The sequence below is a fragment of the Saccostrea cucullata genome, unplaced genomic scaffold (genome assembly GCF_032062105.1).
Source record: "Saccostrea cucullata isolate Sc308-1 unplaced genomic scaffold, CSIRO_AGI_Scuc_v1 ctg9623, whole genome shotgun sequence".
In the NCBI taxonomy this organism is placed as follows: Eukaryota; Metazoa; Mollusca; class Bivalvia; order Ostreida; family Ostreidae; genus Saccostrea; species Saccostrea cuccullata.
The window spans coordinates 44782-104296 of record NW_026925751.1 but is presented as its reverse complement, the minus strand read 5'-3'; the positions used below and the strand labels follow the sequence as shown (position 1 = coordinate 104296).

The following is a 59515-nucleotide window of genomic DNA, read 5'->3' as shown; positions in this document are numbered from 1 at the left end:
TTAATTATCTAAAATAACCTATTAAAAACAGTACTGCGTCTGAGTACTCTCAGTTCTTTGATGAATTTCCTTATTGGCTGCTAGCTTCTACGCGCTTAATGGCTGCTGTTATTGGCTGCTAGCTTCTACGCGCTTAATGGCTGCTGTTATTGGCTGCTAGCTTCAGCCTGGTCCAGTCCATAGGAGGTCCATGTGTCATATGCTCACCTTGAGCGTTTTATGCTCAGTCAGTGAGTGTAAAACATATGTATTTGTATTAATTATAGAAAAAGTAGTGTGGCCTTTCGTGAAAGTATCTTTTTATTATGTTCCCCAAACGAAGTTGGGGAACATATTGTTTTTACTCTGTTTCTTATTATTATTATTCTTATTGTTTTTCTTCCTGGGAAAATTTTGTACGCGAGTCTTCTTGTAAACTACACATCCGACTTAGGTGAAACCTTTTTAGGGTAAATAGGCATGTTATGTAGATTTGCGGAATCAAGGTCATTTTGCGCGCACGTGCTTGCAAGAGCGCGCACGTGCAAAACTTAAAATGACCAATATATAATGGATATAACCATAATTTTTCTATTTTGTGATGAAATGTTTTGAAACTTATAATGTTAGGATATATTAGTAGTATGCACAAGATGACATGGTCAAAATAGCAAGATCGCACGCGCATGCACGTGCGCTTCGCTCTGATTGGCTGAAACTAAAGTTTCAATATCTTTTTTGTTTTTTGATAAAATCCTTTGAAGTTTGAACATAGTCATACATTAGGGAGGTCTTCAGCCTGTAATATAAGATTTATCATGAAAGCATGTGCATGCACATGTGCTTGCAAGAGCTCGCACGTGCAACACGAGAAATGTCCAATATAATTGATACAGACGTAACTATTTAAGTTATTGATGAAATGCTATGAAACTCATATTTTTAGTATATATTAGAAGCATGGACAAAATGACATGGTCAAAAAAGTAAGATCTCACGCGCATGCACGTGCGCTTCGCTATGATTGGCTGAAACTAAAGTCTCAATATCTCTCTTGTTTCTTGTCATAATCCTTTGAGATTTTGAACATAGAACTACATTATGAAGATCTACAGCATGATATACATGTATAAGAATTTTCATGAAAGCATGCGCATGCCCGCGTGCTGCAGTCTGATTGGCTGAAACTTTAAATGGCTATATCTCCTTAGTTTTTTTGACGAAATGCTTTGAAATTTAAAACATAGTCATGCATTAGGATATCCTACAATATGATTTAGAGAAAAAATCATGAAATCACGCTGATGCACGTGTGCTGCAATCTGATAGGCTTAAACTTGAAATGGCTATAACTCCCTTGTTTTTCAACCAAACAGGATGGGATTTAGAAGATAGATATAAGGGACTCCTACAAGAAGGTATGGTCATCATGCACGTGCACGCACGTGCGTGCATTTGGAACGAGTGAAATGAAAAATACACTTGAAAGAGTGATTTTTCATAATTTGGACTGAATGCTTTAATAAATTGTATATTAAAATATATAGATAGTGTAGACAAGATGATATGATCATAACCGGCGCACATGCATTCACATGCGCGCGGGTGCAATGCTAAAATTTGAATATAATTGGTATCCTTCTGAGAAAACGTTAAAGTCAAAAATGCACAGAGTTTGTTTTATTTAATGAAGCTTACAGGGAATATGTCACCAGAAAGGAGTTGGGGAGCGTTTGGGGAACATCTGTAACGGTTCCCGTTACAATTAGCACTAGTTTTCTAATGGAAACAACTCTAATGTCGTCAAAGTTTTGATAAGAAAACACAATGATTAAAATGCATTCAGCTTCAAATCTTAATGCCGCTTCGTTCACTTACAAATTCCAATTCATCCAAATAAGCGTTAAGAAGAGATTGCATGGGACATTAAAAAATGTTTTCATGAAATAAAAAGAAAACAAACGGGTACCATATCTCTCGAAGAAATGCATGGAACTTTTTTCATAAAAATCAAAGCATATCCCTGATAGTCAATTAATTTCCGTAACTATATATTTTTTGAATTTCGTTAATTTTCAAAGACTCTGTTTCAGATTCTTAGCTTTAAGTTCTGATATCTGATGATAGTGTGAAAATAGGTGAAATATTACTTAAGTTGCATTATAATCTCGTTATCATAGATTTATAAAAGAGAGAGAGAGAAAGTGAATAAGGCGAGGACAATCACCCGCTCTATGACGAAAAAGTTTGATTTTTCTAAAATTATGTTGTCGGTAATGTCATCTTCAACATATTTGATTCATATAATAGTATTGTACTGTAAGAAATGTTGATTGAAAATTGTTTTTTAAACTTATTTAGTGGTAAATGGGTACGTTAATATGAAACGATTCCAGCCATAAGAATTTATTTCTAAATATGAATGGGTCAGGTTTCTATACTAAGTTTTGTGCTTTTTTACGGAAAAGTAAACCCACTGTGTTTTTTTTTTCTAAATGGAGTCTGGACCCATTCTATTTAAAAGTCGAATATTTCTGGAATGTTAAAAAAGTGGGGATAATAAGCATTGATTTATGTCGAAAAATTTACAAATACAAATATGTGAGCAGGGCATAAATACGGACCCCCCCCCCCTCCGAAATACCAGAAATGGGAACAGGTGCTTAGGAGGAGTAAGCATTCCTTGTTGATCGGTGAGCTCTATGAATTGATCAAGTAAACGGAGCATTTCGTGAACAAATTTAGTATAAAACAAAGGTCTAAAAGTTGGGTGAAAGAAGCAAGCCAAAAAAAAAAAAAACGAACCAGGATAAATTAAATAATAGGTGGAAAAATATTTTTTGTCTCAACAATTCATTTTTTTAAAGCAAACTGACACACAACCAACAAGAAGACACCGTAGCGTATAGTGGTTAACGCATTCACTCTCACGCCTATCATGAGCTTTGGAGAGAGTTCGAATACTAGTAGTTTGTGAAGCCTTTATTTTTCTTTTTACATACCTTTAAAACATTAGTGAAAATATATAACGTGTATTTATCAATACATTGTAAGTTATTTAAAGACATAAATTTGAGAAAGTGTCTCTGGATTATATCCCTCCTCCCCTATATAAGCCACCATTCTTCAAGAAGTATTCTATGCAAATCAAACATAGCATTTCTGTATCAATCGCGACAAAATGCAAATCAAGTATAGCACAAACACCAGCAATGATTGCACATTTCATCAAATTCTATAACTGTTTATTTCTGTTTAACTTCTTTTGACTGATAAATGTTTCTCTTGTGATTATGAGTGCCAATATGTTTTCAAAACTGTTAAAATCACAATAATTTTATCAAAAATCAATAAATCTTGATTTAATGCAAATCACAAAAAGGATCCGAAAAAAAGTATAGCAATCGCAAAAATATGTTGCAAACATATAATAGCATTCACTCAAAACAAGAATAGCTCAATTTCTCAAAAAAGCGTAATGTATAGAAATCAGACGATGTTTCGTGGATGAATTGAGGAGAAAACTTATACACAATAACTTTTACAACAGAATATACTTTGAAAAAATTAAGAACAATTGAAATAATTCAAAATGAGTGAAAATAGCATTTTAACTTAGTAAATGAGAACGGTATCGAATTTCTAACATGTTTCAACTTAAAAATTTCCTCAAATATATTTACATTGATTCTACAAAGATTTAATAAGTTTCCTAATTTCTTAGGTTACTTTTACCCATTTTTGCTTGCAGAACTTTCTTTTTTACCCATAATGCATCAGAGTACCCAAAGCAATATAGCTAGTGATCCAAATCAAGTAGATTTTCGATTAGCACTTTGTATACAGTGATACCGAGGTATGTAGGGTATATAGATTTCTGCTCCCTAATTCCTATGTCAGGAATTTTAGTGAATATGACACAGGTGCTTGTGGACAGGACCCCCCCCCCCCGAATATACACCAATGAAAAAAAAAAAAAGGTATGATTTTTGAATAAAACGTTAATTCTACGTTATTTTTTTTCATATGGAATACAATGTGAATGTGTTCTAGAAGACAAATTTATGAACAAAAGATGAAAAAAAAATCTTTGGATCCAGGGTGTATATTCGGGGGGTGTTCCTGTCCACAAGCACCTGTGAAATATGAAACTAAGCAATACTTTTCGTTTCCGCGTTTTAGCAACACCCAATACAGCTGCAATAAGACAGCCCACAGCCCACCATACTTTCATGTTATCACGAAGTCGAACTACAAGCTGTTTCAGATTTTATAGGCGGGATCTTCATAGGCGTAGTCACAGGGGGGGCAGCGGGGGCACTAGCCCCCCCACTTTCAGATCTGGGGGGGCAAGAGTATGTCTGTGCCCCCCCACTTTTTAAAGAAGAACAAAATCACAGCTATTTTTCCCCAACATTACCTTTATTATAGGAAATATTGAATGGATCCCCACCCACTTTTTGACCCTTGTACAATTGGTTTTGAAATTAACTTGCCTTTGAAAAATTTGGCCTCTACCCCCCCCCCCCCCCCCCACGAAATAGGATTTTCGTGTTTGGGGAAATTTATTTTTTTTTTTTTTTTTTTTTTGCTTGTCAAAGAATTTCTGGGGTTGAGCCCCCCCACTTTTAAGTTTGTGACTACGCCTCTGATCTTAGTCTCCTTTCACTGAATGAAGAGTCGACAGGTAATCATCTTGTTTTAAACTTTCTTCGTTAAAGGTGATACTTTAATCCTTCAGTTATTTTCACCATGTTCACGCCACGGAGACGCTAATATGTGCTCCCATTTTACGCGGGAAAATTCAGGCAGACTTGATTCTCATGTGGTCCATAAAAGGGGAGTTTAAATTGATAATTTAAAGGACCAAGTCTCTTCACAAGGGGAGGTAATGAAGAAAAGACAAAAAGTAGATAGAATGTTCTATCGTTAAAATGATATTGTCCTACGGACCCGGTTTAACGATAGAATTCGTTCCGTGTATTCGTAATGTAGCAGAAAGAAACACGGGCGATAACTCGCATAGTGCATTTACTAGGAACAATCTAGAGAGTTCCGAATGTAAACATGGAGGTAATTTGAATCGAGAGAAAAACGTTGAGAAAATGAATTGGATTTTCGTATTTAAATGGATTATTTTTTTGGGATAAAAGGCATAAGCAATCTCAAAAAGGTTTGTTATGATTAATTTGCAAGTTATTTTCAGTGCAAATCCGTTTGTATCCTTCAAAATCGTTTCGGTGCGATTCTGCAATTTTTTGCTACATTACGAGTATATGGGTGGTATTCTAACTGTGGTGAGGGCTTGTACCGAGACACAGTTAGATTATTCTAACTAGACAAAAAGATGCTGGGGTCATTAAAAAATCTCAAGAACAAGGCTGGTGGATATATAAAATTGTGGCTATAATTCATTAACCCCGGATTCAAGATATTTTGGTAGCAAAATGTTAACCTTCCGCAATTTTTAACTGCAAAGTATTGCAGGGTCTAATATATTATATGACAATAATGACATCTGGTTGATAATTTGTTAAACTTAAGATACAGAGATTTATGGATTCATAACCCCTACTGTATGTCATCAATCACAATGGCATCTAGAGAGGTAAGAGGTTTCTTCTGGCCCATAAGCGCTTGGTTTCAAGATGGTGTATTTTGTGTATGATACTGTGTTTTTCTAGGTGTGTCTGAATACCCTCATCAAAATAAGAATAAAAATTTGCTGAAATTAGCACGTTTTAAAAATGTCATATTTACTGTATATAAAAAGAGTAAAGGAGAGTCACTCTCCATCTTAAAAATCAGGGGGTACCTCGGTTAACACATAATTTTCATCTGTATCTACATTTTTCCTACCGGTGTTGGGTGAAATCTAGCTTCAAAAATGATTGAATGACTATACCCTATCATCTTTTGACCTACAAATGCAGTTTTAAACGTAGAGAACCGAAACGTCCTCGATTCTTGCACCTGTTTACCGAAAGCAACGGAAGTGCCGATTTCTAACGATGAAAGATGTAGAGGCGTCCCGGAATTACATGGAATATTTAGAGAGAACAAATTTGGCGCAGTTTCTGACCTCTCTAGATTTTCCATGTAATTCCGGATGCCTCTGCAGTTTTCCTCGTTAGAAATCGGCACTTCCGTTGCTTTCAATTTCTGTGCTAGGTATCGAGGACATTTTGGGTTTACTGCATGTTTTTTACGGCAAGTTCAAATCGGCAGATGTTGGAAAGGCGTTATTCAATCATTTTTGAAACTAGATCTCACCCGACACTGGTAGGAAAAATGTAGATGTAGATGAAAATTATGTGTGAACTGGGGTACCCCGATTTTCAAGATGGAGAGTGACACACCTTTACTCTTTTTATATACAGTTAATACAACATTTAAAAAAAAACGTGCTAATTTCAGCAAATTTTTAGCTCTACTGGTCAGAGACCAGAAGAGCTTATGCGATAGTAAGTTGTTCGTCGTCCGTCCGTCTAGCTGTCTGTCTGTCTGTAAACAATTTTTCAAAACGCTACTCCTCCTACAGTTTTGGTCTGATTTTAATATAACTTGGCACACAAGTAGACTATACTAAGATACATAAAATAGTGCATCGGTTTTTGATTTCGATGAACGGTGTTGCCATGGTTACTTAAAATAGAATTTCTGTGAAATTCCTTTAAAACGCTACTCCTCCTACAAATTTGGTCTGGTTTCAATATAACTTGGCACACAAGTAGACTACACCAAGATACATAAAATAGTGCATTGGTATATGATTTGGATGAATGATGTTGCCATGGTTACTAAAAATAGAATTTTCTGTGAAATTCCTTTAAAAAGCTACTCCTTCTACAGTTTTGATCTGATTTTAATATAACCTGGCACACAAGTAGACTACACTAAGATACATAAAATAGTGCATCGGTTTTTGATTTTGATGAAAGGTGTTGCCATGGTTACTAAAAATAGAATTTCTGTGAAATTCCTTTAAAATGCTACTCCTCCTACAGTTTTGATCTGATTTCAATATAACTTAGCACACAAGTAGACTCTACTAAGATACATAAAATAGTGCATCGGTTTTCGATTTCAGTGAATGGTGTTGCCATGGTTACTAAATAGAATTTTCTGTGAAATTCCTTTAAAACACTACTCCTTCTACAGTTTTGATCTGATTTTAATATAACTTGGCACACAAGAAGACTACACTAAGATACATAGAATAGAGCATCAGTTTTTGATTTTGATGAACAGTGTTGCCATGGTTACTTAAAATAGAATTTCTTTGAAATTCCTTTAAAACGCTACTCCTCCTACAAATTTGGTCTGGTTTTAATATAACTTGGCACACAAGTAGACTACACCAAGATACATAAAATAGTGCATCGGTTTTCAATTTCGATGAACAGTGTTGCCATTGTTACTAAAGATAGAAATATCTGTGAAATTCCTTTAAAACGATACTCCTTCTACAGTTTTGGTCTAATGGCAATGGCTTCTTTAATCATCCTTTGTTATAAGTCCAAACCAGTAGAGCTACAGTCTCGACAGAGACTTCTGGTTATTTTTATTTTGATGAGGGTATTCAGTCACACCTAGAAAAACACATGATACATAAAATACACCATCCTGAAACCAAGCGCCTATGTTCTCGCCCAGTTCTGACCTGGTAGAAGTTTTGGTACAGTATTCTTTTTTAAGAACTTCTATGCCCTACATGAATCAGAGATAAATAGAGGATGCTTCTAGTGTGTTTCATTGTACCAGCAGCAGTCAAGGTTTCAGATGCTGCAATTTTGGCAAAGAAATGACTAAACCATGTAAACTGATGTTTTTGGAGCAGGTAAACATTTTTGATACAGGTTAAAGTTTTGGATGCAAGTCTCATTTCCAAGTAACTACATGTGTAAGCCCTATGTTGACCAAACTTGCATGGATGATAATCTAGGGATGCATTCTGCCAGGCTTGCTTTGGATGCGGGATATGACCTACATTTTCTGGTTGAGTGACCAGGTTAAAGTTTTTGGTTGAGGTCCAATTTCCAAATAACTATGAACCCTATGTTGACCTAAATTGCATGGATGATGCAACGATAGATCTTGCTTTAGATGCTGGATTTGAATTACATTTTCTGGATGAGTGACTAGAGTGACTAGTTTTAAGTTTTGGATAATTCTATTCCCAAGTAACTGCAAGCCCTATCAGATCAAAATAGCAGAATTGTTGCATCTTTGGATGTACACCACTAGATTATTAGCTTAACGCTAGACTTTGCCTAACTCAACGAAACATTCATGGGGGTGAGCTCTGTAATCTCTGATTACCTATGCTTTAGGGGTGTGGCTAATGCAAGCGCCGTTTACAAGTGATATAACTGTTTAAATTATTTACCTGAAGTTTTTGGACTTAGTCGTAAGTTCTATTGTAAAGTGTCTGGACTTTAACTTTGTCTATCCAGGTGATTACCGTATTGTAACATATTTACATCCGCTGAATATTTTCTCCTTTATTTCTTAAGAAAACCCATTGCGTTTATCACTGCATGAACTACAGTCGGCATGTCGCTTGTACAGATTTCTTGATCAGTTGCTGTTCCATCAATGAAACGTATAAAGACGCTCGTATCATTAATACAATAATTAATCTTTTTAATCCTACTTTAAATAATTATTTAAACAGATATAAATATAAACAATAAAATGCCTTTCTTTGTTTGTTATTACTGGAATGAACGGTCGCAGCTATTGCAGAAAAAATTTACATAACCCGCGTAAGTGGGTTATGTATTTTTTCTGCAACAGCTGCTTCCGTTCATTCCAGTAATAACAAACAAAGAAAGCATTTTATTGTTTAAATATCTCCTCTCTCTATTTGTAATCAGAGAGGTTACACCGATTCTTTTATCATACAAACAATACATAACAATTGATTCAATGATTACAAATTCCTGATTATGACCTGTGTCTGTTTTTATTCAAAGGTCTGATTGGTGTATGGGATCAACAATGGCTTCCGTCCAGGGTCAGGAGGTCATAACCTGTGACCTTTGTGTCAAGCCTGTCCAGCAATTTTGTAACAGCTGCCAAGTCGGTCTGTGTGAAGACTGCATCAACAAACATGTCAAGAGCCTCAAGTCCATGAAGCATGACATTGTTCCTTTCACAAAGCGTACAGTACAGCTTGTATTCCCTCAGTGTACATCTCATTCCCACCAGAGATGTGAGGCCCACTGTCAACAGTGTGATGTCCCAGTCTGCATCAAATGTCTTACTGGTCCGAACCACAGAGGTCATGAGTTTGATGACATGGTGGACATTATTGTCAGGAAGAAAGAAGAAATTAATGGAGAAAATGAAGAGATTGAGCTCATAATTTCCAAAAATTCAGCATTAGATACAGATGTAGAAAACAATCTGTCAGTTTCTGTGGTTCACTTTGCAGATATTGAAAAACAGGCAACTGATCAAAGAAAACAATGGCACCTAGAGGTGGACAACATCTTTAACAAAATGGAATCCCTGATCCAGTCACTCAAAGATCATCATTTCACAACTCTACAATTATGCCAGGCCAAACTCAGAAGTCAGAATTCCAGTATGATCCAAACTGTTCAAGAAAACAAAGAAATCCTGAAGTCCAACAAAGTCTCTGAGGTCAACAATTACCAATCTAAACTGAAGGAATACAGAAACATTCCACAAATACTTGATTTACCATTGCCCTCTCTCCAAACAAACACAGTCCAAGGGAGAGAACTCAGCATAGAATTAGGAGAATACAAGGCTACACTGACACAGACATCACTATCCAGTCTGACAGATGAAGCCTCCTTTTTATCTGTTAAGGAATTCTTAAGAGAAGCCAAGTTGATTGCAACCATTCCAACAAATATTACAAACTTATATAAAGTGGTTTGTGTAGGAACAGATAAAGCTTGGGTTAATTGTGAAGACAGTGTATTGACCTGTGTTGACATGAGTGGGTCAGTTGTAGGCACGGTCACCACTACATGTAAAAGTTATCCATTTGAGATCACAGTAACCAATCGGGGAGAATTGGTATATAGTGATGTCAAAAGCAAAACTGTGAACGTTGTCAGAGATGGGAAGACAGAGACATTGATCACTATACCTGTGGACTGGTATCCAGGGGGGCTGTGTTGTACAAGGTCAGGGGACATCCTAGTAACTCTTCATACCGCTAATTACAAGCAGTGTAAAATAGTCCGTTATCAGGGGCAGGGGGTGACACAGGAAATAGAGAAAGATGAGCACGGCGACCCAATCTATCAAGGAGGGGAGTACACAGTGTATGTGGTGGAGAACAACAATGGAGAGATAGTGGCCGCTGATCAGAATGCTGAAGTCGTAGTAGCTGTAAATAGGAAAGGGAGAGTTGTATTTAGATACAACAAGGAACCACCAGGAGCGATGTTCAAGTTCAGTCCCAGACAGATAATGACGGACTCCACGGGTCGCATCATTGTGGTGGACGGGAGCAATGAATGTCTACACCTGTTGAGTCAGAACGGACAGCTACTGAGATGTGTGGATAATTGTGGGCTGGATGTCCCTGATGGCCTGAGTGTGGACAGTGAGGGGAGGTTGTGGGTAGGGTGTTATAATTCAGGACAAATAAAAGTCATCCAGTACAAGAATTAGATGCCATGACATTCCGCAGTATGCATGTACCAGTAAAAGATGTTGCGATAAGAAAATAATCTTAAACATCATTGGGATACGTGATATAAGCATAACTATAAATGAGTTTTCCTTTTTTTTTTTTTTTAAATTTCAGTTGTAGAAGGAAATTAGAAATATTATTACAATGTATAACTGTGCCATATTAGTAGCTTGTTCTGAGAAATTCTGCTAAAGATTGTGATAATAGTATTAAGGTCAATATAACATTTTACAGAAATGAAATATTGATATGTACTCTGTACCAAGGTCTTTTGACGATCATATAATATAGATTTCAAAAATGATCAATTATTATATTAAAACAATTGACAGATTGTTTTTTTTTTTTATCCTAAGCAGAATCAGAAGAGTGCTGACTTAATCATGGTTTATTTACACAGAAAATGAAACAATGCAGCTTTTAGTATCAAAATGTCTACGATAAAATTTACTGATGAGCAGAAAATGGTCCACCTTTACCATGTCTGCCCCTGTCAGAGGGTTATAATTCTATGTGATGTGTATCTTCTCTGTGTTGAAGCTTTCAAAAATAAGATTCCATTTAATTTAATGAATTCTTTAAAAATATCTCTCCATAAAGAAGCCATGTCCCTTTATTTGAAATTATTTGCATTTCCTTCACCAAAGGGTGCTCTATGATCAGCTTGGTTGAAATTGGATAACTCATAATTTTTTTAAAGCTCAGGAGGCTTTAGCTCTGACAGGTGAGATTTTTAGGGGTACTGTGAGCAACTGAGCTTATAAGGGCAAATTCCTTGGTATCACCTGTAAATTACTTCCCAGTTCCAATGAATCCCATTCGAGGTAAAGTAGTATAGCAAAATTGGTCTGATCAAATAAAAGAGCACAGTGTAGTGAAGACTTTGTGAAAGTCCCATTCATTATTATTGAGGAATTACATAGAACAGGCAAACACAAAGCTCTTCTTAATCATTTAGCGGGGAATTTTTTCTTCAAGAACTAAGAATTTTGGTTGGATTTTTTTTCAAGAACTGGGAATGTAGTACAACCCATATATACGAAACAAGATAGTATGCATATGAAGTTTTATTCAAGAACTAGTTATTCAGCAACAGTGTTACAGCATTTTCTGAATGAAAATGGATTTATCTTAAATTAATTAAATTGAACAGTGCAAAAAATTGGTTTCTTATAACACAGTATTATTTAGGAATACTGCAATCAAAATACTAGTTTGTTTTATCTCACATACATTTATTTACTCTGTTTGATAACAAATATCAAATAAAAAATGCAGTTCAAAACATAGAAAACTTATCTAATTTTAAGATTTATACAAAGTTTTAATAACACTGAAATATTCAGCAATTGTCGCATATCTGCGGTGATTTTCTTTGATCTTTCTGTGGTGATATATCCCATATCACATATATATGCGATAATACTTTCCACGTCCCCTCATATATTACTGCAGGAGGCAGAAATCAGGTCATGAGAAAAAAAACTGAATTTATTTCACAAGTTTGTAACTACAGTAAAATGAACATGTTAAGCTATTTCTTAGCCTTTAACTAAATTAAAATATGTGTATTTAACTCGGTTGAAAGTTCCCAGTCGTTCAAAAGATTAATCCATTTTGAAATTTTGGAAGTTACGGTAATTATTATCTCCAAACTTCAGAAAGTTCAACTCCTTGATATTTGCTTCTGTGATTTCATATTTGTTGAGTGCCTGGCTCGAAGATAAATTGTCAAAACCTTAAAACTCAGTTAAAAAGTCAAATCAAATTCACTAAGAATGTCCGACATGTTGGAGAGCTTGCTTGAAATGAATCTTAAGTTCATGACACGCTGAATATTTTTTTATTGAATTTTGACACTCTCAATGAAATTTACGTCATCAGACATGCGACAATTTGCTTACATCATAGACGCCTCGTACTATTGGTTATATCGTTTTCATGGGGCGTAAATCTTGATTTCCATGCCCCATGAAAACGATATAATCAATACTACTCGGCTTCTATGATGTAACCTATACAGAATGCTTGATTTTTACATGATCCACAAAATATCGTTCATGATTTATCATCCATTTATTATAAGTTCATTGTCAAAAATGTAAAATTAATTAGAAACTTGATTATTTTCATTATGATGAATTTCTTCATGTAAAATCAAGTCCACTTCATAGCAATGCTCTACATAATCTATATTACGTGTATCTGTTTTCTTTATACTATATGTATCTGGTTATTTTTTTCTGCATTGGACAAATTGGAGTTTATAAGCACATTTTGAGGTAACATTAATTCTTAAGAACATGCATGTACTACATGCATCATTTAGCATGTAGCAAGTCTCTGGCGATTTCTTTTAACAATGTTATAAACAGTCATGAGAAAATATTATAAAATTTTACGAAAAATAATGATATCAGAAGCATTGGTCCAAATACATTAAAATATTAATGCATTAATAGCCACAGAAACAAATGGTTTAACTTAAAACATGGATGATAGAACTAACATTCATTCTTCCTCAGTACGTACCATGTACTCTAATTATCACATATATCACTATACATTGCACTACATGACTTTTATAAGTGAACAGCTAAACATTAGAACACTTAAATCAGCAATATAAAACACTTTAAATACATAATAGGCTGTGGAACATATTACACCTAAGTAAGAAAAAAGAGCACAAAAGTTAATAGACTACTCATTATTATTTTAAAGATTCTAAATGATCTTATTATGCACTGATGTAGGAACCTCATTTTACATGTATTTCTGTTGAGTAGATTTACTCATATCATATTTAATAGTATATAAATAAAGCTTGCTTTGATGGCAGTTTACAAATTCTGGGAAAAATTACAATCGTACCTCGTTATCTTGTACTTGATGGAACCGAAAAAAAAAAAAATCCAGGTATTGGAGGATTCAAGATATACCCGGTACAAGTTAATTACCTAACCATTAGTTATTGGAAATTCCAAATCACCTAACATATCTTTAATATTTGAGAATTCTGTGTTGAAATTCAATGTATCAAAATGCTAAATTAACAAATCAAAAGAAAGTGCAATAGCTTTATGTGTTATTTTCTAAAAACATGGCTTCTTTTTTGTGTGAAAATATTCAATGTACATATTCAAATTCAGTATCATACATACATGTACGAGGTCACAACTGAAAGCTAACTTTTCCACAAGGAATTTAACCTGTATATATGCTGGATGTCAGACTCATGATGGGTAAAGCTTGTAGCAAACCTGAAAATTTTCAACAATTAGTCAGAATGAATACAAACTATGAACTGTTTTCCTTCGTTGTAGTTTTGGAAGGGGAGCTATTTTAAGGAGAATGCATGGCGACTGTACCGCTAATTTTTGGCTTGTAAACTGACACATTCTACACATACATGTATATATTCTCTAACCTATTGTTAACATTGTAATACTGATATGATATAACAAATACATACATGTACGAGGGTCATTCAAAAAGTTCGTAGACTTTTGTCCTAACTTTTTTATTTAACGTCATATTATATCCAAATTTGGTACAAATATTTTAACAACAGATTCAAATAATTTGAGTAAAAAAATTGGAATGTATTCTCATATTTATTAAAATTACCAAGGATTTAGAACAGCAAAAATGGGGTCACGGAGCACCGTCAAAATTTAGAAATTTTCTAATTTTCACTTTATAGTATTTACAGCTATACCTCTAATAAATGGAGCTGAATCGAAATAAAATTTACATGTTTAAATAAAGTATTGCTGCATTAATTAAAATGAAATCAGGTTATGTAATATCTCGTTCCATTTAAAAGATATCAGCTTCTAAATACATATGGACTTGATTAAAAAAGGCAAAAAACCATGACGCTGTAGGACGTCACGGAGCAGCAAGTAGCAATAAAATTAGACTTTACATTCGGGAAACTTTTTCTACAAGCTTAAAAAATCCTTATAATTCAGAATTTGTATAGAAAAAAATCTGTGTATTTGTATTTAGTTGAAAATACAATTTTTTGAGTGGTTGCGAGTTTGAATCGGACGATGGATTGTCTGCAAAGAAACAGGTTAAAGTTAAAAATATTGTCAAAATAGTTAGGAACGTCATTGAACGTGATATGTGCTTCAATGTTGCAGAAATAATAAAGTTGCATGGTAAATCAAAGAATTTGAAAACAATAACATTCTAATTCAAGCTATATTTGTACAATTGTTAGCAAACCAGGTGTTAAGTATTGTGGATTATTGTTTTGAATGGAGAAGACGCAACAAACCGTGTTTGAAAGAACAAAAATGTGTATACTTTTGGCAAACTTTCTCAGCGTTGTTTTTGACGTTACAATACTGGTTAACCGTGCTCCGTGGTAACAAAACATGTTGCTTTTAATTTTGGCTAACGTGAGTTCTGTTTAATCAAATGGAATGAAACTTCACACTTCGACAAAATAAATGTTTATGTTTACAAAAATGTGTTGATCGATAATCTTGTAATAATCATATGACGATGAGAAGCATTGTCTACGTATTTTTTGAATGACCCTCGTACATGCTTTATCATTAAATGTAGTAGGATTGTTTAACCATATAAAACAAACGTTTTGTGACCCATTCTTAAACTGTTAAACAACATATTGATTTACATGTATCTCTGAATGAATTCTGAAAACACTTTCTAAATTAGAATTTTTTTTAACTTTTTTGATACTCGTCTACATCTTATGATTCTGTAAAGCATAATAAAGATTTGATCCATAATTTCCAAATGGAGACCTTGCCCAAAAACATTTTAACACTTTCTGGACAAGCTTATTGACAGAAAACAATTTGACAAGCCTACTGAAACAACGCCCTCTGTTTCTGGTTTTTGGTTCAGATTAGTAATGCAGCACCACCAGGGAAGACAACTCCCAGACTCCATATTGTTACATCAGCACTATTAATAGACAGTAATTAGTTAACATTAGCAAGGCTCCTGTTATGTCCCATCCTCAGAATTGTCATCTAAAAATTTCACATGGGTAAATGGGAACATTCCTTTTTTTCCATTCACTTCGCCTTCCCAGAGTCCATTTGAATTCATTTTTGTCACAATAATAGTTTCACCTTTCTGCAATGATCAAGATCAAATACATGTATATACATATTGTTAGAATTATACCTGTAAAATAGAAACATAATCCAAACATTTTTAGAAAAAAATTGCTAACTTCATGTTCCATGAAAGATCTATTTAATTATTTCAGAAGGCAGTATTTGCTTTCACTCAAATTGAACGATTGAGTACAAGTATAACACACAAACCTACCTCTAGTTTAAGCTGAGTGCGGTCATATGCACTCGGTATCCTTTGATGGATGACTACAGCTTTTGCTGGAAGCTGAATCTAAAACATGGGAAAAAATCAGTTAGAAATTAATCATCATATAAAAATTTCTCAGCAATGTTTCTTAACATAGTCATGTGCATGTACATATGCCAGATAAACAAGTCATCTTTTAATGCAAGAAATATGATTGTTGGGGAGGGGGGGGACCTTCAAACTTTCACTTCAAGATTTCCCTTATTTGGCTATATTGCAAACAAGGGGGAGTTGGGCACACTTTCAATGTTCATTTTCAATAGTAAAAAGTTGTGGAATATGGAAATAAAATAGTGGGAGGGGGGCCCTGATACTACATGCCTGATTTTAGCAATTTTTGTGTGTTTTTAGCCAGGCTTATTGCTCAAAGAGCAATTGCCGGCTTATGTGATCCTGTTCAAGGCAGGATGTTGACCCCATAGTCGCCATTTTAAAGTTACGTGCAAAAATATAGTTCTTACTCTCAACCGCTTTTGAGATAATACAAACGCTAAATAAAGCAACAAAAATAAAACGAAGTTTTATCTATATAAAATAAACATTAGTAGTAATGACTTTGAAAACTTCATAAGTCAAAGAACATAGTTCATTTTTGATAATCAGTGTTACCGTAGTTCTCTACACATACAAGGTAAAGCAGGAGAGGGAACCAGACTGGCCTGTTTGTTTACATTCGGCTGCGATACCAGATTAATTCCGATTCTGACAAAATCGGACCGTAGAATTAGGATTGAAAAACTCACTGTCAGTGTCTTATCATTTATATTGATAGTTTTAAAATAATTTTTTCATCAGAATTTAAACGTGATTCATGTAAGAAATCCATTCTACTCTGTAAATGAGCCTGGCTCTCTGTACTTCTGAGTACTTTGATTAAATTCTCTTTGTCAAATAAAGTTTAGTATTATTTTGAATCTTGACAATTACAAAAAAAGTTGCAGCAGATTGAAAAATTCTAGAAAAATATTATGATGCATGGCACAAAAAAAGAATGTTTAACACTTCATTGAACACAATTTTTTTGTACTTTTGTCCTATCCAAATTTTAGTATTTCTGTATTCTCTCCCCTTATAAGAATCAAATTTTGAGAATTGATTATGCTATGGTATATGTACCTCTTTGATTGGCTGGGTTGGGGGGGGTTTAACGTTTTATATGTGTACTCACCTCTTTGATTGGCTGGGTTGGCGTTGGTGATGGGGTTGACTGGGGTGGAGCAGCAGGGGTCGCAACCACTGGGGGACTGTTTGGGTCATACTGAAAAGAAACAAATAAACTGAATTAAATAGAGTTATTTTGTTACCTATAAAATATTTTAAGCCTCAAAGGGTAAAAATTAAACCAGCTAGAACTTGGTAGCTCTACAAAATCTGTATATTCAAAGATGCACTTGCATTTTCAGTTTTGTATGCTTAAGTCTTCAGTATCGCGTAAATGCTTTGGAACTTAGTCAAGTAAAATGCAAATGGAATACTGGTCAAACTTATGTGAAGAGCATTGTTTTTGACCACTGATTCGCTTTACCCTTGTCTAATTAACTTTTTTAGTACAAATAATGCTGCTAGACTGCTTTAGTCCAGACACAAACCTATGAGACCTACAGGATTGACATGACCCACATTTCCTCTGACCGCCCCGATACTAACCTTTGAGAGTCTGACCCACATTTCCTCTGACCGCCCCGATACTAACCTTTGAGACGTAAGGGATGGGAACCTGACCATTTCCTTTGACCTCTGCTGATACTAACCTTTGAGACCTATAGGACGGGAACCTGACCCACATTTCCTCTGACCGCCCCGATACTAACCTTTGAGACGTAAGGGATGGGAACCTGACCATTTCCTCTGACCTCCGCTGATACTAACCTTTGAGACCTATAGGACGGGAACCTGACCCACATTTCCTCTGACCGCCCCGATACTAACCTTTGAGACGTAAGGGACGGGAACCTGACCCACATTTCCTCTGACCTCCGCTGATACTAACCTTTGAGACCTATAGGACGGGAACCTGACCCACATTTCCTCTGACCTCCCCTGATACTAACCTTTGAGACGTACGGGACGGGAACCTGACCCACATTTCCTCTGACCTACGCTGATACTAACCTTTGAGACGTAAGGGACGGGAACCTGACCATTTCCTCTGACCTCCGCTGATACTAACCTTTGAGACCTATAGGACGGGAACCTGACCCACATTCCTCTGACTGCCCCAATACTAACCTTTGAGACGTAAGGGACGGGAACCTGACCATTTCCTCTGACCTCCGCTGATACTAACCTTTGAGACATAAGGGACGGGAACCTGACCCACATTTCCTCTGACCGCCCCGATACTAACCTTTGAGACGTAAGGGACGGGAACCTGACCCACATTTCCTCTGACCTCCGCTGATACTAACCTTTGAGACCTATAGGACGGGAACCTGACCCACATTTCCTCTGACTGCCCCGATACTAACCTTTGAGACGTAAGGGATGGGAACCTGACCATTTCCTCTGACCTCCGCTGATACTAACCTTTGAGACGTAAGGGACGGGAACCTGACCCACATTTCCTCTGACTGCCCCTGATTCTAACCTTTGAGAGTCTGACCCATACTAAACTTTGAGACGCACGGGACGGGAACCTGACCCACATTTCCTCTGACCTCCCCCGATACTAACCTTTGAGACGTAAGGGACGGGAACCTGACCCAAATTTCCTCTGACCGCCCCGATACTAACCTTTGAGACGTAAGGGACGGGAACCTGACCCACATTTCCTCTGCTGTTTCTACAGGTCCACCAGTCCTTTTCATCCTTAGAGATGACTTCTAATACCTCACTCTTCCTGAACGGTAGATCCTCCGGGTCCTGAAAAAGATTCAGTTATCATTCAAGACAAACAAACATCTCCTAAACTGTATCTGATATAAAGAGTAAATCAAGAAGATCAAGGACCAAAACTCTGGCCTATTACATTTCTTTGAATCATTCGTAGGGTTCCCATTGCTTTCTTGATCATTTTATTTTTACTAAGGTTTCTCTGCCAAATCCTATGATTCATGTAATTCAGTGCATTGTAACAGTTGTTTATAAAAATCAATCTGCCAAAATTATTAGCAAGGTCTCAACTTTTTCTTTTGTGAGAGGAAGAACAGTACCTGTATCTTGTCATAGAATTGTAGATCTACTTGATACAGTATTATTTTCCAGTTAAATGTAATTTAATTTATTGATCCCATTGTAATGATTTCTGCTCTATTTTCTTGTGCTGCTGTAAGAGCTGACAACTTAGGCTGCATAAAGCCAGCTATGATCACTAATACAGTACTGTAAATCACGTTTTATTCGTGAGAACTTTATTTTCGCGTAATTACGCGAGACAATGAGCTCGAGAAAATTTCACTCTCGCGTTTAAAAGTATTCCTTATGATTATATTGAGTAAAAACAGCAATTCTTGAAAATTATGTCTCGCTAATAAAGAGTCAATGACTATCTCGCGAAAATAAAGTGTCGTGAAAATTTAGTGATCTACAGTATTGTACAACCTTCTGCTAATGTACAGATATGTTTTACTTACTCTTCCTGGAAAATCAAATTTGGCAACAACCTTTTCCCTGGGTGCCTGGAATGAAATGATTCAACATCTTTAGGTGAAGAATTCATTCTAATTTCTAAAGACTATTAACTGATATACAGTCTGGATACTTTTTGCACATTGAATCCTACTTAATACAACTCAGTGACTTAGTGGCTAAGAAAACATCTGGGTTTTTTTAATTCTGTAAAATATTTGTGAATTTTTAACTCTTCCATAGGACCATTAAGCATAATAACACATTGATGAACCAAGCATGAGATTGTTAATAACAAAACAAAACTTTGTCACAGAAGTCATTATAGAAGATCAGTTCCTAAGATTTGCTTCTGTGAACTACTGACCTATATATATATGGTGCATAATAAACCTCTTTTCAAGTATTTTTGAAGTGCCACAACTTAATGATATCAAAGGCATCTGCCCAATGAAAAATTTATTTGTATCACTGTGTACTAAAAGTGATAGCTGTTGTAAGAATACTACATGCAAGTAATATCATATGATATAGGCAGTGCACTTTATCAGATAATTTCCTTGTTTTTAACATTGCTTTACATATCTTACCTTGAGATTTGCAATGTGTTTTAAGTGAACTTAATGTGAACTTCCCAGTCATTTTAATATGTCTTTACTACGTGTAGTAAATTAAACACTTTGAATATAGAATACACAGTATGTCTATTACTTACAGGCTTAGTAAATGATTGATACCTAAATGCAGAGTTTCAGGGTTGTCCCTGACACATGGGACCAGAGAATTTCTCTGTCTATATTGATGTAATCCCCTGGATATTTTGGTATTCCTTCTAAACTCCCAATCTGGGGGGAACCCCAGATTTCATTTTACTTAAATTCTTAGGACAACCTTGAGTTTACTAAAAGATTTATTTAGTGAGGTGGTGTCTAAATAATGTACTCACAGGCTTAATTAGTGAGGTGGTGTCGAAGTAATGTACTTACGGGCTTAATTAGTGAGGTGGTGTCTAAGTAATGTACTTACGGGCTTAATTAGTGAGGTGGTGTCGAAGTAATGTACTTACAGGCTTAATTAGTGAGGTGGTGTCTAAGTAATGTGTTTTGTAAAAGCTAAGAAGACTAGCAATGTCTGAGAACTCCTGGTCACCGATCCTGAATCTGGTTCCTGTCCCTACGTGGATTCTGTTGATGATGTAGTGGCTGATCTTGTTTTCTTCTCTGTAAATAAAACCGAGAATCAGGAAGTCAACACACTAGTATCAAGTAATACAGTCCTTAAAACGGTATTAATATCTGCTTCCTTAATATACAATGCTTAATATATACATGCTATAAGGCCAAACAAGGCCAAACAAAAAAATAGGTAAGGTTCCGGTTACACCTTCCAAAAAATTAGGATAGGTAGGTAGGGATTTTTTTTTCCTTTACAAAATATTTAAAATTTTTCTTCATAATACATATAATTGATTTGCAGGTGGCATTTAAATGTGGCATGATAATATACTAATCAACACTGATGTGTGCCTAGTTATGAAAATCCCCCCCCCCCCCAGTCATTATTCTCTAGGGGTCATAATTGTCTTTACACAGGAAAGAGAGAATGTTCCGGAAAAAAAAAATGAAATTCCCCCCCCCCAAAAAGTTTAGGGTCAGGGGTGAACATGGTGAAAAATAGGGAAGGTAGGGTAACTGGAACCACACAAATATTTTATTTGGCCTAAGGTATTATCATTGGGCAAATGTAAATATTAATATTTAAAAATTATCAAAACAAGCTTATATTTCATCAAATTATAATCATTTATACAATATTTACTGGTTAGATTTCTTTCTATCATTCAAATAAAATTATAATTAGATTCCACTGCTTGTGATTCAGTACTTGTACTTACTTGACACAGAGAACAAAGTCTCCCTGTATAGACTGACTATCCCTGACCAGAAATACTCCCGAATCTGTTGGATTTAATATCTCATTGGTCTCGTCTCGCGAAAGGGTCCCAAAATACCAACTATAAAAGAAACAAGTATAAATATAGTTTAGACCCACTGTCAACACATTTTGTTTTCATTTCAATTAATACTATGCATAAAGTAAACCATTTTTAAAAGTATTCCACAATTCTTTAAATTACAGAAATCAGGACAAAAACAGAGACTCAAGTTAATACTTTCAGAACAATATTGAGCTTTTTAATCAGGTCTGGCAGAAAGTGCTGTGTGATATTTTATACCAGTTAACTGGTATATCCCCATTTCGTTCTTCATAATATGTAACGTTATTTTTTTCAATGCTTGTTCAGGTTTTATAAAACGTTACACAGAATTACCTGCCTGTTTTTCAAGTAGAATATGGTTGCAAATGATGCAGAATTGTTTAGAAATTGAAAGATAATTAACAGCTGGCTGCTACATCATACATGAAACATCTTTAAGTTAAAGCTGAATCTCACTATTGCGATGTGATCCGAAAAATTCTTGTGCACAACAAACTCAGCCAAGCACTTGCGAGAACACAATAAACCAGACAATGTCAATATCAACTCCAGAACACGAAATTTGCATTTGTGTTTTCATGTAAGATGGAAAAAGCTAAACTGATTATGAATTTTATATTGTGATACACTGCAATAAAAAATTCAATATTGCATTATATCACAAATCCCAATAGGACTTTTCAGTTGTGATACCCAGACTACATGGACTACTGGCAGATTCAAATCAGCAGGGCCAATAACTTTTAAGGGTAGCCAGTCCTGTGGCAGCTGTTGTTCCTAGTGAGTTTGGAACCCTGAGTAAACATGACTCAGATTTCCTCCAGAGCTTGAAGAGGATATAAAATGTTTGATCATGATTTTGTGTAGGACTTCATGTTTTTATCACTTAGTCAGTAACTTAGTGGCTCAGATATTTCCAATTTTTATGAGAAGCTCAGAATGTTCACAAGTCAACCTGTCAACATCAAACAGAATCACAACTTTGTACTTTTCATGCCTTTCTAATAATATGCAATTAGTGAACTTCAATCCCAGTCGAATGTGAACTCAATTAATAGTGATCCCTATTGGGATCAAAGTACAGCTTCTGTCTTAAAACTACCGATTAACTTTCAACAGTCATTCTTTTTTCTTATTTAGAGACTCCTTTACATTTGAATGCACTTGTCAAATCGAATAAGTGCCATGCAATATTCACTTGTCCCTAATTTTTTTTCACTGGTACTGAACAAGCGGAGAAGCCTTAATGTCGAGCTCTGTAACATGCAGTGAACACAGACTTAAGAAGGTAAAGTCAGAGGTAAAATGCAAAACAACATTCAAAAAGGTCCATCATGTAAATGAAGCTGCACTAGCCCTTACAATTTCACTGTCAGACAAATTATAGCAAGCACAACGAGCGTCGCTTCGCGACGCTCGTAACTGCGAGCTCTAACAACAATGCCTGGGCGAAGAGAAAATTTGGACTACTGCACATTCATATTCCATAAAATTTTTTCCGCAGTAATTTGGACCCACAATGCATCGCTTCGGACACAAACTATAAAGCAACGTTCTCGCGAGAATAAGGACAAAAGTTAATTGAATAATCAATTTGCCTTGTTTCATGAATTTATCTGTTTACTGCAGAAAAATAGTCATAAACTGATTGAAATCACCTGCTCAGGCTTCGGTTTGGTAAAGCAACAATGTCTTGAGAAGTCAGAGTCTTAAACGCACCAAATGTCACGTGCGGTTTGACAAGTCTGATCTAAATGAAAACTGGATTAGTATCTGCGCTCACCGTAATGGTAGCACTGTCATCATATTACATATTATACATATGTGTATGATTTTACGAACTGTTGAGAATTAAAGGCCTGATACTTTGTGTCATTGCTTAGAAGACTGCAAAATATTTAAAACATAAAGAACTTTTCCACATAAAAGTAACAGGTCCTCTAGGTAGTCTTATAACAGGAAAAGTCAACTGCACATTAAAGTCATTAACAATTATGTCATTCACAAGTTTTTAAAGTTCTGAGTCATAACATTACTGGAATACCAGCACAGTTACCCTGGTCAGAATTGTGCTGACAATGGACAGTCATAATTCTGTATTTGTTTTTATTTTATTTTTAGCTCAAAGCCTATAAAAGGTGTCTTTTTGTGTTTCACATAAATCCAGAAAGGCAATATATCTATCAATCTTCTGTATTATTGATGGACTTTTTTTTTATAGGAGGGGCTGTCTAATTCGAGTTTCCTTTTGACTCACAAATAAATACCTGTATTTATCCTCTGGGTCAAAATCACTCGCCATTTTGGAGGCTTTCTTGACGATCTACGTTAATAAAAAAACACCATAGATACTATTTCAGTCGACTTGTCCAGGAAGCTAAGTGGTTCATAAACAAATATGGCGGGGTGTCATCCGGGAAATTTCGTCAGTGCTTTATAGTCTCTAAACAAAATCAAATAATTTGTAATTTAATAGAATATATATTCTTTAATATATGTTCTAAAATATTTCATATTTATTGAACCAAAATTAATTTCTTGTATTTAGAATTTTTAAATCGTTTTGAAATATGATACACATTTTCTTTAGAGATTAATTTCATGGCAGCCCCCATTCATCCACAGAATGGCGGCAAAGATAAACCAAAACACTATTTTGTGTTTATTTATTTTACTGACTGCCGCAGTGATTGTCATAAACTCAGCAAGACTGAGTGACCCTAAGATTCTACTGCCATACCATAGCTCTGTCATCACAAATTTCACTTTGAAAATCAATTTATCGAGAGAAGAAGCTAGACTTCCAGACAGTTGTTACACATGGTAGGTCGCTGTTGTCAAGCCACAGTGATTATTTCTTAACGTCCCCCTCTATCTTATTCAAGTTTGTTTAGTCAAGTAATGATGCAAATAACACTTGAACCATGTCATGATGATAAAGCATACCAGAGGTCCAGCATAATCTCTTTATATAGCTGTATGGACTGAATATCACTAATTAAGCTATTCAAAATAGCTTGATAATATGTTTAACGGTGTGACCGTTGGGGCAAGTGCAATTGTACCATAAAAAATACACTTGAAACATTGATCCACCACTTCAAACATCAAGTTGCACCAGACATCTAGACTGAGACGTAACGGAGCTCGTCAGGGTTTATGGAAATAGCTGAGGAGTGTGACTAAAATGGGTAGCGAAACCCAGGCCGGGCTGGGAATTTCGAAACTGGAAACCGGGTTTTTGACAATAACAAATTAAATACTCGTTCTTTCTTCATGAAATTTACGGACATAGTTTATAATCATATTATTTGCCTTCGCTGAAAGTTTTAACTCAGCATATTGTGTTTTTCAATGATTATCGCCAATTGTCCTTTTCCAGATGACTAAAATGGGTAGCGAGCCCGGTTTACTCATTTTCGCGATTTAAACTTAATTTTGGCAACATATTTACAATTATTTCTGTTGGATCTTTGAAATTAAATTAATGGAAATTGAACTATATGAACAGGAACTCAGAATATTTAAATTAATTAAAACTCCCAGCTAATTATTACCTGTATACCAAGCTAGCTGTGCAGACATTATCATATTTACTGATAATAACTTCAGGAATCTTAATTAGTCTTTTAGTGAATCTTCCAACCCAGATGTGCTGACATTACCCCAGTATTAAATTTCAAATTAATACTTGAACTCCAAGCTAATTGTGAAGAAAAAACTTGTCAATGATATAATTAAAATATATTTTGACTGTGGTTTGATTTGCATATTTTTAGTATTTTTTCCAATTTCTTTTTTAGATGTATCGGTCAATGACTAAGAAAAAATCTACATTCTTTCTCTGTCAATAATTCGGAATTATTTAGTTTATCCCGGGCAAACGCGTCCGGTTTTGACCTGTCCGGGGTCTTTCAAAAATGACAAAAACCCTAATAATTTACATTTAATTTCATAATGATTGAAAAATTTAACTATTTGTAGTTAATTATCGACCAATAAATCCAAATATCCCATACGTTTTCAATGCATTAAGCTTTAAATCGCGAAAATGAGTAAACCGGGCTCGCTACCCATTTTAGTCACCTGGAAAAGGACAATCGGCGAAAATCATTGTAAAACATAATATTTTGAGTTAAAACTTTCAGCGAAGGCAAATAGTATGATTATAAACTACGTCCGTAAATTTCATGAAGAAAGAACGAGTATTTATATCGTTATTGTCAAAAACCCGGTTTCCAGTTTCGAAATTCCCGGCCCGGCCCGGGTTTCGCTACCGATTTTAGTCACACTCATAGCCGAGTGTCTGGTTGAAACTAAACAATTTTGACAAAAAACATTATTTTTTGTTTCTTTTATGACTTCTACAAACTGAACCCTTATATGTTATTTATTTTATTTATATGGAATCCTGGTAGCAAAGGAATTCTGAGAAGGTTTCAAACAAAATTTTGCATGACATATGTACAGATTTTATTCAGAATTTCCTCTGTTCTTACACTTTAGTCTATTGAACTCTCTGTGCTCGCTATAAGCATTTAATAGCAAGTGCAGTGAAGTGCAGCAAGGCACAGCTTGCACTGCTAGCTCTAACAACAATGCCTGGACCAAGAGAAAATTTGGACCTACATGTAGTCTTTGATCTGAATGAATTTTTTTTCTGCATTATCCTTTCAAGTTTCTTATGATGTCATTAAATGATATGATGATAGAGTCTAGACATACCAAATGTTGCATGCGGTTTGAAGTGTTCAGAATTTAAAATAACCTGAATAGGTATCTGCACTTGCCCTTCTTATGTCCACACCATCAATGCGTAACAGTTTCTCACATTCAATCATTTTTTCAAAATTAAGAAAAAGATTAAAAGTCATAAATGTATGTGACTGACTAGACATATTTTGTACTTAAGACCAATATTTCAAGGTTGGACCAGCGAACCACTGTAACAAGCACAGTTGCATATAATGAAAAACTTTAATTTCAAAGCTTGCACTTTGACTTTGATACACCTCTTTGAACTTCATACTGCATAAAACAGTTCAGAATATGACTTCGATATTTAGTTGCACTTCCAAGATCTCACGAGAAACCTAGTGAGATTAGATGAAATTAGAATATCTTTTTTTAATTTCTCTACAAGAACATTATATTCAAGATAACTGCAGATATTCTCCTGCGATTAGATCTGATCCTTGTTGTGCATATTGAACATACTGTATGCAGGTTTATTTTCAACCCATGTTATTTTCACCCTTTTACACTTGTTAACATTTTTGCCCCGTTTTAAATTCACCCAGTCACGGTTCTGTTTAAGAATTCATACTGTGTTCTTTGAATTCACCCCGTTTTGAATTCGCCCATTGTAACGAGGGCGAAAGGGGTGAAAATAAAAAGAGGCAAATATTTCCCTGTATAAAGTTAACTACTATATTGTCACCAGTAATACCACTCTTACAGGCAGTCCACTCAGCAGGAAGTGGCCACGATTCAACTGGTTAACAGTACAGATGGAGAGTGCGCATTCTCAGCCGTCATTTCTGCAGTGTCTAAGTCTCCCTACAGGAAAACCTCCATGGTGCTCGCTGAAAATAAAGGTGATGTCTAAAACGAAAAAAAAAGAATTGATCACTCTTATAAGTATGATAAATACACCTGTATTCATTTTTTTTTTACAGATTCAGATTAGAAAGTGATTGTGTTTTTTTTTTAACAGTAACTGGAGAAGTACTTCGTTGCATTGTGATTGTGGAGGCGATATCGCGATTTGAGATCGAGACCACCACACGATTATTGTATCTAGAAGACTCGCCAGAGGAGCTCATAATTAAAGGATATGATGAAGAAGGTAGACATAATTGTTAAGATAAGAATAGGAAAAAGGTAGAGTTGATTGTTAAGAAGCCTACTTAATTATGGTAACTTTATTGACAGGACTTAAAAGTCTTGAAGGATGACTTTGATTTGTATTCTTTTTTTAAATGACTTTTGACCAGTAGTAAAACATTTTCAACAGTTCTTAAACCTTCACAGTTTTATTAATGTTTTTGGCTGCAATTGCAGATTGTATGGAAGGTTAAAGAAAAAATCAAAATTTTTTTCAAGAGTAAAAAAGAATTTTGTGTTTGTTGTAGGAAATGTGTTTTCTAGTTTGGCTGGATTGGAGTTTGAGTGGAGTTTACTCCCCGACACAAGTACCCAGCGAGAGGAGATGGTGGAAATCCTCAGGTTTGTCTGTCTGTAGTGTAGATAGAGGTCTATAACTGACTGGTATGTCTGTCAGTGGATTTACATCTATAGCTTGCTGGTCTGAAAAAAATTGGATAGTATAACAGAGCTTCAATGCCATTCATTGGGCCCCAAAATGTCCAATTTCTTGATTTATTTTCTCCATAGATTCAGCTGTCATCTCAAAATATCTGTGTGCTCTAGGGCTGGGACGATATATCGAGATATAAAAAAAAATAAGTTAAATATAAATATACATGTAGATATGAAATAAATAATAATTAACAACACTTGAGTAAAATATTTTTGTTTTACAACATATAAACAACTATTTTGAATAAATTATTCTCATTTGCAAAGAAATAATTGTTTATTTCAATGCAAAAAAAAGATTTTATAGGCAATTAAACATATCATGATACATATCGTTTCGTGGCTCAAATATCGTGTTAGTATCGATATAGAAAAAGTTGTATCGTCCCATCCCTAGTGTGCTCCTAACGTATTATTTCAATACTTCCTCAACAAATGTGTATGTACAAGTGGACTATGAAGAAGCTAACTTTTTGATGACTTCAATTTCAGGAGGGCTCTCAACAAAGGTTTTGGGGAACGTTTTGTGAAATTTGTAAAGAAAAATGTGAAGAACACATAATTTCACATACTTAATACTAACATTCATGGAGAAATAAATGAAGATACAGAACAAATTTTTGTGTGCAATAGTTACACCTTTTTTTTCAATGGATGGCACTCTAGCTCTCTGGTCATCCATCCTAAGTTTTTCAGACTAGCAAGCTACAGTTCTTCGGCTAATCCGTAAGTTTATAAGGAAATCATCCAGCTATTCTCTCTGTGAAAACTGCTGAGAATTTTATCAGTAAACTGACACTCTCCATTAATTTGGTCTGTTGTCATTAATTTGGACAATTTTAGCCATCAGAATACGTTTTTTTTTTTTTCATGCTGTATATTAAATTCATTGTGTTCAGTACCTATAAGTGGATATATCTTATAAGGCCTCTAATTTTTCAGAATCACCAAGTTCACTGAGTCTCACTATGTGATGCCTAATCACATACAGCAGCTGGAGGCCAAGGGTCTACAGGGAGATCTGATCCTGGTGGAGGGGATGAGGACCGGGAGCGCACTCGTTAAAGCTCGCATCAGGGACGGGGCATACAAGGTAGGGGAGTGTACTCGTTAAAACTCGCATCAGAGACAGGGCATACAAGGTAGGGGAGCGCACTCATTAAAGCTGGCATCAGAGACGGGGCATACAAGGTCTGGTGTATTCTACAGCAAACTATCAAACTTATTTCTAGTGGGTTCAAATATATTTACATTGGCTGCTATTGGTACCAATTGGTGTTTTTTGTGCTTGTATATTGTAATTAAGTTAAGCATATATTTTCTGCTTACAGAAAATAATAGGAGTAATAAACCAAAATTCAAAAGATAACTTCTATAAGTATCTGTAATCTTTTAACATAAATATATTTTTGTTTTAGGACGTAAAATCACCAGTTGTGAAGTTAGTAGTGGTGGCCAACTTAATCATCAGTCCTGCAGAGGCTTACATCTTAAAACACGCCACGATAAAATATGCAGTAAAGCTGATCAAACAGAGCTCAATGATAGGTGAGAAAACACACCACAATAAAACACGCCACAATAAAATATGCAGTAAAGCTGATCGAACAGCTCAATGATAGGTAAGAAAACATGCCACAATACATGTAAAATCGCCACAATAAGGGTACCTAAAATTAAAATTCTGGTTCTCAGGCCCACGCGCATCCGTTTAGAGGTAGCCGCATCGCTAATTTTATTGTATTTTTGATAAAATAAAAGGTTGGTATTGCGGAGATCAATCCAGAAAAAAGTTCTGTCCTTTTTTTCGTAGTTTAATACTCAAATATCACTTCCGGTAGCCATTTGCAAAAAGGATGTTCACACGCTGATAAGCAATGGATAAAGCACACCCTTTGAACAGAAATGGAAAGTATATCTGAATAAAAAAATATCTTTATTTTAAAGAAAATTCGAAAATTCAAATTAAAAAAATACCTCCCTCATCTACTTAATTGCGAATAAAATGATAAATGCCGCCCTCCCGCATCTTTTTTGGAGAAAATTGGCCTGAGAACCAGAGAATTAAATTTAGATAACCTAAAATATGCGGTAAAGCTGATCAAACAGAGCTTTATGATAGATGAGCAGTAAAAAGTTAATATCTGTGTTTGTTGTTACCCAACATTAAAGAGGCTGGGTGGTTTTGGCCATTTTTAGACTATTTTGATTTCCTTTAGGAGAAGAGCTCCATATAAAGATATAACAAAATGATCAAATTTTAAAACAAAAATTTATGAAATTCTTCTTAGCAAAAGATATCATATCCCAAAATTTATGGTATATCTGGTGGTTAATAAAAAAAATAATTTGTTGACCCCTAGCCTCCTTAATATTAGTAAAAATATATGTATTTTCGATGTGCGAGATTTCTTTGCTGCCCTTACAGATACCGAGGCATCATTATTTCTCTACAAGATATACCTGTTTTGTTTTTCACAAAAATTTCCCTGCCTTCCTATCAGATACCTAGGTGACATTATTCATCTATAAGATACTATTTTTGTTTTTGACAGAAATCTCGCTGCCTTCCTCCCAGTTCTTCCTGGAGGTACAGGATGACGGTGTTTGTAACTTAGACGCGAAAACCTCCATAGCAACAGGACAGGAAATCGGCTCCACGGAGATCGTGCTGACAGACAGAAGTATCCTTGTTCTGCTTACTTCCAGCTCTGACCCGCTACATCAATAGTTTTATTTCTATTTATACCAAAATTCTTGTTTTTCAAACTATTTTGAATTAAACTCGCAAGGTGCAGTAATAATTAGTTTTTTGATGAATTCATGATTTAGTTCAAAAGTTTAGTTCCAATTTTAAACAGTTTAGTTGAACCCCAGAAAGTATATGATTCCTTAACAGTTCTGAGATCTTAAGCAGGATGCCCTTGTTAAACCAAGTGCCATGTTGTACGTTGTGGCCCCTAGCTACCTCGGGTTTGTGGTGCTGCCGGACAAGAAGTGGGTCCTGGAGACTGAGAAAGAGTACACCATTGTCATTGAGCTGTATGATAAAAACAGCCACAAAATCTACCCTTCTGATGTAAGTACACCATTATAGAAATGTACAATAAAAACAGCCACAAAATCCACCCATCTGATGTAAGTGTGAGCTGAATGATAAAAATAGCCATGTTTTATAGAAATGTTTCATTCAACAATGAAACAATACTTAATGTTTGTAGAATGTTATACTGAGGGCCTTGTTTCCTAAAGAATACTTTGATGTGAGATTCTCCACTAAGAACGGGACTTATCACCACGTGTACACACTGAAGCCAGGGAAAACCAGCGTTGAAGGAGTCTTGAAAGCCATTGTACAAGAGGTGGTGAATTATATCCATAATAAGCTGCAAGTTTTTATTCGATGAATAAAGAAAAGTTGTTTAAAAAGAAACAGACAGAGGACAGACTATAGACAGTCTAGCCTTTCTTTAGCAACTTTCAAGGGAAGATGTTTGACTGTATGGACATGTAGGATAACTTTCAATTTTATGTTACATGACATTGTTTGTTTATATATAGAAAAATAAAGTTGATAATTTAACCAAAAATCACTTCATAAAATGTCATAAAGTCAACATCATTCATGTTCTAGTGAAACACATGTATTACTGAGGGTTAATATTTCACTGTATTGACTTGATCCTATGATGTAGAGATTATGATCTGTTTCCACTGTAGGATGGTACAGAGATAGAAGTTAACCCGGCTGTAAAAGGCTCCCGTTCGGTGGAGATTTTTGACCCAATTCGAGTGAGACCTGAGACCCTCTACTTTCCCTGGGACCCCCACTCACCCACAAGTCACCAGTACAGATTACAGGTAGCAAAACAAAGAATTGTCTGTACACAGATTCATTTCAATGCAGACTGAATGTTATGTTTGATTATACTTTAAGCTTTAAATAGTCAGAATTGCCTCTGATTAAATGTTCCCACAAGCTTCTAACATTAAGATTTACCTTTGTCATGTGACAGGTAAAGGGAGGAAGTGGGGAGTATGTGTGGAGCTCTTCTAACGTGGAGACCACCACCGTCAGCGTCAGAGGGGAGATAACAACCGGAAAACGAGGAGAGGCCACCATCACAGCCGCTGACGCCAAGAACAGGGTTCACACAGGGACAGCCAAGGTATATAAGGGAGAGATAGTACTGGGGTCTAATGGATAGAGACTTAAAGATACAAGATTTTTTTATTCAGAACATAGTCAAGTTTGGCTTTTATTTGTGAAAATTTTATCTAGAAGTACACATATTAAAACTAAAATTAGTGACAGAAAGTCTAATACTTTGTGTATTTTAGGTGTATGTTTTGCCCCCAGAAGACATGAAGTTTGTCCCGAAGCATGTGGAGGCCAAGGTGGGGTCAGAGCTAGATATGCCCCTCTCTGTGTTCGGGCGCCACCAAGGTTACTGAATTGTTGATTAAATCTCATATTACATCAGGAATTTGAATGCTTGGCCTGTAAATTCATTTGACCAGTCTATACTTGTATCTTTCATGTATAAAGTTTCATTTGTGGAATTGTAGAAAGCATAGTTACATAATTGTCAGAATTAAATAATTTTTTAGCTCACCTGAGCCGAAGGCTCAGGTGAGCTTTTCTGATCACATTTTGTCCGTCGTCCGTCCGTCCGTCCGTCTGTCTGTCCGTCCGTCTGTCTCTCCGTCTGTAAACTTTTCACATTTTCGACTTCTTCTCAAGGACCACTGGGCCAATTTTGACCAAACTTGGTACAAAGCATCCTTGGGTGAAGGGGAATTTAAATTGTTAAAATAAAGGGCCAAGTCCCCTCACAAGGGGAGATAATCAAGAAAAGAAAAAAATAGGGTGGGGTCATTAAAAAATCTTCTTCTAAAGAACCACTGGGTCAGAAAAGCTGAACTTTAAGTGGAAGCATCCTAAGGTAGTGTAGATTCTAAATTGTAAAAATCATGACACTAGGGGAAGGGCGGGGCCACAATGGGGAATCAAAGTTTTATATAGAAATATATAGGAAAAATCTTTGAAAATCTTCTTCTTAAGAACCACTGGGCCAGAAAAGCTGAAACTTATGTGGAAGCATCCTGGGGTAGTGTAGATTCTAAATTGTTCAAATCATGACCCCTGGGGGAAGGGCGGGGCCACAATTGGGAATCAAAGTTTTACATAGAAATATATAGGAAAAATCTTTGAAAATCTTCTTCTCAAGAATCACTGGACCAGAAAAGCTGAAACTTATGTGCACATGGAAGGATCCTGGGGTAGTGTAGATTTCAAAATGTCTAAATTATGATCAGTTGGGTAGGGTGGGGATGCATTATGTATTACAAGGAGGAAATCTGGTGAAGAACAGAATGGTCAAAGCTTCTCAGGTGAGCGATGTGGCCCATGGGCCTCTTGTTTTCATTTCAGGAAAACTTTTTCCTTTCAATGATTGTCGCAGAATGAAGGTCAACATTTCATTCTCTGATCCAACCGCCTTTCAGCTGAACAGAGGTAAATAGCTTTAGCTCCAGAATAAAATTTATTTTACATAAACATGTAGAATAAGTTATGTTTGCCCTCTTAAAGTTTTTCTTAGGAGAAGGGGTATGAGCCTGTTGATTATCAAGAACTTGCTGAAATTTCTAATGTGAAATAAATTTCACAAACAACCTGTAGTTGTCCCTTTGTTGTTGAAGTTTCACTTTCACTCCCTGAGGAGGGGTGTTGTTCGTTACGACTGAAGGCCGTACAGAGAGGTCACACGATCGTCGTCGCCAGTTACACCTCTCGCGGAATCGAGCTCTCCGCCTCGGTAACCATAGCAGCTTATGATCCACTCATGGTATGTGTTTATGGGTTATACAGTCATGTATTTCTACGCAGCATTTTAAGTTTTTGTTGTAATTCAAAGTCTGATGAGTATAAAAATGGAGAACATGTTAAGCTTGTTTAGCTAAAATATGAAAAAAATTACTTGGTTCAAATTGTCTATGGAATGGGATGATATGAATAGAATACCTGTTTTATCCTTTGAGAACAACAACAAATGCATTACATTGATATTTAGGAATAAAATGTAACTTAAAGCTGACATGAACTCTTAAAAAGGTATCATTTTTCATCTTTGTACGACTTACTACATTCCTGTACGCCTTTGTCCGCCATATTTCTTCGATTCCGCCATATTTACTTGAAAATTTTTGGCCACCTGTACCTGTTATATAAAGCCTCGTGCATTTGTTTCACTTGAGTGATTTTCTAGCCTGGCTGTCGAAACGTACACATCTCCGAAAGCATAGCTGTCATAAATCCATAAACTGACCAAATACATGTTTTAAAAGTTAAAAACCAACAAAAACTAGAACTATACTGACAAGTAAATTATTTTTGAATGCATTTGCTGCAATTTAGAAAAAATAATACAGAAAACAGCAAAAGCCGTTTGGATATGCACGCATGCAGGTCGAGAGTACGCATCGAACGCTGTGATAAAGATATTTACCTGACTACTGCTATCGCTACAGGGATGTGCACATGTCGAAAGAAATATCCTATTTTACTTTTATTGAAATATGCATCTCAGAAGTCATGTAATCCATTGCTAACTGAACAGTAAAACATTGTCACCACATAGCACTTGGACACACGTGGTCCACGACGATCAGTCTATTTGGTCAGGGGAAATTTCAAAGGTGGAAATCTGACTGAAAAAGTGCATTTTTTTTCAAAAATAAATATTACTCTTGTCTGTATATGTAAATGCAAACAAAATTTACAAACATGGCTTAATTACATTAAATTTATTTTAAAGCATGCAACATTACGAATCATTCATCCTTTGACGAGATTCTCCCGTGAAAGGGGGGGGGGATGCATAACGCTCTCTGAAAAAGATCGGATTTTATTACGATCATATATTTTCATTATAAATAATGTGTATTGGCTTTATTTATTTATTTTTTTTTAAATAAAGACCTTATATAACTTGATTTAAACTTCTTTTTTTTTTTTTTTTAATTTTATAAACAATAAACGAGTTTGATTCTGTGGTACATGAATAATCAAAATAGAATTCATTGGCGGATCCAGAGGTGGAGTGGGGTTCCAGGGATTGGAACCCCCGGCCTTTATTTTTGTACACACATACAGAGAGAGAGAGAGAGAGAGAGAATGTTTTTTCTGTAATATATAAATATTTACAGTCTAATAATATGAATAATTTGAAGACATAAAAAAAATCTCTGTCCTTTCAGTTCTCTAAATCTGTAATTTTCGCGGATTTGCTTTCCTCTGCGTGCCTTCAATCATTTTTCAATCAATTATTTGAATCTCTTCACCATTTTACAACAGTATACAAAAATCACAAAAATATATAGGTGATTTTATACATAACAGTAGATCTATAAGGCATGCGTGAATAAGAAACTAAACAAAAAAATTGTACATTGCTATGAATGTGAAGTATGGGAATTTAGGCGGGGGGCATATTTTGTTTTTTGTTTTTCTTTATAAACGAGCACAATTTTCTCAGAAAACAGTGTTTATCGTTATTCATAATGTGTTTAAAATTAATCACTTTCTGAAATTTTATGCTTTTTTTCTGTTAAGCATAGCATTCTTTCTGAAAGTAGCGAGCTGCACTTTAGTATGTAATGAAACTCATCTCCGAGTTCTTTTAAATTACAATGGGGACAAATTCTATCTTGTCTTGGTAACCCTGGCTAAGGGCTTCGATTTAGCATGCAAGGAAGATTCCAGCTAACTTTTTTACCATTTTTGGACTATTTTTAGAAGTAACTAACTTTAAGAAGTATGAATGCAATATTTCGATTCGTTAAAGATAAAGGTTTAAAATGTTCCCGTAGTATGCAGATGGAGGGGGGGGGGCTCACTTTTTCTGTGGATAATCTTTGCTGCAGTTTTAAATAAATTAAAATTTTGATTTGGAAGCTCTCTCCACATTTTTTGTTTGCAGGAAAATACGCAGATTCAAGCATGTAAAAGTAATGTACCGAACAGAAAAGTTACAGGAAGCCTCCTTTATCCCCTACAAAAAAGGATTGCATAGAGTGTGGTGCATAGATTTTTTTTGTTTTGTTTTTTGTGTTTGTTTTGTTTTTTGTTTGTTTGTTTTTTTGTTTTTTTTTTTGCTTGTCAACTGATTTTGGAGGTCCCCCATCAATATAAATTGAAGTGGCTGTGTTGTGATTCTATGCATGAGTGCCATGCGCGGACCTAGAGGGGGTTAGGACCCCCCTGGGATTTGCAAGGTTATTAAATTTATATACAAAAGCTAGAAAAAAAGTTACGTTGGAACCCCCTCGGAAAACGCAGACTCCCTGGTAAACGCGAATTTGTGTTAAATTAGTAGGAAAATAAAAAGGTTTGAAGCATTAAATGTCATCGACACCCCCCCCCCCCCAATAGGTTTTTGAAGTTTGGGCGAGTTTACGGGGTTTTTTGCATGTCAAGAAATATCTGGGTTGGATATAAATTATTAATAGTCGAAGCATATAGGAAGGGAAAGCAAACTGCTGATGAGAGTTCCACATTCTACCAAAAATTAGCTTTTTTATACCTCTTGTCTACATAATTTTTGTCCAGATTCCTTACCTTAGAAGGTACATGTATTTGAGAAAGTTCCCAATGTTCCCATTTCTATGATGTGTAGACTTCACGTTTACATGAATTTTCCTTTCAATTTCGGCGTTTAGGTTTATTTTTTTGTCAAAAGTAAAATTATTATTTCAATTTTTGAACAAGTTTCGACATCCCCTCCTGAAAAAAAATCTTTGATCTGTCCCAAGATCTAATAAATGGTACAGCACAAAATACATATGATTTTATATCTATTATTGCGCTTACAGATGGTTACAGGAGGAGAGAGAGCGAGAGAGTTCAATGAATAAAAGAGTAATTAAAAATTATCTGTATTCAACCAGGTTTCAAGTATCCCTACCCAAGTTTTTAAAAGTATCTCCCAAATATTGCGACAGAAATTATTTTTATTTTCAAAAAAAAAACTAGACTGTCAGACAGGGATACTGAAATCTCAAAAGACTTCCTGTAATAATTATAAAACAGCCTCATTCCGCAAAAATGTACATACTTTGTGGTCGGAGTGAGACAATAAAAAATCTTCAAAAATGGATTTGGCAGAAATGTCTGTCTTCCAAGAATATTTAGGTAACGGCCATGTAATTATTTCTGCCCCCCCCCCCCCCTCTAAAAATACGAATGCCTCAATATCAGTCTAAACGGGGATGTTTTTTTCCGCGGTATGTTAAAGAACGTACAGATGTACACATAAACTTTTGTATTCTGATGAAATGTTTTTAAGTCTTGAACTAAATATTTACCGTATATCAAATTATTTGGTTTAGATTTGAGATTAGTACTAAAATAATCAGTTGTAATTGACAAATGAATTTTGCGATGCAAAACAACTGCAGACTATATAAAGAATGCTTATTAGAACTAGATAGACAATTTTCAGTTATACCTTATAAAGCCGTTATAATTATACTTTAGACCCCCCCCCATTTCAGCCGCGCAAATACCACTCTTTTCCACTTGTGATATTTTCCCTGACCAAAATCTGATCAGCACGGACTAAGTGTATCGACGCGCTAGACTGTACGGAGTAGATACAGTGTGTTTATTGAGTTTTTATGGAGTTTATTTCTTTTTTGTGATGCATATTTCAATAAATGGAATTCAAGGTGTATATCACTTGATTTGTGCACATCTTCGAACCGATGCAGTGATCTTATTACCAGGTATGGGTACGTTTACAGCGTTCGATGTGTTTTCTCGACATGCATCAAAGTCTGCATAAAACATGCAAATCAAAGACGCTGATTGTTTTGTTCCATTCAAATGATAATAATTTCAAAGGGTGTTTATGGGTTTTAGTGCTTTTTATTTCATGTTTATTCTGCATAAATTGGCGCAGTGTAAAAATGCGTAATCGTGCAACTAAATCTTTCTTTCAAACTTGCATTTTCTTTCTTTTTTATAACATTTGATTCAAATCTTTAATTATTCAGAAATATGATTATTATGTTGTGTGGTTTGAAATGTCTTGATCAATCCATATGTTTTCAAATGTTTTACCATCGGAGATGTGCACAAGTCGATAGCCAAGCCAAAAAATCATTCAAGTGTAACGAGGGTATTGGGGTATATATCGTTACAATAAGACAAGGTATCTGAAAGAAATATGGCGGAATACGGCTATAGTTGGTATGAAACAAGTCGTACATAGATGAAAAAGTTGCATTTTTAAGAATTCATGTCAGCTTTAATTGTCTAGACATTGTCTTTGTTCTCTGCCTGTCTTGACAAATAGTCTCTGTTCTTTATTTCAGCCTGTGGATTCAGTGATTGTCTAGATATCTAAACATTTTCTTTTCTCTGTTGTCTAGACACAGTTTCTATTCTCTATTTCAGCCTGTGGACCCCGAGAAGTTGGCGGTGATAGCTGTAGGATCAAGGAAGGAGCTGGTCTTTAAAGGCGGTCCCCAGCCATGGGTCATAGACTCACTCAAGTACTTCCAGGATTGTGAGTAACTCACACAGTATAGATGTATAATGTTTCGAGCTCATCCTTATAAGCTGTAAATTTAAACTATCAGAAGGGAATCCTTCATCATCTGTCCAATTCTCTTCTTTTAGTGACCAGTACCAACTCAGCTGTCACCAAGGTTCAGAAAGTGAAAATCCTAGGAAACAACCGTAAGTCAACTTTGTAGTGTCTCCCTGTTTTACTGATAACATTTTTGGCATTATAAAAGAGTTGGCATAATAAAGGTAGTATGCAGTTAGGTACTTGAAAATTTCATTATAAATCTTGGACTTTTTTTGGAACATGTTCAATTTTAAAAATATTTATATATTGTTGATTGATTTATTTTATTTAATAGTTGCAAAACGTCTGTTATTTTCTGAAGCAAAGTCTTAAGACTCCTTCAGATATTGAAATGTAAAAAAAAAAAATTATTTAATTAGAGAAATGATGTTCAATTTTTAAGAGATTTTTTTCTTTTCTTATTTTTATTTAAGAGTGTATTTTTACTTTCACTTTTAAGAGATTTTTTTAATTTTAGGTGGTTTCCATAATTTTTATGTGACGTGTGTTGACTTTGGGGAGCAGGTCATGACCCTGAGGGTGGGTAACAATAAAACGACGACCAATCAGTATCCAGCCATCGCCGAGGCCTCAATCAGGTCAGTGTCGTGTGCTGTATAGAAATCAGGAGATGTAAGACTGTACATGTCTCAGATTGTTCATTATAGATGTAATAGGAATCTATCCAGCCTCATTGATATCACGACCAGAGATTTAACTGGTTTGAGTAATTTTAAGTCAAAAGCACTAAAACATCATAGAAAATTGCTTGTTAATATGATTAAGCTTTGGTATAATCATCAGGATTTCCTCTTGTCTTGTGCAGGTTGAGTTGTTCTGAACCTGTGGGATTACAGCTCCACCCTGATCTGAAATATCCAGAGAATCTCCCTCCCTGTCCTGTAACAAGGGAGCAAGGCATAGCAGTAAGTACCCAGAGACACACACCCTCTTTCCCCCTCCCTAATTTTTAGCTCTACTGGTCAGAGACCAGAAGAGCTTATGCGATAGTAATGCGTCCGTCGTCCGTCCGTCCGTCTGTCTGTCTGTCTGTCTGTCCTGATATCTAATTTTTTAACATAATAGAAGTCTAGCTGTCTGTCTGTCTGTCTGTCTGTAAACAATTTTTCAAAATGCTACTCCTCCTACAGTTTTGGTCTGATTTCAATATAACTTGGCACACAAGTAGACTACACTAAGATACATAATTCTGTGTATCAGTTTTTGATTTCGATGAACGGTGTTGCCGTGGTTACTAAAAATAGAAATTTCTGTGAAATTCTTTCAAAATGCTACTCCTCCTACAATTTTAGTCTGATTTCAATATAACTTGGCACACAAGTAGACTACACTAAGATACATAATTCTGTATATCGGTTTTTGATTTCGATGAACGGTGTTGCCGTGGTTACTAAAAATAGAAATTTCTGTGAAATTCTTTCAAAATGCTACTCCTCCTACAGTTTTAGTCTGATTTCAATATAACTTGGCACACAAGTAGACTACACTAAGATACACAATTCTGTGTATCAGTTTTTGATTTTGATGAACGGTGTAGCCGTGGTTACTAAAAATAGAAATTTCTGTGAAATTCTTTCAAAATGCTACTCCTTCTACAGTTTTAGTCTGATTTCATTATAACTTGGCACACAAGTAGACTACAATAAGATACATAATTCTGTGTATAAGTTTTTGATTTCGATGAACGGTGTTGCCGTGGTTACTAAAAATAGAAATTTCTGTGAAATTCTTTCAAAATGCTACTCCAAATACAATTTTAGTCTGATTATAATATAAATGTGGCATGCAAGTAGACTGCACTAAGAACATAAAGAGACTTAATTAAGGATCATTATTCTATTTATTGCTGTTGAAAAGTTTCAGTTTCCAACTGCTTAAGTACTTTTCTCTTCCTTTGCTATAAGTACAAACCAGTAGAGCTTCAGTCTCGACAGAGACTTCTGGTCTGTTACAAGATAGAAAGACGTAGCAGTAAGTATCCAGAGACACCCCTTCCCCTCCCCCTGGCCCCTGTAACAAGGGAGCAAGGCATAGCTCTAAGTATCCAGAGACACACTCTCTCACCCCTCCCCATCTCCTATTACAAGGGAGCAATGCATAACTATAAGTATTCAGAGTATCTCCCTCCCCGTCCTGTAAAAAGGAGCATGGGATAGAAGTTATCTCCCTGGTACATGAACGATGCTTTATATTTGCTTATTATTTTGATCATATTTATTATTGAATAGTCACATTCTGAATATCTTTAAAGTTGTGTTGATGTTCACATTAGTACATGTGTACTTACAGATCCCGGTCCACTGTCAGAGAGATCTAGACATCCTGGTCACGGTCACCGATTCCCTCGGGAGGAAGTTTGACAATTTCTCCTCCCTGGACTTTCAGTGGTCAGTTTCTGACCAGTCCCTGGCCACACTGGACAATTCTGCGGACAGCTCCATACAGATCTCCACCATGTCCAGCAAGGAAGGATTTAACTACGTCAAGTGTTAGTGTGTCTGTCTTCTCTATAACAACTCAGCATACTAGCTGTTCAAATTCATAAGACTTTTTTCAACTCAGAAAAGTAACCAAAGATTGATAAGAAATGAAGTATTTGTAAACTCAATTATAAAGGTAATTTCATTTAAGAGGTGCCCTTTCTTATCCCCCGTAGTGACAGTTGAAGTGTTATTTACAGATTACCGAGGCCTGCTACCTCGAGGTCGACCTGGGTTTGTCGTCATCACGGCCTCCATCAACTCCTACCTGGAGAGACATCTGAGAATGGCTGGATCTCCCATATCAGTAATCTATCACCTTAGTGTTCCTCTGTTGCTGTCTCTATAACTGGTCTTGTTAAGATGTTTGATCTGGCAGCATTACTAAATGTGTTTTATATTTACATTTCAGACCAGAATCCATCCCAAGATAAGCCGATCCCTGGAGCTAAAGCTTGTGGAGGAAGTCATTGTTAAACCAGACATCATCTCCCTGTTCAATCACCCCTCTAACACTGTAGGTTCTGTGTTAACGTTACAATACGTACATACTAGATAATACTTCCTGTTTATTTTCATGTTGTGTCACAAATATTCTCTTTTGGACTTAAGTAGAAGTCTTCATTACCATTTTTGTGTGACTGTTACATGTACCGTATATACTCGCCTATAAGTCGGTCCGCCTATAAGTCGGTTGTATTTAATAAGCTTATATATCAGAGGGACTGACCTCATATAATACCATTAATTTTATAGTTTGCCTATAAGTCGGACATAGAATTTTGGACCAGAGATAAACTCCCAAAAATCCGACTTATAGGCGAGTATATACAGTATTTATATTTTTGGAATCGTAACATTTGGTCCTTTTTTGTTCTTTTCAGTACACTGTGGACATTCAGAAAGGTTCAGGATTTTTCCATGTGATCCCTGATCAAGCAGGGGTTGTTAATCTGGACTATACTGATAAAACCAAACAAATGCAGGTAATTACTAGAATACCTACGTGTCTGTACACATATTAAAAAGAGAATTGTTTAAGGAGTAGTTATAAGTATTTAGGTTTAATCCTAACATTGTGAAGATTTCAGTTTTATTTTGTTGTGGAGGCTGTCCTCAGATCGTGTAGATATCGGTACAATTTTGTTATGTTTGTTGTTATGTGTGTTTCAGGTGGTTCCCGTGGCTGACGGCTCTATGAAGGTCACGGTGTATGACCTCTGTGTTTACGTACGACACCCGCCCACAGCCACCATATTTGTGTCGGGAGTAGGAAGTGTGGAACTCTCTGTCACAGAAAAGGTACGAGATAATGGATCAAATGTGTGTGGGTTATGTACATATCGTCGCTGTAATATCAAAATGTCGTACGTCGATTTTTGGCGCGAAATTTTTATTGCTATTTTGGAATCTGCAATATCGAATACAAGTTCTGTCAAAACGTCATGTCTCTAGGCCAATTAGAAAGTGAGATACAGACGTGTGATAAAAGCACGTATGTCCATTGGATGCATTTTTTTTTCTGACAAAAGGTCGTATGTCTCTGGGCACTGACATAGATGTCACTGGCAGTCTGATATCAAGGGAAAAATTATAATTTTACCGTAGTTAAATCTTTTATAATTTTTACTAAAAAATGTGTTCAACATACAAAACAATGTATATTTATTTAATAAACAGAGAAATCAATAGAAAGATTGATGAAAAGTTAGATGTTAGGTTACTTCATGACAAACTGAATTGTTTTCGCAGTTTGTAACTGCAATCAATTTATGAGTATGTTAATTCATATAATACATTTTAGAGCGTTCTAATATCAGGCTTACAATACATTGCAAGGGTTTGTTTCAATGCTTTTCTGGAGATACGACACTTTGTACTGAAAAACATCCAGGACAGAAAGGAAAACACAAGACATACGACATTTTGAAAAAATATGTTTTTTGTCTCTCCTGAAAAGTTGGGATTTTTGACTTACGACAATTTGATATTACAGCGACGATATATAAATTAGGAAGTGTGGAATTCTCCGTCACAGAAAAAGGTACGAGATAATGGATCAAATGTGTGTGGGTTATGTACATATATAAATTAGGAAGTGTGGAATTCTCCGTCACAGAAAAAGGTACGCAGAAACACTGTCAATAGATCTAGAAATGTAACATACTGTAATATTTTGCCTGTATTAAAATACTTTTATTTATGAGTATTTCATCTATTAATCTGTGACTGTTGTTGTAGGTTGAAGTTGATAAAGAAGCCAGGGTCAAGGTCAGGGTCATGGATGCCCACGGTAAACCCCTGCAGGCCAGCTTCTTCAGATTAATGGGGCTCAAATTGATTCCCACTTCTAATATCATCACCATCAGGTATTATATAATTCGTAATCATAAGAAGATGTAAACATTGAAAATCTGTTTTAAGCCTCTAATTGTTGTGTCTTTTTGCAATGAATTTTTCTGCCTTTTTGAATATATTGATCTTTATAAGCTTATCTTCTGTGAAACATTGTTAATTTCTAACCTAACCCACAGTGTTAATGCCTTTAGGGATGTATATCCATGTTACATATTTATTCTTTTGAAATTAGAATTTTTATGAAGAAGAGATTTATGTTTAAATATTAGAGTTTTTTTAGGTCACCTGAGTAAACTCAGGTGACCTATTGCTATCTGTTTTTGTCCGTCGTCGTCCGTCGTGCGTCGTGCGTTAACATTTGAACATTTTCAGCTTCTTCTCTGCAACCACTGAACCAATTTCAACCAAATTTGGCACAAAGCATCTATGGGTGAAAACAAAAATTGTGAATTTCATGATCCCTGCCCCCCTGGGGCCTGAGGGGTGGGGCCAAAACCACTAAAATTAATGCAATCTTTAAAAATCTTCTTCTTTACTCCTGGACATTAAGCAGTCAAACTGTTTGCATGATTGTAATCAGCAATGAGTCCTCTACCAAAATTGTAAAATTCATGGCCCTGGGGTCAGGGGTTCTAGTGCTAGGGCGGGGCTAAATAAGTAGGTAGTGAAAATGCATTATTTCTTTGAAAATCTTCTTCTCTGCTCCTGGGTATTAAATAAACCAACTAAGTACATAGTTATGATGAGCAAGAGTGCCTCTACCAAAATTGTGAATTTTATGGCCCCAGGGTCAGGGGTTCTGGTGTTAGGGTGGGGCTCTATTGATTATATAGTGAAAATACATGAATTCTTTGAAAATCTTCTCTGCTCCTGGGTATTAAATAAACTAACTAAGTACATAGTTATGATGAGCAAGAGTGCCTCTACCAAAATTGTGAATTTTATGGCTCCAGGGTCAGGGGTTCTGGTGTTAGGGTGGGGCTCTATTGATTATATAGTGAAAATACATGAATTCTTTGAAAATCTTCTTCTCTGCTCCTGGGTATTAAATAAACTAACTAAGTACATAGTTATGATGAGCAAGAGTGCCTCTACCAAAATTGTGAATTTTATGGCCCCAGGGTCAGGGGTTCTTGTTTTAGGGTGGGGCTCTAATGATTATATTAGGCCAGGTAAAATTAATCTTTAGATTCTCATCCTAATTTGCTAAAATATTGGGGCGGGTGGGCGGATTTTATTTTTTATTTTTTATAATTGTTAATTTATATATACTGTATACGGGGAAATTTTCGCCCCTTTCGTCCTCCCATTGATTGGGCGAATTTAAAACGGGGCGAATTTAATTTACACCTCATAATTTCTTAAACAGAGCTATGACAGGGCGAAAATAAAACGGGGCAAAATTGTTCCCAAGTTCAAAAGGGCGAAAATAAGACGGGGCGAAAATAACCCTGTATACAGTAGGCCTAAGTATCAACAAAACAATGGACGCCCCGTACACATTTTTTTCATTACCTTAATGCAAATATGAATAGATTAAATTCTTTTCATATTCTTTTAGATATTTAAAGAAAATTTTTGCTTTAAAAATTAAAAAATATTTATTGTTAATTAACAAATTATCAAGTACACATTATACGGCACACCCTGAACAAAATGAGGTAGGGATACCAATAAATTGTGTATGCTTGACTTCTTATATTTTGCAAAATCTATATAAATGTTCTAATAATTATTCTACTGAAAAATCTAGGCCTTCTCTTAAGTCTGTCTACGATGTTGTAGATTTTTATTTTATTTCAAAGCAAAGTCACACAGTTGGAGATCGTTATATATAACTTGACCAGGTGTCATTTTCCTCGTCTATTTTTACTTAGTTACAATCTCTCTACATACTTGCTCCTGCCAGTGATGGTATCTATATGTGTTTATGCTATTTTTTCTTCTCTTCCTTCTCTATACTGACAAATTATATTTAAACTGCTTTTATTGCCGATTTTTCTCCATTCTTCACATGGCGTTTTTGCTATAAATAGCGACACGCGATTTTAATACAGATGTGTGTGATAACTCTTAAACTATGATAAATTCTTACTTAATAAAAATACATGAAAATACCCAAAAATCAAAATAAAAAAACATCGGGGCGGGATATTTTGAGAGGGGCGGGCGGGGATGAGAATCTAAAGATTAATTTTATATGGCCTTATAGTGAAATGCATGAATTCTTTGAACATCCTGGTTAATATGCTAATGATCTAATTACATATTTAAGGCCAGGATTTATTTTATTTTTATTTTTACAAACCCTCCGCTCAAGGTTTTGAATTTTCAGAATAAAATAAAACTTTTTTTTTTCTTTCCGATGTCAAATTTGAGTCGGGATCGAGATTTCACATTTACGAACTCGCACTTCCGGTTTTAAGATGAAACGGCGGGGAAATAAAGCGAGATCTGAAAGATAGCTTGGTTTAGTGTAAAATTCATCGATACGAGTGCCATTCAAAAAGTTTCACCTGTTCAAAGGACAAATAAAATGCTGACGACTTTGTTGCACAATGACGTGCTGGTGAGATAATTATGTATTCGTTTCAAAAGTATCTCTCTGTAAATTATTTTCCTCCCCCAGGTTTTAAACTGCCCGTGGTAGCTGTTGCATATTGCCAGCGGGCAGCAACATTTTTTAGGTCTCTGTTATAGAAAACTGTTGCTTATGCATCAGATGTAATGAATAAAACTATGGGAGAGGTTCAGTCCATTTGAGGAAGAAATTGTTAAGGCAAGAATATACAAATATATACAGGCATGTAGTATCATTTGTATCAGCCAGAAAAAAATTATTTTACACTTGATTGAAAAAATGTTCACCCTACACCCGCAATACCCCCTGTCTGTTTTATGATAGGATTAAATTTTAGAACAATGTCTACACATTCAGTGTCATTCACCTAACACATATTAAAAAAAATGAAGATATATTGAAAGACTTTTAAAGAATTGATTTTTTAAAATATATTTTGACCAACATCACAAAATTTATATAACTGGCCCAAACTGGCAGATGATGAAATAAGCAATTAAATGTTTTACTTTCCTATTTGTAAGCATTATGTGTCCAGTGGTACGGAGCCTATTATAATAGCATAAAAAAAAGAATGTACAAATGTTAATAATTGATTTATCAAAAAAAAAAATTTGATTTCCTTCTCCTTTGGGACTTTTTTATTCTCATGTTCATAACTTAACCTAAACAAAAAAAAAAAAAAAATGCTGGCCTTATAATGAAGAAGGGGCCTCTTTCAAAATAGATACTTTCAGGGACGCTGGGTCAGGGGTACCAGGGGGGGTACTTTGACTAAAAATAAATTAATGCTTTGAAATCTGCCCTTTGATAAGCAATGGTGCCTTCTTCAAAATTTGTGAATTTCATGGCTTTTGGATTAAAACACGAACCAAATACAATCGCTGGAAAGTTGTTACATGATACTCAGGTGACCTATAAGGCCCGTGGGCCTCTTGTTTACATTACAAATATATGTACATGCAACACATCAATACATGTACAAGCGTTTTGATAGAGTCTATAATTTATCAGAATTCTGTTATTCAGAATAAATTGCAGTTATGTTGTAAATCTTATTCTATATGTTCATTTAATTACAGTCTAAAATTAGACTTCTCTTCCTCAGAAAAGACAAGGATCAGAGAGATGAACTCTTCACCGAGTATTACATCATGCATGGAGCACAAGTTGGTCACACTTCACTGGTCGCGGAGGCTCATCCCAGTCACGGTGTGGTGATTAGGAGTCTCGCCAGACCAGTAGAGGTCTGTAGAAATTTAATATTTTCAGGTTTATCTCAATACAACTTTACAGTTTACACATCCAATAAGTAAAGCATTGGATTGCTTCTGAAGTGTTCAATCTTTTATCTACATGTACTTGCAGGTTTTTCCACCACTTCAGCTAATTCCCAGAAACATCACAATGATTATTGGAGCCAAGTTTCAGGTGAGTTTAGGACATTTTACCCAGATTTTAAGAACCATATGCTGCTGGAACACTTTGGATGACCTTTAACCTTTGTATCTTTGTAGGTACTCAGCAAAGGAGGCCCCACTCCCCAGTGTACAGTGCTGTTCTCTATCAAGGACAGTCGTATCGCGGACGTGTCCAGCAGTGGTCTACTAGACGCCCAGAATCTGGGGACCACGAGGGTATTAGGTCAGGCGGTGGGTCAGGACCCAGAGACAGGGGAGACTATTATATACTCTCAGGTAAATACTTGTGCAGGTAAAAACCATGATGTATGTACATTTTCAGGGTAAAATTATTTTTCAATACAGCACATACAATATCATTATACATAGGCACAACTGAAACAGTAATATTTCAGTTCTTTATAGTTATGTTATATACCCTTTAATTGGAAACCATCAAATGAAGTAAATGTGAGGGATAAACATAGTTTTTGTGTTTTGTCAGGATGAAGTAACAGTTAATGTGGTAGAATTGTCGGGGATCAGGATTCACTCCGCGTTATCAAGGATGCAGACAGGCACCAAGGTAAGTAACTCAGTACTGACACCTTATTAACATCAGAGGCTACTGTATATACACTGTAAGTACAGATCACTGACCACTATATTTAAACTGTAAGTACAGATATGCTTACTCTGGCTACTGTATTTAAACTGTATATTCATGTAGACATTATATAACATGTAAACTTCCTTATAACTGTTTAATCCTTTAGATGCCGCTGTATGCCATTGGTCTGTCCGAGCACGAGACCCCGTTCTCTTTCGGGTCGGCCATGCCTCCTCTGGTGTTCACCTGGACCATTAATAACAAGGACGTCATACAGCTACAGAATGTCTTCCACAAGGTCTCATCTCTGTATTAACATACAGAACAGTTTTATATCTTACACATGATCTTAAAAAATCATTCTCTTTTAGTCATATTTGTATTAGATATAGAATGAAATAAAGCAATAGGTACACATACATTGGATCAGTATTTAAATGAGTTGAATTTGTTTTATATTACAGACAGGTCTGAAGTCCCCAGCAGAGAGTGACTTTGCTCGTCAACTGGTGGCCATCTCAGCTGGACAGGTCACCGTCAAACTGACTGTTAGACCCCATCTGACCTCCAGGTCACAGATGAAAGGTCACAAAACACTGACCGATGAACTGCAGGTGGAGGTAGGTAGTGTAGATTTTTTACTGTTATAGTGGCAGGATGGGATGTCAAATCGTTCATATACATGTAGATTTGAAATGTCATTAAAAAATGAAATTACTATAGAGCCTATGAAACGAGTTTTTAAATTTATTTATCCTTCTTTGTAGGTTTTCGAAAAATTAGCAGTTATCAGCCCAAAGGTCTGTGATGGAAGAATTCTGTTGACCCCAAACACAGAAGCTGTCATCAAAACTAACAGGTTATTATTTCAGTCATTATTATCTCATACAGTTATGTGGGTAAAAATTAAAGATATCAATGAACAATTGATTTACCCTTGTTTCCATCAATTCAAAAATTGTTTAAAAATGGGATTTTTGACAGTTGTGAATAATCAGGCAGTATCATTGATTTCATAAAAGTAGACTAAATGTAGATGCCTTGTAATTAGCCTTTTACTAAAAAATATAAAGTGTTCAATCAATAATTGGTGAATTGAGTCCAGTGATAAGTTGCTTAAATACCATTATATTATTATGTGAATAATTCTGTTGCTTTCATTAAGAAATATATCAGTACACAGCTGTATGCCTGACCATAAGGAGTATGTATTATGTATGTACACCTATAGACATGTTTTTGATACACTGTTTTCTCACCAGGGATGGCTCTGCTAAGATGAGTTATCAAGTGATCTCCCTGGAGGACCCCAGCCCAGTGACTGTGGGGGAGGGAGGGTTACTGTCCAGCGGTCCCCTCACCGGTCAGGTGGCGCTACACGTCACATCGCAGGAGGAGTTTGGGACCAATCAGACCCTGGTACTACTGGTCAGGGTAAGTGACTGTGGGGGAGGGAGGGTTACTGTCCAGTGGTCCCCTCACCGGTCAGGTGGCACTACACGTCACATCACAGGAGGAGTTTGGTACTAATCAGACCCTAGTACTACTGGTCAGGGTAAGTGACTGTGAGGTGGGGGGGGAGGGAGGGTTACTGTCCAGCGGTCCCCTCACTGGTCAGGTGGCCCTACACATCACATCACAGGAGGAGTTTGGTACTAATCAGACACTGGTACAACTGGTCAGGGTAAGTGACAGGGGGGAGTTTGGTACTAATCAGACACTGGTACAACTGGTCAGGGTAAGTGACTGTGGGGAGTTTGGGACCAATCAGACCCTGGTACTACTGGTCAGGGTAAGTGATTTTGGAAGGGGGAGGGAGTGTCCAGTGGTCCCCTCACTGGGCAGGTGGCGCTACAAGTCACATCATAGGAATCAGACCCTGGTACTGCTGGTCAGAGTAAGTAGAGAGCATTCTCTACTGGAAAAGCAGTACAGTAAAACAGTGTAATCTTTAATTCAATGGGAATTGCAAAAGAATTCAAGATATTTATTTACACCATTGTAAATCAAATGTAATTTTGTTGTAGGTAAAACCTGTCTCTTACTTGATGATAAACTCCGATTTGTCCTTGAGCACATCTGAAGGTTACATTAAGAGCATTCCTGTGGGGACGACCTTGACCCTAGCCATAACTTACCATGACAATGTGGGAGAACAGTTTTATGCCACCAACGTCCAGATGAGATACCGCTGTAGCAGGTGAACTACTTTTACCTTTACTGACATTGTTTATATGTTATTTATTGTTTACTTTTAACACTGTTGTTTTCTGTAGATATGACTTTGTCCACATTAAACATGGACCAGAGAACGACACATTGGTTGTCAGGGCAGCAGAAGTCGGACAGACCATACTCAAGGTCAGAATATGAAAATATTAGATTCAGATGCTATCCTATAAATTGGCTAGGTGTTGTTTTTAGTATGTGATGTCAACTTTTGTGTAAAATATTTGTTAGGTGTGGGATCAGAGAAATCCCTGGCTAGCGGATTATATCAACATTCCAGTGGATTATGTCATCACACCGTCCAAGGTCACGATGACCCTGGGGACAGTCGTCTGTTTCAAAGCTCCCCTCGTCTCTACCAGGGGTAAGTCTCATAACCATATATTTTATGTATTTATCAGAAGGACTTTGGAGAATTAGTATTTTTCTTTGTTAAAGTACTTGTAAATCCATATCCAAAGCTAAGATTTGATCCAGGTTTTTGGAGCTTGACTTATTTGACTTTTCTTTACAAGGTCATTCTGGCGTCTGGCAGAGTAGAAATAAGGTGATTGATGTAGACAAGAATTCTGGGATTGGAACCGCAGATACTATAGGGCTCCACCTGGTGGAGTACACATTGACACAGGACGTCACCACCTACACAGAGGTAAGTAATGTCACCACATACACTGAATTCAACAGATATATAGGGGCTTTATTTGAGATTTTAGAATTTTTCAGTGTCAAATAAATTGACTTGCTGTATTTGATCAGGTGACTGTGACTCCTATTGATCAGCTGACCGTTGATGACTCCTGGTCATTTCTCACCAATGTCAAGAATCGCCTGACAGAGTACTTCATCCAAGTGACCTCGAACTCCAACTCAGAGGTCATAGGTAATAATTACAATCACCCTTAGTATTTCTTAGATGTATTCCCAAGTTACTTTTACATGTTACGAACTTAAAATCTATTATAACCTAAATATAACGTTAAGATAATTACTCTAAAAGAAATATTGTGACCTGTATTAAACTGAAAAAAAAATTGAGGCAGTTTTACACTAATTTACTAGGGGAGAATTGTACTGTTGAGATTCAGGCGAGGGGTTTCCAGCCGAGTTTTGTCCCTATCAGCTGTGGACTGGAGTTCTCCTCCAATGTCAATGGTCTGGCTGTGGAAAATCTTTTCCAAGTGTCAGCTACATTCAGCTCCAAGAAAGGTTAGAAAATACTTTATTATTATAGAAACAGTACATTTATATAAAAAAAAAACCTTATGCCATTACAAAGTTACATGTAGATGAAATGAAAGTTTTTTTTCAGTTAATTATCAGCTCATTTATTTCAATTTTCCAAAAAAATAATATTTGTAGGAAAGTATGGATGCCTGTTGAAAAAGTTGCACCCTGAGACATTAGTTCAACAGATTAGTACCATGTCTATAGAGCTACAGTTATTTGTGCTGGTCCCCAGTATAGAGAACCAACCCGAAGTGAGGGCACCAGTCAAGAAGTACCAGTATCTGCCTCCGTTTTACGTCCACAACTCGGACGTTTCCTTGTCAACAGCAGCTCCTCTCTCATCCATCAGAGTATCCACCATTCCTGATCTGTCCTCGTGTATACAGGTAAATCTTTATCTCAGAATATTTCAAATCCATTTGATTCTTCCTGAAACTTTTCAAAGTGAAAAACAAGGTAGCATTGTACGTATATGCTGATTGTTATTAAGAATAATGTTGACTGCTTATATACATTAAAGGTACTTGTAATTTTACCTGAAAATAAGATATAATTGATTATTTCTTTAGGCTGCAGTAAGTGATGAGAGCATTCTAGAGGTCATGACTCCAGAGAAAGACAGCCAATCAGGAATTATTTTGATATTTCCCATAAGGCTTATAGAGTCTGCTGCATTATGGGAATTCTAAATTGTAGGAATCATGACCCCCGGGGGAAGGGCGGGGCCATTATTGGGAGAGAGAATACTGAGAGTCATGTGGAACTATCCTGCAGAAAGACAGGTCAAAAGGTCAGACTCCCAGTATCGGTCAGGCTGATTGGACAACGGCCAGAACAGTTTGGTGAGCATTTCACTCAATCATTTGAATGGCTTCCAAAAAAAATATCACTTTTCTTGTGTTTTTGATTTTCAAGCCATTAAATTTTCTCTTCCTTTCAGTGCATTTCATAATACACCTTGTTTAATTTTTTTTTTAGGTTACAGAGGTCGTTCTGTGGGTTGGGGAGCTTTCTTCCTGAACAGCATCAACAACAATCAATCTTTCTTCTCCTACCTCTTCCTCATCATAGCTACAGCTGTAGCAGTTCTAGTCGGTCAGTATCACAACCACAGCTTTTGTTAAACAAGAAAACGGAAGATCTTTGTTTTGCTAAATTCTTGTGTTAGAAAATAAAGAAGCCTTTAAAAATGCAGGATCTTGCAGAACGTTTTGTTATTTTGTTAGCTACCATTAAGGCTATCTAAATTTAATTCCCTGGTTCTCAGGCCAATTTTCTCCAAAACAGATGCGGGAGGGCGGCGTTTTATTTTTCATTTTATTGGCAATAAAATAGATGAGGGAAGTATTTTTTTTAATTTTAATTTCCGAATTTTCTTTAACATACAGATAATTTTTTTAATCACAGATATACTTTCCATTTCTGGTCAAAATTTCTGCTTTATCCATTGCTTAACAGCGTGTAAACATCGTAGGTAATGTCCTCGAATGTATTTTCAAACGAAGTAGCCGAAATCTCATTGTAAATGGATACCGGAAGTGATATTTGAATACTAAACTACGAAACAAATGAGGTCGGATTTTTTTTCCCGGATTGGTCTCCGCTACACCAACTTTTTATTTTATCAAAAATACAATAAAATCGGCAATGCGGCTACCTCAAAACGGATGCGCGCGGGCCTGAGAACCAAGATTTCAATTTTATATGGCCTAATGTAACAATATTTGATATCTTATTATATCTGAGAGCAGTTGCTGAATATTCAACACACCTAATTAGTACATATCTGAAATTATTATGGTAATCATACCTCTTTGTTAGTAGTTATGGTAAAATGTTTCTCTATTGTAGGATACCACTACATAATTGGACCCCGTTACAAGGCGGCCACCAGCAGTAACCCAGCCTTCCTCAGACCCGGCGCCGCTGGAGCTGCCTCCCCTGCCCCACCTGTCTACCCCCAACCACAATACTCACCCAGTAAGTTCTGTTTTATCCATAAGTTTTCATAATAAATCAGGTTAAAATAAATCAATGTGTTTGTGACTAGAATGACTTGCAAATGAAATCAATGATGAATGTCTTTGTGACTAGAATGAATGTTAATACAAACGTTTGGGAATTCTCCTACCTGACCTTATTTTCTTGTTTTAATGATTTATTTTAATTAACAGGTCACTCCCCACCCCCATACACAAGCTACGCCTCACCACTGACTGGTGCCAAGTCCCCAATCCTGTGGTCCACGGAGTACCACCCTCAGGACGGGAGCAGTCCCCGCCGGCGGTCCCCCTACAGTAGATCTCCCGGGGTCTCCCCATCCTTCAGCTCCAGACAAAGTCCACTATAACCATTCCGTTAGTAGCCCAACAAATTTTTAGCTCTTCTTGATAAATCTTCATCATCATCCCCACTGAAGCCAAAATATTCCTTTTCTTGTGCATCTAGACTTGAATGTTTGATGATAAATGCTTACATTGACAAAAATTATTGAGTGATTGGTGATATAAGAATTTTTCTGAAAAGGATTTCATGCTTGTTAAATATTATTTCATTAAGTCTCATTGTCTCTCAAGAGAGTGAGGAGAAATGATTGTAGAATTTTGTACCGTTTTGCATAATAATCAATTAACAGCTGGCCTGAATGGCTGAGGACTAGATGTGAGGGGTGACAGATTCTGTTTTGTATGATGAGAGTTTTGTGTGATAGTGAGGAATGCCAGTGATTGTGTGTTGTCAGTGATTTATAACATTTCTTGTCGTATGTTTATCTGTATATCTAGTTATTTGCAATGTGTTCATAGCATTACACATGTATATAATTTCTGTGTACAAGGTTATTTTTGTCTCATGTTATTTTTCCCTCTCACACTTGCAAACAGATTTGTTCAGTTTTAAATTTGCCAAGTCAAACTTAAAAGAAATAATACTTAGTGTGAATTTCTTCCGCTTTAAATTTGCCCACCTGTGAGTAGGGCAAAACAAGGGCAAAAATTTCCCTGTTGTCTTAATGACGTTGGATCCTGATATTTAATGTCTTAAACTTTTTTTCTCAAGTATATTTTTATTAGGGCCCCGCAAGGATTTGCGGGTGCCCTATAGTAATCACTCTGTCCGTCCGTCCGTCTGTCTGTCTGTCTGTCTGTCTGTCTGTCTGTCTGTCTGTCTGTCTGTCTGTCCGTCTGTCACTCTTCCGTCCACAAATTTTCTGTTTTTTTCTAATAACTTTTTTTATGGTTGCCCAATCAAGATCAAATTTGGTATGGTAGTTCAGTAGGCAGAAATACATATTTTGATGCTAAGTTTGGTTCTCTATGTCTTCTGGTTTGGAGCTGGGGTGGTTGGGTAGATTCCTTAACTATGCATAAGAATGAATGGGCAACTTTTTTTATGGTTGCCCTATCAAGTACAAATTTGATATGATAGTTCAGTAGGCAGAAATACATATTTTGATGCTAAGTTTGGTTCTCTATGTCCCCTGGTTTGGAGCTGGGGTGGTGGGGTAGATTCCTTAACTTTATATACAAAAGCATTGGCAAAGAGAGATAACTGCTGAAGATGTTCCTATTGTAAAACTGAATGCTGCTATGAGTCCCTTGAGATTAATTAGCTTTCCTCCTGAAGAAAATCCAGAGCATTATCTTTATCTGTCAAATTGAGATGAATTACCACCTCTGTCTGCAAATGAAGTTTGTTTTGAAGTTAAGTCAATTTGGAATGCTATGAACACTCTGAAATGTGGATTTAAATATTATAATTTTTTATAATTTATATTTGTTAAATAGTTATGATTTCATTGAATTCTATAACAAGAAATAGATTAAAGAAGATTTTTTGAACCATTTTTTGATTTACTTTTTTCACTTTATGTTAATTCAAGCATATTATTAATTTTTAGAATAGTTGTATAAAAACCCCATTCTATCATTAATACTGAAAAAGTTCTTATTGTACTTTAGAAGAAAATGATGAGAGAGGTACAATTAATCCCTTGGGATTAATTATCTAGCCAGAAAATTAAGTAGGCTTTTCTTTATTCTGTCACTTTAAGATTAATGAAAACCTTTGTCTGCAACTGCTGTTTGTTTGAAGTTAAGGTCAAGCCTTCATGATATTTGCATTCATTCAAGGCTGGCATTTTATATAACACAAATTCTTCATAATTGTTTAAATATACATTAAGTTGTTCTTTACTGCCTAATGTAAGTACAAGGATATTATTTTCAGGTTTTTGAATATTCAGGAATTATCTTGAAATTTTAAGAATACAGTTGCTGTTGCTGTTGCTTATTCTTCGTACATTTTTTAATCATTCCGTAAGCTGCACCCTATTAATTCTACCCCATGGCGGGGCCCTTGCTGACTGGTCAGTTTTCTAGTTTTCTACACACATAGCTTAGTTAAAAATCAAATCCAAAAATGGGTGTCAAAATGCTTCTTTTGGCGCTACAGAACATTTAATATGACCTTTTTGCACTGAAATTTGTGTCTCAATAAAAAAAATAATCTTCGACGTTAACCCTCCAATATTTTTATCCAAATAAACCATGGAGCAAAATAAACTATAAGCCTATTTAAAAAAAGACACTTTAAAATTGTGACTTCGAACAAATCGCTTCGCATAATCAATTATTTGACCTTTCTGTACTCATGAAAGGTGATTTTTCTGGCATTGAAAATTTAATAAGCAAGAAAATTATTTTAAAGTCTTAAACTTTTGCTGAATTTAAGCAGATAGGTCAAAGTTATCTTAAATATTCAGAAAAGAATACCAAAACTGGGGGTGTATGATATAAATTTTTAAATATTACTAAAAAAGTGTCAATTTTACGGTAAAATTGGCTCAATTTCTTTCCAGTTTTTCAGAATTTATTTACAATATAAATATTTGTTACAATTCGTTGAAAGAATTCATGAGAAATAATTTAATAGATATTGTAGAACCAGCATAACACATTTCACTGCAAAAAACTGATCGTTTTCTTCTAAAAAACCTTCCGCCGCGAAATATAGTTCCTTGCTTAATTCTACTTGAATGGAATTTAATCGCATTATTCATTGAATATAGTTCAATTTGCATTGTAGAATTTAGATTTAATGTAAGAACTTAAAAAAGATGCAGAATTTTATAAATAAATTATAAATAAAGGACAGGACCAAAATCTACTCAAAAGCTGAGGATCGAACATCCTTAAGCTCAGTTATGATGAATCGGAATATGATAAATATAAAATACATGGTTACTGTCTTGAAATATAAGCGAGCCCAAATATCGCTTATATTTTAAGACAGTCATCGTGTATTTTGTTTATCCTGCAACAAAATTTTAACATTTGAATGTCCAAAACAAGCTATTTCCGACAGATTTAGGCATATCTTTGCAGTTGAAACTATGACACTATGGCGTAAACATTGCAATATACATGACGTCACAATGCTTTTAGAACGTTGGAATAAATGCATGAGGCTTTATTAGGGCAGTGACCGGAGAAAGCATTGGTAATTAGGTTACCTTTATTAGGTCAGTGCAAGGGGTAGTTGCAGGATAAAAACGTATTTCCAAAATGCATATCTAAATATTGTACATAAATAGCTGCAGTACTTAGAGGATTTTACTTTGTCACAAGTGAAACCAAACTTTAAAAATTGTGTGAATTTAATTTTTACTGTGCTTGTACAAAATCATGTAATAACTCACAAATCAGGATGGTGACAAATAGTATAATTATGATTCTATCACAAGTGAACCCATGTACATTGTACATGTTTGTGTTTAAATATGTTGAAATTTTCAAATATAAAAAGTTTAAAGATTTGGTGGTGCTTGCTAACTCAATCTTTGAAATTCATACTTCTGGAATACATGTATTTCTGAAAAAAAAACCCCACCAAGATTGTTTTCATGGAAATGCACAATTCCATAAGGATGACTACTTTCCTTAAATATGTTATTTTCAAAGGTAAAAACAGTTCACAGTGAATCATCTGTGTTCTAAATCAGTTTTTATGTGCTTCAAATATAACAATTTTCAGAAGACCCTTAATTTAATGGAAGTACATGTATTTAAAACATTCAAGGTAAAGCTTACATTATATACATGTATATTATATTACCTTTGAAACCAAGAACTCCGGACTTTAATTTATTTTTTTTCTCATGGTACCTTGTAGATTGAGTTTTTCAGTGTCACATGTATGAATTGATCATGTGAAAAGGCTGTTAAGGACTTCACTGAAAGTGAATTTTTATCCTATCATGGAAATTATGCTTCTTCATATTAAATGTGAGTTTATTTTTTTTAAGTTAACTATTTACAAGTTCTTTTTTGTGAAGTTCATGACAAGAATTGATCAAGAAATCACAATGTATTAGATTCTGAAGAAATAAACTCGATTTGTCTTTGTGGAATTTTTTTTTTATTATAACAAATGAAGGTATTGTATGGTTTCATATAGTAAACAACCCCATGGGAGGTAAATCTATGTAGAGTCCATTTTATCCATCGTTTGTGTCAATAGCTGGAGGTGAAGGTAATAACTGCCTTTACCAATACAATAGAGAAGAAGAGCAAGTCCTGTAACTCTGAACCATTTTACCACAGGACTGGCCTAACAAAGTCCTTCAGTTTTAGAATCCTGCATTACAAAGATAGGTCAGCTATTAATACAGGAGGTTGATACCATAGGAAATTGGACAGATTGTTTGAAGAAAATCTCAAAAAACTACACAGATATTGTCAATTAGAAACTTGAGCATTATTTTAATCGCAATTTCAGAGATTATAATAAAAATGTTTTTTAACAAAATAATTTTGCAAATGACTATAAATGACAAGGCAAATAAATTTATGAGTTTTAGTTTTCTACTTTTGCTGAAAAAGCAAATGTTACTCAGACTTTAATTTATCTTGGAGAAAGCTCTAGGTGTTATGTAACGTAGGTAAAATAGAAAATGTATACTATGATTTTATCAATTTTCGTTGGTATCAATTTTCATGTATTTTGTAAAACAAATTTTTTCCGTGGATACGTAATTTCGTGGACAAAAGCATTGCCTCTTAAGAGAGATAACTGGTTTTTTTTTCATTTCTGTAATTGTCAAAAGTACCAATTATCTCCGTCATATTTTTAAAGAAAAAGTACCCAGTGAAATGAATTTCCCGTACTCTATTGACATTTTCTCTTTTCATGAAATTCATTTCAAACCCATTTATTTTAAACAAAGGCCGATCGATACCGGTCAAGGTAAAGTTTTCTGAAAATTTTCAAGCCTGGCCTTTGTATCATCTATATATGACAACACAATACGGAACTTTTTTCCTGCACGATTAATCAATAGGGTACTCAAACGTATGGCTTCTTTTATTTTTTGCACTGGTCTTTTAATTTTAGAATTTAAATTCCTCAAACTATTTTAAGGACACGAAAGCATTGAATCAGTTCTATTTAAATTCTTTTCATTTTCTGAAAACAAATCATTTTTATATAGATCTATTTGTCAAATAATTCTTTTGTCCTCTGTAGATAATTGCTAGACTAGATACATGTACACGGACATAATTACTTGCTTTACAAAATGTTTTCTTTTAACGTGATTCAGAGTTGTTTAAAAAAAACTTCCACTAGTAATCTTATAGATATGATAAAATGATATACAGATTTAGGGAAAATGAGGTTTGTTAAATTTCCTTTAAAGTATCGGAATAAAGTAGAGAAGTGAACTGATATTTAGAACTGCTGTAAAGGAGAATCTTCAGATGTTCTTCGCTACAGCATACTAGTATTCTAGAAGTAGTTGTTTACAGACGTGGATATTTAATTTTGAAGAACTTTTAAAATCTTTTTTTTTCTTTTCAAATTTCAGTAAATTCAAAATAAATATTATTACACTTCTACACTTAATATACAAATAACCCTCCCGATGATATAACCAGTATGCTTTTTGATATCATCAACTGCTTCTGCAATAAAAATGAAAACCTTAAAAATTTTAAAAACTTGAGATCGGGTTTTTGAAAAATACTTTAAATGTTAAAAAAAAATCACTTCCAA

General features: G+C 35.4%; 3 protein-coding genes across 4 annotated transcripts; 2 read left to right on the top strand and 1 right to left on the bottom strand.

Moving 5' to 3' along the window:
* Window positions 1-4629: 4629 nt before the first annotated feature.
* LOC134269715 (uncharacterized) lies at window positions 4630-10638 on the top strand. The gene is made up of 2 exons (XM_062751921.1): window positions 4630-4666; window positions 8958-10638. The coding sequence occupies exon 2, from the start codon at window positions 8971-8973 to the stop codon at window positions 10636-10638; it is 1668 nt and encodes a 555-aa protein (XP_062607905.1). The 5' UTR covers window positions 4630-4666; window positions 8958-8970.
* A 4584-nt stretch (window positions 10639-15222) lies between these two features.
* On the bottom strand, window positions 15223-24020 carry LOC134269714 (adapter molecule Crk-like). Of its 2 annotated transcripts, XM_062751920.1 has the most exons (9): window positions 23867-24020; window positions 21495-21614; window positions 20667-20820; window positions 19606-19650; window positions 18791-18895; window positions 18085-18108; window positions 17202-17291; window positions 15980-16057; window positions 15223-15781 (listed from the first exon to the last, which is right to left on the bottom strand). In XM_062751920.1, exons 1-9 carry the CDS (start codon window positions 23899-23901, stop codon window positions 15650-15652), a joined length of 783 nt encoding a protein of 260 aa, XP_062607904.1. In that variant the 5' UTR covers window positions 23902-24020; the 3' UTR covers window positions 15223-15649. The 2 variants fall into 2 exon arrangements, with proteins under 2 accessions (XP_062607904.1, XP_062607903.1); XM_062751919.1 differs by lacking the exon at window positions 18085-18108 and having other exon boundaries at window positions 18767-18895.
* Window positions 24021-24210: 190 nt separating this feature from the next.
* Window positions 24211-55235, top strand: LOC134269712 (nuclear pore membrane glycoprotein 210-like). The gene is made up of 44 exons (XM_062751918.1): window positions 24211-24422; window positions 27060-27196; window positions 27316-27447; window positions 27734-27827; window positions 28863-29013; window positions 29339-29468; window positions 30476-30604; window positions 30827-30999; window positions 31142-31282; window positions 31641-31781; window positions 31937-32089; window positions 32262-32367; window positions 33355-33438; window positions 33624-33769; window positions 38380-38491; window positions 38605-38664; window positions 39036-39156; window positions 39384-39483; window positions 40868-41066; window positions 41259-41365; window positions 41471-41575; window positions 41943-42044; window positions 42232-42360; window positions 43300-43427; window positions 47106-47244; window positions 47366-47428; window positions 47515-47694; window positions 47903-47983; window positions 48174-48305; window positions 48472-48627; window positions 48775-48866; window positions 49270-49441; window positions 50035-50207; window positions 50284-50368; window positions 50468-50600; window positions 50752-50885; window positions 50993-51116; window positions 51296-51442; window positions 51596-51849; window positions 52033-52145; window positions 52199-52305; window positions 52442-52558; window positions 53315-53443; window positions 53638-55235. The coding sequence occupies exons 1-44, from the start codon at window positions 24226-24228 to the stop codon at window positions 53811-53813; spliced, it is 5784 nt and encodes a 1927-aa protein (XP_062607902.1). The 5' UTR covers window positions 24211-24225; the 3' UTR covers window positions 53814-55235.
* Window positions 55236-59515: the final 4280 nt, after the last annotated feature.

What these genes read in the sequence shown, in the direction of transcription:
- LOC134269715 (XM_062751921.1), top strand. Translation starts at nt 8,971, where the DNA reads ATGGGATCAACAATGGCTTCCGTCCAGGGTCAGGAGGTCATAACCTGT.
- LOC134269714 (XM_062751919.1), bottom strand. Translation starts at nt 23,901, where the DNA reads ATGGCGAGTGATTTTGACCCAGAGGATAAATACAG. An exon ending in GACTTTGTTCTCTGTGTCAA is followed by an intron (nt 20,821 to 21,494) that starts GTAAGTACAAGT and finishes TTTTATTTACAG; the next exon opens with AGAAGAAAACAAGATCAGCC. An exon ending in CAACCCAGCCAATCAAAGAG is followed by an intron (nt 16,058 to 17,201) that starts GTGAGTACACAT and finishes CCCATGTTTTAG; the next exon opens with ATTCAGCTTCCAGCAAAAGC.
- LOC134269712 (XM_062751918.1), top strand. Translation starts at nt 24,226, where the DNA reads ATGGCGGCAAAGATAAACCAAAACACTATTTTGTGTTTATTTATTTTA. An exon ending in TTATTGGAGCCAAGTTTCAG is followed by an intron (nt 47,429 to 47,514) that starts GTGAGTTTAGGA and finishes GTATCTTTGTAG; the next exon opens with GTACTCAGCAAAGGAGGCCC. An exon ending in CCAACCACAATACTCACCCA is followed by an intron (nt 53,444 to 53,637) that starts GTAAGTTCTGTT and finishes TTTAATTAACAG; the next exon opens with GTCACTCCCCACCCCCATAC.